At 40.4% G+C, this 71441-nt stretch overlaps 4 protein-coding genes across 4 annotated transcripts; all 4 read left to right on the top strand.

Annotated features, from left to right (window-relative positions):
• The first annotated feature begins 9496 nt into the window (after positions 1 to 9496).
• LOC142041522 (stromelysin-1-like) lies at positions 9497 to 15961 on the top strand. The gene is made up of 10 exons (XM_075050426.1): positions 9497 to 9658; positions 9807 to 10051; positions 10519 to 10667; positions 10763 to 10894; positions 11739 to 11900; positions 12494 to 12713; positions 13863 to 13996; positions 14524 to 14683; positions 15518 to 15621; positions 15837 to 15961. The coding sequence occupies exons 1-10, from the start codon at positions 9554 to 9556 to the stop codon at positions 15935 to 15937; spliced, it is 1512 nt and encodes a 503-aa protein (XP_074906527.1). The 5' UTR covers positions 9497 to 9553; the 3' UTR covers positions 15938 to 15961.
• A 6221-nt stretch (positions 15962 to 22182) lies between these two features.
• On the top strand, positions 22183 to 30794 carry LOC142041523 (stromelysin-1-like). Its single transcript, XM_075050427.1, has 10 exons — positions 22183 to 22290; positions 23104 to 23345; positions 23436 to 23584; positions 24609 to 24734; positions 25293 to 25454; positions 25589 to 25745; positions 26811 to 26944; positions 27484 to 27643; positions 28918 to 29018; positions 30694 to 30794. The coding sequence occupies exons 1-10, from the start codon at positions 22183 to 22185 to the stop codon at positions 30792 to 30794; spliced, it is 1440 nt and encodes a 479-aa protein (XP_074906528.1).
• Positions 30795 to 40837: 10043 nt separating this feature from the next.
• LOC142041524 (interstitial collagenase-like) lies at positions 40838 to 47451 on the top strand. The gene is made up of 10 exons (XM_075050428.1): positions 40838 to 40981; positions 41840 to 42084; positions 42363 to 42511; positions 42602 to 42727; positions 43470 to 43631; positions 44001 to 44118; positions 44796 to 44929; positions 45965 to 46124; positions 47041 to 47141; positions 47351 to 47451. The coding sequence occupies exons 1-10, from the start codon at positions 40877 to 40879 to the stop codon at positions 47449 to 47451; spliced, it is 1401 nt and encodes a 466-aa protein (XP_074906529.1). The 5' UTR covers positions 40838 to 40876.
• Positions 47452 to 52946: 5495 nt separating this feature from the next.
• LOC142041526 (matrix metalloproteinase-27-like) lies at positions 52947 to 60528 on the top strand. Its single transcript, XM_075050430.1, has 10 exons — positions 52947 to 53051; positions 53407 to 53645; positions 54252 to 54400; positions 54498 to 54626; positions 56655 to 56816; positions 56989 to 57112; positions 57406 to 57536; positions 57765 to 57924; positions 60012 to 60115; positions 60324 to 60528. Exons 1-10 carry the CDS (start codon positions 52947 to 52949, stop codon positions 60422 to 60424), a joined length of 1404 nt encoding a protein of 467 aa, XP_074906531.1. The 3' UTR covers positions 60425 to 60528.
• Positions 60529 to 71441: the final 10913 nt, after the last annotated feature.

Genomic DNA, 71441 nt, shown 5'->3' on the forward strand with positions numbered 1-71441 from the left:
TAGCTTAAACTAACCATATGATTTTACACCACTAATAAGAACTTAGATAATAAGAGCACTAACGAGCACTGATGTATCAAAATATGTAAAAGACCATACTGCGCAGTGTGGGATAATTAGAAGAATAGATACATAGCGAACGAGAGACACAATGGGGCTGTTCAATCTGAGCCAGAGGCACCTGCAAGCAGCAGGCCTCAAGGACGCAGCGAAGGCTAACTGTTGCTACAAGGTTTGATGAAACAGGCACAAAAAGCTAAGCAAGATGGGCCTACGTGACCGAAAGCAGAATCATCTGAGGAAGGTCAAATAGTGGACAAGTGAGGAAGACTATGGAAGACCACCAGAGGACTCCCGAAGACCACCAGAGACCTTCAATGCGCCTGCGTAAAAGATATTTGCATATGCTAATAGTTTCCTGGAAAACTAATGAATATGTATGTAGAACAAGTACTTAACCTGCACAATTAGGCCCGACGGCACGCATGACTTTGGTGGGACTACCCCCCTGTGCTGCCCAGCGCTGAATAAACATACCTACTTTACAATCTCACCGATTGTGGAGTCTGTTTTCCGCTCGTCAGCTCCATCCCTCTGATCATCTTCGTGTCCCTCCTCTGGACCCACTCCAACAGGTCCATGTACTTCCTGTACTAAGGACCCCAGAGCTGAACGCAGTACTCCACGTGGCTTCTCACAAGAGTGGAGTACAGGGGGAGAATCACCTCCCTCGACCTGCTGGTCACACTTCTTTTGATGCAGCCCAGGGTACAGTTGGCTTTCTGGGCTGCGAGCACACATTGCTGGCTTATATCCAGTTTTTCATCTACCAATATCCCCAAGTCCTTCTCCACAGGGCTGCTGTCAACCCCTTCATCCCCCAGCCTGTCTTGATACTGGAGGTTGCCCTGACCCAGGTGCAGGAAAGACAGCCTGTGAGAGAGAAGCATCTGAGCTTTGTATTTTATTCTTTCATCATAATTACCCATCTATATGCCTGTATTTACATTCACTGCATTGCTTTGTATATGAGGTAGGTTCACAGGTAAACAGCATGGATAGATGCATGTACCATCTGTGGCACCATGTAAGTTTAATGGCTATGTCTCTCCATTTCTGTGCACTTAGGTGAACATTAGGTGCTCTTTTATATACTGTGTTTTAAGAAAAAAATATGTTATTTTTTCCTGCTAAATGCAAAATGTGTTTTACAAGCAATATATACTTGATTGGACTTCATGCCTTAATTCTAACAGTGTTAAAAAAAAGAAAAAAAAAAAAAAAAAGAAAAAAAATGTGTAAAACCAGAAATCAAAACTTGCCAAGTTCAGGAAAAAAACTAACCTCAAATGTTTTCAGTGCTCTTGGCACTCAACACCCTCTGAATTTAATGTGGCTTAAAAATATGTTGCAAATAAGCTCTTTCCCTTTATTTGTCACCTTTGGGCAGGAAACTGTTTTCTAAATATATGAAGTAATAGGTGATGTAGAAGTTTGGAAGAGCTAAAATATAATCTGGGAAATTTTGAGCATATTTGACTAGTATATTTTCTAAAGGAAAGAGAAACTTTCTTGGAGGAAAGAAAAACAAAGAGTTGCCAAGCATATTATGTTTGAGAAATAATGAAAAATTCTCTATTAACATTTTAACAGTCTCATATGAGTACTTTTAACACATATTCAGTGACTGATTCATATTACATGGAATTTCTCAAGTGGGCAGCAATTTATTTAATTATCTGCCCAACTATGATTTTTATTAAAATTGAATCATGTTTGAGCCATTATTGCAACACTAAAACTAAGGGGAATTTTTTTACTCTTCCACCTGTGAAATTCCTATTAACACCATTCAGATCAGATTCTCATTTTACATAAAATGATCAATCTTTCACGTCAATTAAACTTTTCTTAATTTTACCCCACAATAACATGTGAATATGTTCTCAAATATTCATCAAAGGAGAAAAGAAGTCCTTTCTTTGCAGGACTCAGGAACAAACAATACAAAATACCTGTTTTCAGAAGAAATACACAATGAAAATGATTGCTAGATGTTTTATTAGAAGTTGGTTTCAGATGCATTGGGATGAACTGTTCTTTGAACAAATTGGGTTTTTTTCTCATCTTTACATTTTTCCAGAATATAAAGGAAGACACAACTGTTTCTTGCAGTATTTTGGCATGTCAAAAGAATGAGTTTTTTCAGATGAAAAATAGAAAGAAATCAAGCTTCTAAATGATCCTGCTCTCCTTTCACTGCATGTCTTCAACTAACAATAATATCAGTACAATAAAAAAAATTATTCTCTTTATTCTTCTTCCATATTGTGTGAATAGAATGATAGTACCTCTCTCTGTTTTTTTGTATTTTTAACTGCTTTACAAATATTATTTGTGTTCTCAGGTAGAATGAGGAGAGAATATATGGCATAGATGTTAGAGGAATGAACTAATGATCCATTTTACACAGCATCCTGGCTTTAACAGAACAAAATTTGGATGCTGCAAAGACAAATTCCCCACAGTGTAGCTCCTTTGAGAATACCAGTGTCTGAAAGGATATTCCTGTGTCACCTGAGGAAATTTTAATCCTGTATTTTGAAGAGCAAGTCCAAAGATCAGTGACCACTTCAAGAAACATTAAAATATGAAAAAATTATGCAAAATATATTAAAAATCACAGCCTATTCCCTGTGGCCTCTTGATATTTTTAATACTAATTAAACTGAATCTGATTACTCTTTTTTTATGTTGTAGGTATCCATTTGCTAAATAGCATAGAAAAAAGAAGCTCTGTCATTAGATAGATAAATTTTCACACTAACAAACTTTTCTTTGGGTATGAAAGAGAAGCAGATGGCTTCAGAGTTAAATACAATATGAGATTATTTATTTAGAGTTTAATTACAGGAGTATCAAGTAATCATGTCTATAGGAAAAATAGTTGGCATATGTGGGGCTGAGATGCTATTACTAAGAGACAGGTAAGGCTAACCAAAATTCCCTAGTTAGAAGAAAGAGAGAGATAAATTTTGACCTGTGGACAGTAGATAGATTAGTGACTGGGAAGGAGATGATAATGTGCCATTATTGTGTGTTGATGCTGTGGTTTTTGGTATTCAGCACAGTCATGTGTTTTAGTTTCCAGCTCATCTTTGAAAGGCATTGTGTAAGTCTCCCTTAGTTTGTCCTACATAACTACGAAGAGAGTACATGCTGCACTGGATGAAGTGTCTTCCACTGCACGAAGTTCATGTATGATCTGGGGATTATAATGGTTTTACAGTAAGGACAGAGAAGATGCATTGACAAGCTTTGTGTGTCTTGTAAATGCATGATCTACAGAAAAATCAGTCATTATGAATTACACAGCTGTTTATTACTTCATTCCTCAAACTCCATGACAACCCACAGCATTTCCTGCATTTCCATGTTCACATTCACCTGAACTGCTTCTCATAGCTCTGGGAACTGGGTCTTTAGCAGATGAAGCATTATCCTAAGGGATTTTGGAGAGGAAAGACTGTGATCAAGTCTTACAAAACTACAATGAAGCCACATCCTGATGAGTGAAACCTTTGTGGGTGCAGGGCTGCTTGGAGCAGACAGGGTTCTAAGATGGCTATTGGCACTTCTGAGCAAGTGAGCAGCTCCACAGGAGGTTCTACCTCCTCCTTGTGATTTTTGTACTATCTGAAAGGAAAGAAGACATTTGATTCAGAAGTATGGGCCATTTGAAAAATATATATTTTTGTCAGTGGTGGAGGCACCAGAAATTTTGAACCAAATCATGGTGTCTTCCACTGTCTTGTGTGTTTCTGTACTGCCTCCAGCTCTCTTTGACAAAAAGCTGTCTCAGAAGGCAGGGCCAATGCATGAGGCATGTACAGTGAGGACAAGGTAAAGAACTGAGTGGCTGTTACATGCATACCAATAACTCCTAAATGTCTCCAGTGCATCTGGTGGCCACACATGTATCTTTTTTACAAGGGGAGGGTTAGAATACTATACACTCTGTAACAGAAGTCTTCAAAGTAAAGAAATGATGTTGATCTGCAGCTGAAGATGATAAGTAATGAAGGTAAAATTCATGTTTGGTACTCATGGTCTACTGGTAGCTATTTAGGGATCATTGTAGACCTCTATACAAAGTGGTGATCATATCCAGATCAAAAAAGAGTCAAGAAAATATGAGGATGTCAAAGAATTCAAAATCTATTAATATACAAGTCCCCTTCAAAAAATGGACCCCTGCCCCACAGAGCTTAAGACTGCACCAATCACTGATCAAGTTCATTACTCAATATTTAAAATGGTTGTTCTAGTCTTTACACCTGAATAAATAATATGTTGCATCTATCACAAGTCATCTGTATCCAGAAGACTTTCTGCTTAAGAAGGACACATGAAAGATAGCGGATGTTGTATGAGATTCCAATATTAAAATATACAATGTGAACTGAACACCAAGATTGCCAGTAGCTGATTGAAGCACATGCAGTTATAGCATCTTGGCTGAAAATCTTAGTCAGGGCTTCCATGTCAAATTATCAAAGCTGTAAGCTATTTCCAGTCCACACCAAAAGAAATTCCAGAAAAGTTTGGAGACTCTTTCAATGGCAAAGCTCCCTATCTCTTCCTAATAGTCAGTCCAAAGCATTGCAATTAAGTTCATATAACATTAACATATAACATATTAACAACATAGCTTATGGAAATATCGAAGTCAAATGCTTAAGCAGTTGTTAGGAGATGGGGATGACCAACTGCACGTAGGAAAGCATTTTCTGTGGCCTTGTTTTTTGTCCTACAAAACCAAGAAACTACAGAAAATCTTCTTAAGACTAAATGACCATCACCTTAACCACCAACCCAGAGATCTGGAAGCTTGTTATACCCTTTATGGCAGAAGAATCTCACAGGTTTTGGTCCTTGACCATTAAAGTCTATGCATGGGAGAAGAGAGGGGGACAACATTATATTGATCATTCCCCTTCAGAAGGAAAGGTGAGATCATGCCCACATTTCAGTTTCTTCAATGGTTTGGTGTTTTGAGACTGTGACATAATCTGAATCTAGTAGGGGCCAGAATGGTAAAGAGGAAACAGTGAATTAATTGTGTCTCACAACCTCAGTGCTTCCTGCCTCACCCATTGCTCAGGGCCGTGTCTAAATTCAGAGTATGGCCCTGATATATTGTCACTTATGAAATAAAGGGTCATCTGTAGCATGCCAAAATTTCAAAATTTTGTATTCCAGTTTAATTCCTGCAAACCCTAAAATTCTTGGGCATTGGACTCTGGGCTCCCTCTTGTTCACTGGGGGGTGATGTAACACCAATGGACTGCAATTGTTTTGTGACCATGCCTTCCTAAGCAGCTACTAAGTCAGACATTGCTGAGAGGAAATGACATGCAACTTATGAAACTTGTTTATACACTAAACACAAGTGCGGAAATGATTTCAGCTTTGTTATTGTTGATAATACTCAAGGAGAGGATACAGACATCAGAAAAATATCTGAATTCCTGTTTAATTACAATCATCCATTGAGGCTATCTCTACATGCCATCTCTCAGTTTGCAATGGAACCTGGACAAAATGCTCAGATGAAATAGAAAAATTGCTTACATAATTATTAGCAGCAGCTCTGTATTATAAAACTAGGATGAAGAGATCCCACTGATGAATGCAAGTATGTGGATATACATGCAAAATTGTGGAATTGAAGTCAATACCTATTTCAGGCTCAGTTTCAATACTCTCAAAATGTTGTATTGCACAGATAGATAGGAAGTGTTTCATTTTCAACATATGTTCTCCGGTTTCCCTGAGTCTTTTAACAGCAGACCTACTTTTTTTTCCCCATGTGGCCAATCTTCTTCTTGCCTACCTCCCCCAGCCGCTGCTTTGCTATTATCTAGCTGTTATCTAGCAAAGACTGGCCTATATAATGGTGTAAAGGGCTTGTGTCATTTTCTGTTCAGTTATCGTTCCTCAAGTCCCAGAACCTGGGACTTGTATGAATTGTATGAATTTATCTCCCAATCCCATTCAAGTGGAAAAAACCAGCAGCTTCTTCCATGTCTAGGTCTGTCAAAGACCTTCATACCCCATCCTGCTTCTTTGGCACAGGCAAGTCAGAGCGAGAGAGTTCAGAAACTTAGAGTATGAGCAAAGAGGAGGTGGAAAAGAAGACATCTACAGATCCTTCTATAAATTTAGGAGGTGAAATCATAGTGTATGTATGTTTAGTTAGTTCAAGCTTCCTTTGACCTAATTTGCAGTTGTTTATACAGCTAATGGCAATTGTTTATATGACTACATTAAATATCCTTCCACTTCTTCTTTCCATAAGTCAAAACTGCCAAACAGAACTTGCATGACATTTCTGGGTGGAATTTCAACCACATAAAAATAAGAAATGGCAAAATTCCCTGCTAGAATTTTGACAAATCTGCAAAAAAGCCTGGCACTTGGAGTAGACCCCACAGGATAATATGAATTACCCTGCCAGAGGACAAACAGTTCTGTGGTGGAGGAGTATTAGCCTGGATGTTGGCAGGCTTTCAGTGAAATGCTCTGTTCTACTGCAGGGGTCTTCCTGGGAAAGCACCCACTCTTGTCCCTGACTACAGTGATTAAGGCACTCGCCAATGATACGGGATGTATGAGTCTGAATGCTGATGACCTGAGGGAAGAAATGAGCAGTATTTCTGAATCCATCCTGGCTGCTTTGCTGCTGTATAAGCTGGCAAGAGTCACTGCTGAGGTCTGTACAGTCTCCAACCCAGCTGGAGGGCAACAGTGACTTTGGGGCACAGAGGGGAGCAGCCTCCCAGGGCAGCCGGGAAGATCAGCATCTTGCTGGGGTTACCTGTGGTGCCAAGGCATGAAACAGGCACCCGACCTGCTCAGCCTTGTCAGGTGTTAAGTGTTCGTAGGCACCCCTGAAGCAGAACTCATGAACCACTAGACCTATAGGTAAGGCAAAAATGCCACGTAAGGTCATCTCTTCAGTTCAGCTCACCCCATTTAAATCAGAGCTGTGTCTTTGCCAATAAATCTTCACCGTGTCCACTGACAAGGTAATTTTCAAGCACTTCAAACCTCTGATTAAAGCCACAACACAATTCCTCTTTGCATCCTGTAATGCCTATACCCAGGACTGAGTTCCCATATTAGTTTGAACCCTAAAAGCTGCTGATGTCTTTGGGGTCAGCACAAGATGGCAAGTCCTCTCTTGGATCCACGTGCAAGGAAAAAGCATGCTTGCTTACAAATCTTAGAGCTGTCCAGGCTGCCTCAGCTGTGAATTTTCCCCACTTGTGCTGCCAAACACGCTCACAAGGCAAGACCCTGCTCTCCTCCCCAGCACTCACCAGCCACTCCATAAATGTCAGCTCCAGCACGCAGACAACAGGCTCTGGAAGGGGAAATCAACAGCTACAAAGGAGCTGTAACATGCCTATCGGCAGCCATGAAAAAGTCAGTGGGAAATAATGCTTCCTAAACATTAAAAAGGGCTTGCTAAAACATTTGCCAACTGGTTGTCCTGCATCTTGCTTCTCTGAGTGCTTTGCCTCAGATCCACTGGATACAGCAAGCAGGGTGTTTATAAAACATTTAGCTGCAAGCAAAGAGGATAAGTGCCATATACTAACTGCTGCTGCTAGGTGCAGAGATACAAACACAGTATTTAAAATGTCCCTGCTTTGTGTCTGAATTTCCTTGTAGAAATGCAGACACCATACTCTACGAATGCAGTTTGGGGTGCTGTTCCATGACCAGCAGAGATAATCTTTTACCTTGCTGCTGCCAAAAGGAGAGGTCCTAGCATCCCAGCCTCCTTCCTGCCTGCCTGCTTCCATGCATCCCTATTCCCATCTGTGATATCCCACGCCTCCTTTGTGCTGGCTTGAGTGCTCTTCTCACTCCTTAGGGAGCCAGTGCGGTTGCTAACCTGAGCAGAAACTTGGTGGGGTTGGAGTTATTTCTCTGGGCTGCTTTCCCACAGCTTCAGCCCTGTGAATCAGTTCACTGAGGGCACACTTGATACCAGAAGGGCACAGGAAAACAGCAGGACTGCTGGCCGGGATGGGAGGAGCAGGAGCACCCCGTTACAGCAGCAGTGAGCTATTGGAAAAGCCACCCTCAATGCTCTGCAACCTTAGACATAAACGTCTGTGCCACTTAACTCAGCAGTTCAGGGACCTGGGCTCTGACCTGGGTCATGCGTGCAGTGTGACCCTACTCCAGCTGGGCAGTTCAACTCCAGTTTCCTTTGGAAGGAGGCCATGCCTTTTCCCCAGGCCGCCTCGCAGACTGCAGAGCTCAGCTGCTGTGGTGCTGGGGTTGTTTTTATGAAGTTTCCAATATGTTTGCTCTCACTGGAAAAGTGGTTTCTTTTCCTTCTTTTTCTCATGTTCAAAAAGAAGATTATTTTTAGCTCATATTTCTCCTTTTGAACTTAACATTTGGGCACTAAGTCAGCACAGGAGAATCCTGCTTCAAAAGATAGATGTCTCAGAAATGACAGGCAAGAAAGGGTGAACTGAGTGACAGTGGTTCTGCAACCCCTGCATAAAGTGCAATGCACCACATTCAGAAAAGGACATACGAACTGAAAGGAGGACTTCTGGCAAATCTGTACAGCTCAACTCCTTGTCATCTTCCATCTAACTTTGGAGACGTATTAAAAAGTTCCTCTGAACACCTCCGCACACCCAAGGTGCCTGTAGTTCTCCAGGGCAATTTCTGCCATTTCTTCTTTAGTTGTGAAAATGCCGTTGGCTGATAGGCTATGCAGATCAGCATATATGATCTGAGGTGCCCTACTAAGACCTTTACACTGTGGTGTGGGGGTTGACTGGGGCGAGTATGGGAGAACAAGAGGATGCAGCCATAAATCTGTGATTACACAGGCCAGGTAGCAGCACAGGTGATGGCTCTGTAACCATGCTGGGATCTCAGGTTCAAGAGAAGAGATAAATGAGTCATTTGTATAACCAGCTGTGTCACTAAAATGATCAGGGACAAGATGGGCTAAAGGAAGGGATTCGTCCCTGACATGCTGAGGTCCTGCATGGGTGTCACACTGAGAAGTCTGAGGGGCAGTTTCAGGAGGTCTCTTATCACATGCTACAAGGAAGTACAGATTGTTGTCCCTCACAAAGACCCAGGTCCCTTTAACACCTCTGCAAAATGAGGTGATTTTTATCCAGGTAACCAATTCCAGATTTAGATACTTGTAAGTTTAAAATACTGGTCCAGTTTAGGAATGAAGAAAAAAAATACTGTCCAATAATATGATTGCGAAATCAGGGGTTTTCGGGCAAGGTGGATTGTCATGTGTTAGCTTGTTTCTAAAACCAAATTTGTTTTCTGTGTTTCTGTGGGAAATCAGAGGATGTTATAAACTGAGTCATGCAGTTATTGACTTTAGCAAGCACACAACTGATATAAATAGAGAAACACTGGCGAGCCTTGGATATAAGAAGAAGAGTTTGAGAGGTCTTCTAGTAAGGGCTGATAGGACAGGGAGGCAAAGATGAAGACAAAGACCCTTCCTTTCCTTGGGTTACTATATGTTGCATGTTCTTGTGCTTTCCCAGTGGTTCCAGAAAAGGAAAAAGAAGATATGCAATTTGCTAAGGTAAGGACTACAGACAGAACTTAAGAAATAATTTATGGAGAAAATGAATGCAGTGATGTATTATTGTTGTAGCACATCTTATAAACAACTCTCTGCATTTGAAGAGAAACATTTATGTTCTAAACTGTTGTTTTTTCTTTCCCATCAGAAATATTTGGAAAATTTTTATGATTTTAAAGAAGAGAAAAATTCTCTCTTTAAAGCAAAGAACCTCAATCGCATGGCTGACAAAATCCGAGAAATGCAGTCATTCTTTGGGCTAGAGGTGACTGGAGAGCTGAATCATAAGACGCTGGACATGATGAAGCAGCCTAGATGTGGAATACCAGATGTCCGTTCATACAGCACCTTCCCACAGAGCCCTAGGTGGAAGAAAGAAGATGTGACATATAGGTAACACACATTAAAGCATGTTTCTCTGTAAACCACTGGGAAGCTTTGTGAGCGCTAGGCAGAAGTAAGGCCAACAGGTTCTTTACTACTTATTCCTGTATTTCTCTATATAAAAGCCCCATTCAGGATGAAAGAGCCATGAATGTGGGGGTTATTTATATCCTTTGCTTTAGGCTTCTAAACAGTGAAGAAAATACCAAAACAGGAGTTTACATTAGTTGGTTAACAGCCTACTAAATAATATACTCAGTGGATAGAATAGTGAAGAGCATATATGTTAGGATTTCTGAAAGACATGGAAGAAAACTGTGAAAACTTCCTCTGTTATGTAAGCAAATAATTTGAAAATAAACAAGTTGAGACACATAAGTAATAATAACCACTAATTAAAATATTTGACCCTGATACTATGTGCCCCAGACACATGTGATCTGGTTGCTTTTAATTCCTTTCTACTTATTTCACAGGATTTTGAACTACACTCCAGACATGCTACAAACTGATGTAGAGGAAGCAATTGCAAAAGCCTTCCAGCTCTGGAGCAGTGTCACCCCTTTGAGATTCACCAGGCTCTACAGTGGTCAAGCAGATATAATGATCTCCTTTGCAGCCGGATGTAAGGGGACTCCCTTGCCTGGAAATGATAAGTATTTGTCACTTTTTCTTAGAGAGATGATGAAAAGCATCACTTTTTCCCCCCCTTTTTTTTAGTTCACGGTGACTTCTATTCCTTTGATGGTCCAGGTGGAACTCTGGCTCATGCCTACCCCCCCAGCAGTGGGATAGGAGGAGATGCCCACTTTGACGAAGATGAAAACTGGACCAAATTTACTACCTATAATGGTAGGTAACCTTAATATTGCATTGCCTGTTTTTTATTAGACAGTGTTGTCTTGAAGACACCGTAAAGTCACAAATCCCATGGCAGTAGTTTCAGTATTTACTGAGATGTAAAATGTCGGTGTAATTCAGTAAAATGATTCTGCATATTTTTACCTGGGCTGCAGTCATGACAGTCCCCTGAAGTCAATGCACAGCCTGTAATTACAGCACCAGTGAAGGAAATAAGATTAGCGTGAAACAGAAATATTGGGTAATCATGACATTGTAAGGCAGGGAATTTTCACCCTTAGGTAATGATGTTAAAAGATGTAATATTGAGCTCTCACTTTTTTTTTTTTTCTGATTTAAAGTGATTCAAATATTTTACTTCTGCAAAGGAAAAAAACCCTTGAGTTTGCTGGTAAATATAGTTAAATATAACAGTGGTGTGTTCTGGTTTCCAGCAATGTCCAGGGATGATGTTACATGTTACTAGTCTTTGTGAAGTAGTTACCAGGTGAATTCTATGTCATTTATGATTCCCCAAATCTGATCAGATGACTAAAATATTCTCACCCAGTTTTCAGCCATTTTTAACATTAAAGAAACTTTGATTTTTGTTAGCAGGAAAATTTCTGCAACATGAGCAAAAACTGTCCCCAGATTGGTTTCCCTATAGGAAATAAATGTTTATAATTCAAAACTAATTTCTCCTCCAGGAAGGCAGAGAACTTGGGACATAGTTAGGTTTTGCTGTTTTATTAAGACTGTGAACGATATATCATGCATGAGAGGATGGCACCTCTATCCCACTGTCACGCAAGAAAATTTATTTAGTGTTTGTTCTTTGTGCTGGATTTTTTAGGATACAACCTATTTCTCGTTGCTGCTCATGAGTTAGGCCACTCACTAGGTCTTGGTCATTCCAACGTCTTCGGTGCTTTGATGTATCCTATATATATGGCCAGGGATACAAGGGACTACAGGCTTCCTCAGGATGATATTGATGGCATTCAGGCCCTTTATGGTAAGCAAGAAACATCCTTTTTGGTGGATGATGGATAAGCATTTGTAATTAATTTTACCCAGCAGCTAAAATGTATTAAACTTTCTACTGTAAGAAGGATACTGATGTTTAATATCCTGATATTATTTTGGGGCAAAGCTCTTGGTTTCTTTGTGGCTAAGAGTCTACATCTGCAAAATGGAATGTGGGCTATATCCATGCCAGTAAGTCAAAAGGTCCAAAAGCCTTTCTCCAATGATACCAGAGGAATAGCCCATGTCAGTAGTATTAAACTCTCTTATCTTCCACAAAATGGTGGTCACATGCACAACTGCCTTTTGGAAATGGTGTTTGCTCTACATTAACTCCTGAGCACATACAGCTTGAGAGACCAATGGCTTGTCAAGGCAAAACAATGCCAGAGGCCATTTTAACAGTCAGCAGCACAGGTAGCCAAGTTAAATTGCCCAGGAACTTTCCCTGGCATTAATTTACTAGTTGAGTTTTAACCTTAAGAAACCTATGCATTTGGCTCCATATGGTACATCCTGAAGTTCTGCAACATGGAACACTCTAATTTGCCTTCCAATTCTACACTTGCCTGTTTCCCAAAGGACCCCCCAGGGAATCTTCTGCACTTCCAACAAAAGCTTTTCACCCACAAGAACCAACTGAAATGACACCTGCAGAAGCACCAACTGAAATGTCACCTCGGGAAGAACCAACAGGAACGACACCCTCCAAAACCCCCACAAGACCAGAGGACTGTGACCCTCATTTGACTTTTGATGCGATCACCACTCTCCGTGGGGAAATACTGTTCTTCAAAGGCAGGTAAGTGCTTTCATTTCTAGCAACACCTTTTTGTGAGACTCACAAAAGCAAAGCATAAAGTTCAGTTCAAGGAATTCATCTTCCCTTGGTTACAAAGGAAGATATTTCTTTCTGAAAGTATTAAGGCAAATTTGCAAAATTTTACTAGCCCAACTGGACTGGGTGAGTAACGAGGTTTACTGACAGGTGAGTAAAATGTTTTAAGCCATCATATATCATCACCCATGTCTGTTAAAATTGTGCAAGGCTGAATAATTCCAGTGTCACTCCCCAGCCTGCAGCTGCTTTGCATGCAGCACCGTCCTTATCACACCATCCCATGTGTGGGTCAGGGAGCTGTGGAAAATGTCACTGGTGACTTTTGGTGGCACTCTGACCTAGGAGTCTGCACTGGACCACTGCCCAGTACTGTCTGTAGGGACCCCCTGCTGTTATAGGTGTCCACTTTTTGGGCATGATCTGACACTGGGCACTGTAGAGGATTGTTGGCTGGGCACATCTACCCTGGTGAGGGAGAACAGTGTGTCAGACCCAGGGTTTCATGCACTTTTTGCGTTAGTAATTGTGTTTTGATTGAACAAGCTTCCTTTGATTCCCTTCTAAAACACATGATGAAGAATTGTAGCCTAAAAACTTAATAATTTTCAGGGAAGGGGAGGAAGGAGCAGTTCCTCCTTAAATTGGGTTTTAACATGTTTCTCAAGAATGTTTAACGGACATTTGTAACCAAACTGAAATTAAGAATGCAGCTGTGCCTACCTGCATGGGGCATGATGAAGAGAAAGCTTCAACTGTCAGCACTACCACAGACATCACATTTTGTCTTGGGCAAGCCATCAGGGTGCCAGTGGAGAGGTCTACAGGGCTACCAGCTCTAGGTGGCCCTGCTTGAGCTGAGGGCTTGGACAAGATGACCTCCAGAGCCCCCTTCCAACCTCAACCATTCTGTGGCCTCAGAGCAACCTGTAGCAAAGGGCAAATGTCTATAAGAGAGCAGGGCAAAGTGAAGCACTGCATCCCAAAAGGGGTGATATCTCTGCTTCATAGGGAGGACTGGCTCCAGCACCCAGACAGTAGGATTTAAATCTGGGCTACCCATCTCCTAGTAAAAAACAGACAATGAAACAGTGCTATTTTCATTTCTATCAGCTATGTCTGGCGCAAAAGTCCATATTTCTCAGACATTGAGCATGACACCATCTCCTCGTTCTGGCCGTCACTGGCATCTGGCTTTGATGCTGCTTATGAGGTTGACAAGAAGGATCGAGTGATATTTTTTAAAGGTATTTCTCTTATATTTCCATTAATCCTTTTTATGAATGAATAAAATTATAGTAGTACTGCTAATGTTATGTAATAATAATGGAAGTAATATTATACTAATACTAATAGAAGATATTCTTAATATTTAAATCCATTTTCATTTTGAAAATGCTGTTACTGTCATTAACTAATGTTGCTTCACAACAGCCCTGTACAATATATTACTCTTTTTTTGTCAGTGAGAGAGATCATACCTGAGACAAAACTGATTGTCTACATTGTTATTTAAATACATTTTTAAAGGTGCCAAACACATCTAGAAAATATGTTGAGCTTTAACTATTGAGTAACTCTTAACAACTATAAAAACTGGAAAATCCAACAGCTTTGAAATATTCAAATTTCTGAGCGCCTTAGAGGGTCATGTTCTCAGCTGGGCATCTGTGCTATTTGGTGGCATTTGCTACAGAGAAAGCTCTGGGGCTTTGACGAAAGGCAGCTCAGCCTCCACAGGAATCCCTACTAACATTTTCTGTTTTTTCTGCAGATGACCAGTACTGGGCTGTCAGTGGCTACAGTATAGAGCCAGGCTTCCCCAAGCCTATTCAGAACCTGGGCTTCCCCACCAGTGTCGGGAAAATCGATGCAGCTGTTCATGATCAAAATACCAAGAAAACCTATTTCTTTGTAGGCAACAAGTACTGGAGGTAAGGTTCATTCCTCTTTTGTACAGCAGATAATAAAAAAATGTCAAGCTTTTAAAACGTCAAGCTATATTAGTATTTGTTGTCAGCCTTCTCAGCCAGCATAAAGCTGAAACTCAGAGATAATTACATCTTTTCATAGAACAAATTCGGTAACACCTGAGATAAAGACAACATCCATTTACTCTTACCAGTTTGTGATTAACAGACAAATGAGCTTTGTTTATTTGTTAGGAAGCAGTATTACGTGAACTTAGTATGAAAAGATAATGTGAGTAGACTTTGTCATCATGTCATGTATTCATTCAGTAGCTATTAAGGGACAGAAGTGCTCTCTGAAATTTATAAATGACAAATGTATCAAGAAAGTTAAGGAAGGAGACTAAAATAATTACTTTCTAAGAAACAGTTATTCTAAGCAGTAATGTCAGCCCTAATAATTAATCTGTAATATTATCTTGAAAAAGTATTATTACACCAGAAGTTTACATTTCACCCATGGGGTCGCTTCATAGATTGAATGCTATAAAATTAAAATATTTAGTTTAAATAATTATTTAATTTTATTACTTAGTATAAGCCCCATCCAACTTTATTATTAGTCTCAGGGAACGGAAGTGAGCTATTTAGTCTGATGTTCTGAAAACAGCCTTGCATAGGCCACTAAAGATGTAAATATTCACACAGCCAGGATTTATACAGTTCTATGATATCACAGATGTTTGCAGCTACTGGATTTTCAGCTGAGAGTAGGCTTATTTAGTAAAGAATTCCACCTGGTTTCAACACTGAATATCACTTGCTTGTTTCTTGTTTTCATGCAATTTCTTTATTTAGTTACAATGAAAATACCCAATCAATGGAAAGGGGATATCCAAGAAAAATAGCAGCTGACTTCCAAGGAATTGACCACACAGTTGATGCTGCCCTTCAGAAAAATGGTAAATAAATTAAAATGTGATTAAAAACAAAACAAAATACCACCAACCAAAGCCAAAAAAGTATATGTTTCAAATACACACACATATATATGTATCTATCTGAAATGTTTGTTCTGATATGTTTTTAAAATCACCCAAGAAAATAGCAAGTGTATATCAACAGGCATAAAAAAAGGAAATATTAATTTGGCAATATTTTGTGCTTCCAATTCTAGGACATTTCTACTTCTTCCATGGATCAAACCAGTATGAGGTTGACATCAAGAACAAGAAACTCATCCGTATAATGAAGAGCAACAGCTGGTTTAATTGCTAGAAATATTAAGTGATGGTGCAGGGCTGTATTTGTACCAGAAATGTTTTTTCATGTTCCTTCTATAAACAATATCATTCAGCTGTTACTGTGCATCTGAGTCTGAAATGATGGCCTTCGATAATTTTAATTTAAAACCCTAAAAATGTAAAACGTAATGTATAGTTTTAATTTATTGTTTTCCAACTATTTATTAATCAAGTTGTTTTTGAGTAATAAAGTATTTTGCTCGAGTATGGCAGCATTCTTTTGTTCTGGTTCAGTCCACTGGAGACAAGGCTTCTGATATAACTACACAGAAGCCTGAACAGTGCTGGGACTCCACCACCGTTTTTAGCCGGGCTCAGTGTCTATAAGGGGGAAGTTAAAGAGAAGCAGAAGTAGCTGGGCAGTTTCAACAGACCTGGCAGACAGAGGAGGGAAATGAAGACACTCAGGAACAATGTGGTGGAGGCGGAAGAGGTAGGAGGACATCCTACACGATGGTGTGGGAAAGGCTGTGGAGGGACTGGTGGCTCTGCCCTCACCTGCCATGGCTCCACAGCATGGGGAGAGAGGGATCAGGGCAGGGATGGGCATGGCTGCCTTCTGGTAGATGGGGAACATGGCAATGGGCTGAGAGGACCCATGTGCCAGTGCTGCTGTGGGCGGTTTTGGTGGGCACAGTCATTGGTACAGCAGGACACGAGCAACCAGAGAGAAGGGTAGGTGTCCAGTTTGGGGGTGGAGGCAGCACACAGGCAGGGTGGGAAGTGATGAAGCTATGGTCACAGGGTCCCATGGAGTCAGGGCATTATCCCTGCTGAGCTGTGACCGTGTGCCATGGGAATGGAGTCAGGGCTGACGGTTCAATGCTGGACAAGAAAACACTGATGAGAACCACTTCCTACAGCAAACAAGCCAAAGTGATAAGAAAAACCCCCAAGATTTAGATGTAACTACCAGAAGTGAATCCTCCAGAGGAAGAGTGGTGAGACACAAACAAAAGCACATGCTCTTCCTCCGTCCACCTTGTTTAGGTCCCCTTCACAGTGACTTAAACAACCCTTGGGCTGTAAGAAAGCTTGGCTGAAGTCCATCCTCTCCTTGAAGGGATTTGATTCCATGTATCACAAACTGCTCTGATGATGTGATTGTACAAAGAAGTTGACTCCTCCTCACTATTCCTCTTTCTCTAACAGAATTGGCAAAGGCAGCAAGATGGGATGGGAATGGTTGATGAGGACAGTCTTCTAGTTACCACAGCTCAAATCCTGTTAGGCAGAGGTGAGATTTGCTCCTGGTCTTCTGCACAGGGCAGATCCCTCAGACATCTGGCCAAAACACCTACTAATGTCTGTCACACCATCCATCAGGGCCAGAGGAAGCTGTGTGTCTCCCAGTGTACCCACAGACCCACTGGGCTAGCAGACAAGACCGAGGATGGGCAGCCGAGATGCTGCCATGTCTGATCTTGGAAAACCTCTACTCTGCCACATTCTGCTCCTCGTGCACGCTTTGTGCCATGCTAGATATGCACTGAGCACTGCTAAAGCAAGTTCTAAAACCAACCTGGGTGAGAAATTAAGCTGTGAATCTCAGCAGGGATTAACCGTCTAATAGAGACTGAATGGCTCAGCAGTGCCAGAAGGGCAATGATGCACCACTGTAAAGTTGTGGACTGACAAGTGGGTGAGCTCATCTGGAGGCAGTCCAGGCAGGGCAGAGACACAGGAAAACTGGTGTTGCCCCAACATCTCCCAGTATCTTTCTCAATAGCTTGTGCTGTGTACACAGCCTGTCCAGAAGAAACTTGAGTCCAAGGACTTCATATGCCTCCAGGTCTAGGCAGGGCACTTGTGAGTACTGCTTGTACATAAATAATGTAGTTAATTCCCTTTGATTTTAAAAGTGCCTGCACACTTTGATATCCTAACTAGATACATTCTTGTACGAGAAGGCTACCTTCAGAAATCGGGCCTTTAGGCTCTGGTTGTTGGCTGAGACTTGAAAGTGGTTAAGGAGGAACCAAAAAGAACATTTCAGCAACGGTGAAACAGAACATTGGCAATGTTTACAATGCCTCACCTTGGCCATTATATTAACTTATTTCTCTTATATAAGGCTGATAATGTTTTTTAGTTATGACCTCAAGGAAGCAGCTAAATTAAAACACCCCCCCCACACACCTTCAGGTATTACTTAGCTTAAACGACTAGTATCTGAAAAACAAATGATACTTACCTGGCTGTGAAGGAGAATCTAGAACGTGTCCTGTGTTTTTTTCTAACCTGGACCATAAATGGAAGACAGCATGGCATGGATTTTACCTGGACAAAGGGACTGGTGAGATGTGTTAACTGTGGATTTTCCATCCGTATTTCTGCTTTGTTACTGTCTTAAACTTCAGCAATGAAAGAACCTTAATTTTGGTTTGGGAAAAGCAATGAAATTCCTGGCAAATGGTATAATAATACGTAATTCAGATGGTTTTGGAAACTAGTGCTGGAGCTGCCTGTCTACACTTAGTGGGCAAGAGAAGATTTCTTGTAACCATGATTTTGTTATAACTCATAAAGGATTGCTGGAATTAAAGGCCTCTTGGATACCAGCAGGGGAAATTTGTCCATAAACATAATTTCAAGTACTCATCCTCTATGAATATGAACTTTCCCGGGAATCTGAGACCAGTCATGCAAAAATAGAGACACAGAAAAAAACCCAGTTACATCTGAAATTCTTGACTGCACAGCTGTTGTCCCAGACCCAATCTCTTGCACATGAAAACTCAGGTAAAAATGTCTTAATGACTTCACTGTCAGTTTAATAGCGCCCTTACAGAGTATTAGCTGTGCGAGCTTGTAACAGTACATACTAACACAAAAAAGTTGGGAGCACAAGAAACAAATAGAATCTGGGGAGCGTCTGCTCTCCTGGCACTTCAGTCACATATACCAAACACGTCCAAATGCTATGGCAAAGCAATGGGCTCCAGACCTGGACATCCAACAGTTGAGTCACAAACACTCCCTCTGTGGCTGGAAGACTGATTTAGTCCCACTAGCAGCAGCTGACATATGTTGCTTTTTGGGAATGGGAATGAGTGTGTTACGCAGAAGTCTTTGGAAATATTGTGACAAGGATCTTCTGCATTTCCTCTTCCTCGCCTGATTTTCAAGACAGTTGCTGTGGTTGCGGAGGAAATTTGGAAATATATGTCTAGTGCCTGGGATTTAAGACATTCCTGGCAGGTTTTGCATACAAAGCAAGACTCCGCTCACAGGGACAGACAACACTGCCACAAGCAAGAAGAAAATGAAGAAATAGGCTGCCAGGAGGCCCTGAATACTCAGCACTGGAGAGCAAGGGTGACCGGTGTGCAAGCTGACTAGGACAAATGGGGCCCTGTCAGTGAATCAGCATTACTGTGCTGGAGATGGATGCCTGTTATATAAAAGCCAGAAGTAGGTCACACACTTGTCTTCATCAGCAATGTGATATTTTTGAGGCTAGGTTTGTGCAGCCAGGTCTGAGGGTTTGCAGCACAGCCAGGAGGGAGGTGCTGAGTTAAGCACCACTCATCGGCAGCACAGGCTGAAGCTGCAGTTTTGCAGCTCAGAAGTTTCCCGTGCATGGACCTGCTCTCCCAGGTTTTGGCCAGGGCTCCTACACTGCTACCAGATTCCAGCCTGGCCAGGACACTGAGGGTGTGTAAGGCAGTGGAATGGGGCAGTTTCAAGCTCCATGTAATTAAGCCCTTGCCCTTTGCAGAACAGACCAACTTAATTACGTCCTGTTGAGGGTCTACGAGATGTTCTTTCACTTTTCTCTGTACTACAGTATGCATTAGTTTTTAAATGTATCAACTGTGCATTAGCAATAACCTTGCCAAAAAAGGAGCAAATTTTAACACTTCTTGTTAGTGTTACCTGTCTTTCTCTGGTACAGCTAGCAGGGGCTGGGACTGTGGGAATGCATCCAAGACAGAAGATTGACTCTGGAAGAGGGAAAGGTAAGGGCAATCCTAAGAGATTATCCAGGCACTTTTAAAGGTTGAAAGAAGGAGAATGTAGCAATTATCACACTCACTTCTTTAAGCCAAAGCAAGAGATTGTCATTATGCATTGTGCTACTTCTGGATGAAGTCACCTCAAAGGACGACATCAGAGAAGATCTCTGTGGTTATGGAATTTTCTTCATAAAGTATATTCTAGGTGATTGAAAAATGCTTGAGGAGGGAATTGATCTCTTGAGGGCAATGGTGAATAGTATCAAGAAAAATGAGAAAGAGGTTGACAGAGTAGCAAAAGGATGTGTTTGAGAAGGCTAATAATCAGAAAACTATAAATTTCATCAATAGCTTCCTAGATGGTTTTGACAGCTTCTAATGGCCCTTTCACTAGACAAAAAGACGAGTGAAGAAAATTTATCAAGTCACACAGGCTGGAAAATTACTTTTTTCCTCTAGAACCCACCGTACATGCAGAGGCACTGTGTGGGAAGAGAAAAAAGTTGGAAAGCTATAGTGGGGCTGTAACTACCAGAAGCTATTTCTGCAGAGAGGTATTGTGGGTGTATAAACTGCACAGGAGAACTCTGCACCCAATTTTTAGATTCATCTCACCCACTCAGTTAGGGGCACCTAACATAAGTATGTGAGTAAAGTCATTATCAAAAGCTCCCTCAGAGGATCATTTCCCCTTGGCTTGGCTGCCCCAGTTCTGGGTCATTCCCTGAGCCTGTCATCACTTTCCTGGACCAGGGAGGGGACCACTGCCCTAACATGAGTGCCTCAGTTAGTTAGATGTCTGCTCTCAGGGTAGGAATTCAGTCCTCAGTAACCAAACAACCCCTGCAGAGTCCCACCAGCCTTGGCAGGGTCTGGCCCCATTTCAGCTGCTGAGACCTAGCAGTCCCCCATTTTTCACTGTGAATGGTCACAAGGCATGCCGTGGTCTGGGGATCCTTCTGGTACCAACAGAGTGCTCTTCAGCAGGAAAAGATTTCAGCAAATATCTCACATGTACAATATATTTATAATGCCTCCTTTCACAGCTTTATTATCCTCCCAGGTCTGTGGAAGGGGTTTTATTTCTCTGCACATGCAACATCCCACATGCCCTGCAATGCTGCAGGTGTACCCTAAATCCTGTGTCAGCTCCACACAGAAGTCTCAGATACAGAGGACTATCTTCAATGGCAGTAGAGATCTCTCTTCAGGATTCCCAGGGCCTTCACTGTCACCTCTGCTTTGTCCTCATTTGTGGCAGTGCGTGGAGGGTGTGATTGGGTGTGGAGGAAAAGTGGACCCAACGCTAGAGTAGACCTGATATTGAGTCTCAGCAGTTCTTACCACCAACAGCAGACATAGAGAATAGAGGACCCTCTCCTCTGACTGGGAAAGCCATCAGAGTTTGATCCAGGAAAACTCAGTGCTTTTTAAAACATTATAGTAAGTATAACAGAAGGAGACTCTAAAATATGAAGTAATTGGGCAATTCTCTGAGAACAATGGAAACTGCTGAATAAAAGTGCCATGCAAACACCTTGGCTCAATTTTTATAATGAGTTTAACCATGCTGAGAAAAGTGTTTTCATTTCCTTGTCAGAATTCCATGTTTTCCTGCAGACAAAAGGAAGTTTCATCCAGGTGAGAACTGTATCAAAGAAAAACTGCATAAACAAAGCACTGCTTCATCAAACAGGGAGTTACAGCACTGGCCTTTTAATTTTGAAGGACTCTACCAAAGGGAAAGATGGTGGCACTATAATAGCCTCCAAAAGTACATGTTCCTGTACAAACAACTACAAAAAGAACCCTAGAAAACAAATTTCCTACTCGTAGTCTACAGTTCTGTAACCTTCTGTGAATGCTTTTCCCTTTAGATACTTCAATAACACATTTGAAAACAATACAAACTTTGAATGGAAAACATTAAAGAGATATGCCTAAAGTTTTTTGAGAGTGAGACTACATTTTAATAACTAAAAGGTTAATGACCTTATTAAAAAGAACTACAGGTCTATTATCTCTTCATCAATCATATTTCCATGTTGCAAAACCTGCACAAGGGTGGAACCGGATGAAGGAGAGCACCAGGTTTTTTCATGGTAAAACCATTGTTTTGCATGTGTACTGTTGCTAACTAGAAATTGTGAGAATCAATGAGTCAGAGATTGGAAAGCTTTATGAAGCAAATGAGTACTATATAAAGGTGAAGCAGGTGTGTGGCAGACTACAAAGAAGACTTTTCTAAAGGCTAGTGAATATGAGAATGGAGAACCTCCCATTTCTCCTGTTATTATGTGCAGCACTTTCTTACACTTTTCCTGCAGATACAAGGCAGAAGAAGGAAGAAGGCATGCAGCTTATCCAGGTAAGGAAGGTAGAACTCTGGGGAGGTGATCTTTAGCAAATATAGAGCATCCATTGCCATGTCTGGAACTAGTATATAGTAGCCGAGGAGCTAGTTCTGCAAATTCCAGTAGAATGAATAACATGACTGAGTATTTCTCAAAATAGAGGGGGCTGCATTCTGTACCACGATGACAAAGGCTTCTTTAACCCTGACTCCTTGTTTTAGTTTTTTTGTAGAGAACAATTAAAACTGATGATGCATTCACTTATGTGTTGATTCTACAAATAATCAAACTCCTGAGTCAGTCCACATTTGATTTGTAGTTCAGGTGGAAACGGTGGAACCATGGTTATTTATGTGACTTCTGGTATTACAAGACATAACTCTTCATAAAATAAGGATATTATTTTGTCTGAATTATTACTGTCAAAAAAAAAAGTGGGAAAATGGAATACTACTGCTGAAATTTTGTATTCAGTCATATATTTCAAACAGCTTCTGCCCTGCCTGTTCTAAAGGACTCTGGGTAACCCTAGAGCACAGGGTAAGTGGAGGGTACACTACCAGCAAATAATGAATTTATTAGACAAATGCTAATTTTGAATGTATTCTGAGTAAACTGCAAGACATTTATAATGATAATATAATGCAAAAACTATCATTAAGACAAAAATATTCATACAGGCTTTAAGAAACTCTATTACTCATGCTCCCATTGAACAGAAAGAAAAGTAGCAAAGGTATATGTCTGAAGTGGTGTTAGTACAAGTTTTTATATAAGCTTCAAAAGCAAACACCATAGACTGTCCTAAAATGCTTTTTTTTCATTAGAACTACCTGGAAAATTACTACGGCTTTAAGAAAGATGGGGAATCTTTCATTTGGAAAAATAATAGTCCAATGACCCAAAAAATAAAAGAAATGCAGGAATTCTTTGGACTGGAGGTGACAGGGAAACTGGATTCTGGCACTTTGGACCTGATACAAAAACGTCGTTGTGGATTCCCTGATGTAGCCGGGTTCTCCACTTTTGCAGGACAGCCAAAATGGGAAAAACAAGTTCTGACATACAGGTAATTATAGTTGAATTCTTAGTGTAAAGACAGTGCATTACACAGCATATGTTGTAAGAACATATCTGTTTTCTATCTTTTATTTTAAAGGATATTAAACTACACACCAGACCTGCGTCCAGCAGATGTCAATGCAGCGATCAAGAAAGCGTTAAGTGTTTGGAGCAGTGTGACCCCACTGAAATTCATCAAGAAGAATAGAGGTGATGCAGACATAATGATCTCCTTTGCAGCCAGAGGTAAAGCCCTACGCAGTTATTATGACTTATTGCCAAGTTACTGCCTGTATGGAGCAGTTGACCTGAAAAGCTAATGATTTCTTCCAACAGATAGCACGTGCAAAGTTCAGTGTCAAGTTGAACAAGCAGACAGAAAAACACAATTCCTGTTCAAGGTGCTATAGCTACAATTCTTGACAATCTTTGGGGGAGGGTATAGAGGCAGTTGAAGAGAAGGAGGGAGAAAATAAATGTAACGAGCTGCCTGTTGTTCACTGGATCTATACCTAGTATATGATACCCCGTGTGTGCATGAACCACAAGAGGCTTAGGGCTTGTGAGATATACCCAGGCTCAGATCATTACAGAGTGGGTAGCTCTAGTTACACTCCTGGGATTAGACATGTGCTTTGTGTGAGCTAAATAAATTCTAGACAGACTAAAGGCTTATATTTTTGGCATTGCCCTCAGGGTAGGCTTACCAGCAGCCTTTCCTCTTTTATTAACAATCATACTCTAGTATGACTCTTCTAGTCAGCTCCTTTGTTCCCACCCAAACATATCCACTCATCTGCATTATGCAGAGTGTGCAGGCACCACAAATAACCTCTGTGTCCTTAAAACCTTTTCTGGAGACTACATTCAAGGGCTTACAGTCTTCCCAGGATCCTGCTTCTGCCATCAACACTTAAATTACCAGTCAGGACCAGGTAACAACCTGATGACTGCTGACACAGAGTTTATGAAAATTTTACCTTATGAGCAAGAAAGGAAATATATTTCAACCTAAACCACATCCTCCTCTTCCCTTGTGGCAGCAGTATGTAAATGTCCACCCATTACTTAAGAAAACCAAGATTTCACTCCTGATGCATCAGTTCAAATTTTCCTAAGTTTTCCCTGTGAAAAATAGAGCTTTTGGCAAATCTGTGTGGAAGGGGAACTTGAAAGTTTACAAAATCAGCAGAACAGAGAGCACTGTGCATTGCTGAGATCTGTTACCTCCATAATCCCCAGTCAGCTGTGTGTGGGATTTGCTCTTCAGGTCACAACGACTTCATCCCCTTTGATGGCCCAGGACGGTCCATTGCTCATGCCTATGCACCTGGCAAGGACTTTGGTGGAGATGCTCACTTCGATGAGGACGAAACCTGGACCAAAAGCACAGAGGGTAGGAAATTAAGTTCTCCAAGCCCTTCCTTAAGCAGGCTGTACGTGAAATCAAGGGTGCAGCATCTGTCTCGTCTCTTCCTTAAGAAGTGCTTAAAAATGTGGCTGATTTGAAGGAGCATTGGGCAGCTGGTTTCCATAGTTATAAAAAGGCTCTGAGCCCTCTGGTTTAAAAAGTTAGGGCCCCAGCTGAGCTTCTGCCATGAACTGGGTGGAGATTTATTTGGGAAGAAGCTGACAGACCTGGCAGCCCCCTTCTCCCCACTCCTCCTACCTGCTTGTCTCTCCCTGCACAGTTATATCACCTGCACTGGTCCAGGGTCCTTCTCCCACACTGACTACTGCAGCAGCTACAGACTATTTCCTTGTACCCTGCTGTAATGATTTCATTATTTTTCTTTCTGACCAGAATTTCATCTCCAAATGATTTTCCCTTAACAGCTTCACTTGCTTAGGCAAGCAGTTCTGAAACCTTCTGACCTACCTTATGTCTTTCATGTTTTCAGGACAAATGAAAAGACATAGCTCTCCTATTATGTGTTTTGTTCGTTGTTTTCAGGTACGAACCTGTTTTATGTTGCCGCCCATGAGTTTGGCCATTCACTGGGACTTTTCCATTCCAAAGACCCCAATGCTCTGATGTATCCAGTTTATAGGAAATTTGACCCTTCAGTATTCCCTCTTCATCAGGATGATATTAATGGCATTCAATACCTCTATGGTAATTCACAGTTATTAATCAACTAGTGCTTATAATTTCAAAGACTTTGGAATACTATTCAGTGACATTTTTGTGTACTGCATATACCTGAATGACTTCTCACTTTAATTTCTTCCATAAACTGCTTCTTTTAGGACCATCTTCTAACACCCACAATGACCAAATGGAATCTACTGAGATAAAAGACCCTACTGAGTCAAAAGATCCTGCACTGCCAAACACCTGTGGCCCTGATTTAACTTTTGATGCTGTCACCACTTTCCGTGGAGAAATAATGTTCTTTAAAGACAAGTAAGTCAATTTTATGAAAGTAAAATAGTTGGATATAATTTTCAAATTATGCTCCACAGCATGGAAAAATAACTTTACCCGGAGTATCAGCCATCCTAGGCAGGAAGGTGAGACAGGGAATCAGGATAAGAGGTGGGAGGCAAAAACAAAGAGGGTGGTGGAGAAAAGTAGAGAGATAAGTATAAGGAAGAAGATCACCTTTGAAACAGGGCATGCTATGAATAGGATGGGGAAAGATGGCTCCCCTGAAAACATGGACTATTTTCACTTTAGGCCGTAAGCAATTCCCAAGTGTTTGGCCTCTGGGAGAGTTCAGCTTTGGCAAAAGCCACCACCAGCCCTGGGACACTTGGCACCTTCATTGCTCTCCTTGCTTTGAGAGAGCTGAGGGTTTACCAGTCCTGACACAATACCTGCTTGGAGATCCCCTGCAGTGCTGATTTAATATAATAATAATAGTAAGAGGAAAGGATAATTGATTCAGTGCTAAACTCAGGCAAATTGTCCCTCTTCAGGGCATGACAGCCCAAAGTCTTGAAGAGAAGAGGTAAAAGAGCTGATTCCCTTCCTTTTCATGTGGTAGGGCTGTGTTTTGCCTGCTTCAGACCCTTCCCAAAAACAATGTTAAAGCCCGTTTTGACCTCAGAATTTGGAGTCCACAAAGCCAGTAAAGTGTTATTTTGCAGAAGATCCTCACACACACCAATTGTTTCTCTAAGTTGGTGTTGGTAACCCCAAGGTGGGGGTTCATTCCCAAAATCGTACCCCATACCAGCCATGTGAGCCAGGTCTCTCTAGGCTCCCTTTCTGCATAAGGGAAAATAATAACCATTTTGACAACAGTTCATCTGACCTATTTCAGATGTCTACATCAAGATGAGAGAAACCCCACCATGGAAATACCTTTCTTTCTGTTGACATTACAGAGAGCTTACGGTGACTAACTCAGGGTACATGGCCAGGTTTTGTCAGATAAATCCTGCCCCGATTGCAGTGATGTGGTGTCATGCATTAGTGTGTGTGAATGCCTGATTTTATTTAAAACCTGTTCTATATTTATGTAAGGCATTTTTGGCGCAAGCATCCTGCAATCAGAACAGCTGATTTTAATTTAATATCTTCGTTCTGGCCACGGCTGCCACCTGGTGTTGATGCTGCATATGAAATTCCTGAAAAAGACGAAACTGTCATTTTTAAAGGTAAAATGTTGTCTTTTTATTTTCCTATATTGCCATTCCAAGTAGCCTTGAGAGTTTGTATTTGGCTTAAAAACCCCTTAAGCTCTTTCTGTAGGATTCCACAAGCTTTAATTTAGTCCAATAAATTGGTGTATTTCAATCACAGAGTTAAAAAAAATATTATCCAAGATAAGGAACATGTATCTTACTTTTTAATGTCATTATACAAAAGTTTCCCTGCCAAAATAAATGTCATCATTTTCCTGTTTTTCTGGAAGATTATCTATTGAATTTAAAAATAATAACACATGCTTCTTCCTAGCTTGGGGAAAACTAACATAAGTATGAAGGAAAACTAAAATCTAAGTTTGCATAAAATGTGGTACGAAGAACTATTCTTGCAGCTTTTTTGGACTCTAGAACCAGTATGTAGAATGTTTTCAAGCAACCATTATTTTCTCTCTGCATTTTTCCATTAAAAGATTAGCTTTCATGAAAAGGTTTGTGTCATTCCCAGAAGTAGATTCTGATAACATATGTTCATCAACTTTTCTTGACAGGGAATGAATTCTGGGTTGTGAGAGGAGATACTATACTTCCTGGATACCCCCAAAAAGTATACACCCTGGGATTTTCAAAGGATGTTACCAAAATTGATGCTGCTTTTTATAATGGAATTGAGGGGAAAACATATTACTTCATAGCAGACAAATTTTGGAGGTAATATTTCCTATGATACTTTCCTAAATAGGAGCAAACATAATCACATGATCAATATCCTGTCATGAGTTAGGATGCATTAGTCACACACTTTTGGTAATCTCTTTCAGTGTCACAATTGGCTATGGAAAAATATTTGAAAGGGAGGAGAAACGGTGCTTTTAGCTTTCCTTTTAATTGATTTAACTATTTGACTATTTATTTATTTATTTTAATCTAACTGCTTTGGTAAAAAAAAAAGCTATCCTACAGCTCCACAAGTCAGCTCAGGAAATCAGTCAGAACCTCACTATTTATATCAAAAACGTTTCTGCATGGTAGGATGGAGTATCCCGCACTTTTTCCACTTACCAACAGATAGCTTCATAACGTTGCTCATAAATGCCATGTACTGTAAAGAATTATCTGCAGTGCATGGTTATTATTTCCTCTTTTCAGTTCAATCCCTACTCCTCAGGTTCGTGTTACAGGACATACATTTCTAACAACTGAAGGAGCTGCTCCTATACAGTATATAACCTGAACTTTTGCAGATGAATGACACAACTTTCTTTCCTGTCACCACAATGCCCAAGTCATTGCACCTACAGAGATCATCTTGGAATAACTATTCAGCCACGTATTTGTAGTTTAAGCAGAAGATCAGACTTCCACATTTTAGTTCAAACTCTCATAGCTTGAAGGACTTCAGCTGAGCAGTTTGTCTGATCATTAAATCTCTTACTGAGCAAAGGTATCAGAAAGAACATGATTTCAGAAGCCTACTTATTCCAGCACTGATAGATAAACTGCATTTCACTAAAAATGTAACACCCTGCTATACGTAACTTAAGTAAAATGACTTAAAATAACTAATAACTTAAGAAAAAAATCAGATTTTTCCTGATAAACCTCTCCTACAGATAGACAACATGAAAGCAATCTTTTTATAATCTTACAAATCTAATTTATGTTTGAGATAAGATTATCCACCTCCCCTTTAGGTACAGTCTCTCAGAAAAAATATTTAGCAGATTTATGATGATGGTTTGAATACTAGGTATTCTTAGATGTATCTTGAGGTGATGTAAACAGAAGCAATTCTTCCAGTGCAGCTAATAGAGTAATAATTATTTATGGCACATCACATCTGTGTCAATGCTACCTAAATGATACTGAAAGTCTTCAATGAACTCAGTTACCTGTTGGTAGGTAGAAGGTAATAAGGTGAGCTGAATTAATCATGAGTTGTTTGCAGTTTTTATTGACACCATGTTGTTTATCATTTTTCTCAGTTCTGATAAAAGAAGTCAGTCTATAGACAGGAAGCCCATACTGATAAGAGATGCATTTCCAGGAATTAATGGGAAGATTGATGCTGTTTTTCAACATGAAAGTGAGTAACTGTTCTTAATAAAATCTGTATTAAATTGTCGTGGTTTAACCCAGGCTGGCAATTAAGCACCACACGGCTGCTCGCTCACTCCTTCTCCCATCTCCCAGGGAGATGCGGGAGAGAACTGAAAAAAAAAGAGAAAAGTACAACTCATGGGTTGAGATAAAGACAGTTTCATAGGAGAGAAAAGGAAGGGAAAATAGTAATAATAATAACAACAATAATAATGATAATAGAATATACAAAACAGGTGATGTACAATACAATTTCTTATCACCCACTGACTGATGCCCAGCCCATCCCCGAGACGGGGTGTCCCCTGGCCAACTCCTCCGTTTATATGCTGAGCATGACATCATATGGTATGGAATGTCGCTTTGTCCAGTTGGGGTCAGTTGTCCTGGCTGTGTCACCTCCCAGCTTCTTCTGCACTCCTAGCCTCCGCTGGCGCGGCAGTATGAGAAACTGAAAAGTCCTTGACTTAGTATAAATACTGCTCAGCAACAACTAAAACATCAGTGTTACCAACATTAGTCTCATCCTAAATCCAAACCACAGCACTATACCAGATACTAGGAAGAAAATTAACTTTATTTCAGCTGAAACCAGGACAGAAATACTCAGGGTCATAGGGCTGAGAATGCTTGGACAGAGAGAGGCACTTCTAAATGATGTTCATAGCCCTGAGGATGACCAACAAGATCTTGAAATAGTCACATAACACTCCCATGCTTCACTTTATCCCCTTGAAAAATAGTGATGGTATACCTTTGGTGACTGTTTCACAGCTGGAAAGGCCAGCTCTAAGGGACAGATTGATATATCTGTATATCTGTATTCATGTTGATGTGCACCTCACACCACGAAGAGCTCCACTCAAGACAGTGACATCTCAACAACATAAGGTCTACCTGCTGTGAGCAAGGCTATCACAGCCTGGCCCACATAAAATGGCAATGTTCTGAGAATAATACATGGCAGTAGCTTCTCCTGCATGAGGGATAATGTTACTTAGACAGGGAGACTTTGGAACAGACTCAAGGGTACATCCACACTGCCAAATGGCACAGCTTCACAGCTGTCTCCTGGCTCCTCATCTCCTGATCATCAAAACCCGTGCATGTTAATTCCTTCCCAGCAAATCTATCAGCTTCCTCCAAAACGAGCCTTACACCTGGGATCCGTAACTGCAGTTGACACTCCCGGCGGCCAGTGTGGACATGGCTGCCCCAGGCTGGATCTCTCCTTCCCTGCACAGTATCTGGCAGCACACCAGCAAGCTTGTACCCACTCGCACCTGGCCCTGCTCTGCGCCACGCTCCAGGCTGTGCAATACCTCCCACAGGAGGCTAGAGATACGCCCTTCTGGAGGGTTTCAACACAGCTGTTGCGTAACAGCAGATATTTTAAACTGCAGAAACACACAGCATAAATTTTTTGTAGGGTTACCTCATGGGATTCATTAAGTATATTACACAATGTGTGCATGGCTGGTTTGCTATGGAAGGTGTCCCCATGCTGCTGTGCACCATTTTGCAGAGGTTACACCTGGGAGCAGATGCTGTTGGCAGTGTAAGTGTATCCAAAGTTTATTTGAGCTCTTTCCAGACATTGTTAAAGCATACTAATCTTTACACCTGCAATATCATGATTCATCTGTTTTTTTTTCCCCTAGACTTCTTTTATTTTTTTCACGGAAAGAAGCAATTTGAGTTTGACCCTGATAAGAAGAGAGTTACACGCCTCCTAAAGACAAACTTCTGGTTTCCATGTTAAGAAAATGAAATCTGTAATGGTGTTGGAAAGAATGTAGTGTTATTGCACTAGAAACACTTTTTCTTTTATAAATATATGGAATGTATAGGTACTTCAGTGTTAGCAAGCCTCAGCCCCTGCACAATCTGTGTTTCTGTATATAACATAAGAGTATTTAACATACTGATGTGTATATTTTTATGTAATTAACATCAGGATGGCTAGCTTACCAAAGGACAATGCAGTTTTCACTTTTGATACAAAATTGTGTCTTGTTTCATTTTTTCTACCATCTTCTTTCCACTCTTCATGCTGTACATCACCCTACACAAAGCCCTATCAGCCAGGAGTCCACAGGAAAAGCATTTGTGTTCCTAGAGCTAGGATTGCTTTCAACCAGTTTTAGATATTTCAAAGTTAAGCAAACAGGCAAATCAAAGCTACTGCTCATAATTATGGAGAGACAGACAGGAGCTCCAGAGAGCGATCCCTCCCAGCCTGAGGTGGGTGCCTAGGGATGGAAGTGCTCTTTTTCATTACTGACTGGAAAGGCAGCCTATTTGAGCAGTTTATGTTAGACACCTGGTTATAGAAGGCTAAGCTTAAGTGTGATGAATCCTACCGTAAGATATTTATTGATATATATGTGATTAAAGGCTCATCTCCACAAACACAGGAGCAGAGGTACACATTGGCATACAGGGGAGACCCAGTCTTCCCTGACCTGCCTCTGCTCCTCTCCAGCTGTCCTGGGGGAGCCCCAATGGGCTGGGGAACATCCACCACCATGTGTCAACTGGAGAGGGTCTGCACCGCCTCACAGGCTGAGGGGTCAGTATCCAGGGGAAGAGCATTTGGGGATTTTAGAAAACTTATTATGTCATGTTTGAAGGGGACCATGGGAATGTGCAAAATTTATTGTGGGTTGATTAGGGAAAAACCCAAAGACAGGGAAATGGAAGGCTCAAATAGATTGGGGAGGAACAGGTGTGGGAAAATATAGGTTCAAGTGGATGAAGGGGGCTGGTTGCATGCAAACAGGCTGCAGGTCAGTGTGCCTCTTTTGCCGCACCCTGCACATTTGGGCCTGTCTTCTCAGTAAATCATGTTTTATGTGTGGGTGAGCTCTTTCTATATGTGTTTAGGTGAACTTCAAGCTGGACTGGATGCCTAGTAGGTTATAAGGTCTGAGTACCAGCAGGCAGAGCATGGCTGCAAGCTACAGGGACTTGTACGTTACTGGGAATACAGGAGATGCAGGGACAGCTACTGGGAGGACTGCTGGGAGGACTGCGTGCCTGAGCCTGGCTGCTGAGGGCATCCACACTGTTTATATTTCTATGTTGATGTTTCACCGGTGGATGGAAGTCCTCATCAGCCAGAGGGGAGGAACAGGATGGGGCCACAAGTCCTTTTCATATTTGTCCAAGTGCACCATATCTTCCATCTGCAATGATCTCTGTGGCCAGCCTTATGGCTCTCTGGACCTGGGGGACAGACATGCAGCACCTGCCAGTTCAGTACTGCTGACAATAATCTCCCTGCTGCCGAAGTCAGGCATCACTTGGTAATGCTCCACAGGGGCCCATAACCATTCAGATAGACAGCTAGCAAGATCGAAGGTCTTAGAGAAGGTATCTTTTCTTTTAAGCATGTAAAAAATCTTGCCCAGTACCCACTGTCTCCCCCTCATTAGAAAACTTCCCTACAAAAAGAAAAAAAAAAAAAAAACCAGAAAAAAGATAGTTCTTCTATTTGACTCCTCTTCTCTGTGAATTACAGAATCACAGAATGGTTGAGACTGGCTGGACCTCTTGAGGTCATCTGGTCCAACACCTTTGCTCAAGCAGGGCCACCTAGAGTGGGTTGCCAAGGCTCTACGTGGCTTTTGGAGATACAACTTCTGCACATATGCAAAGAAGAAGACTCCACCACCTCACTGGGCAGCCTCTGTCAGTTCTTGGTCACCCTCAGTAAAAAAGCATTTCCTGATGTTCAGAGGGAACCTCCTGTGTTTCAGTATCTGTCCATTGCTTCTGGTCCTGTCAGGACAAGGCAATTGTATTGTATTTATACATACAACTGTATTGTACAAATGCAGTGAGTTATTTCAACACACTTTATGGAACCTTTTTTCTGATGCATTTTTAAAACCCCTAGTAGCAGGACTACTCAAATGGGGCACTCTGGTGTGGATCTGGACACTGAGCAAATTTTATCTGAATTCTGTCAAGGTCCAAAACATATTATGGCACTCTCAGTCTTGCAAGGCAAATACTGCTGCCACACCCTGCTGTGGAGGTGGCAAACAAGACTTTGCTAACCAAGCAGAACTAGAATCAAAATGTTTAGTTTTAATTACAGCACCTCCAGAAAAGGAGATGAGTAGCTCTGGTTGGTGTCTGATATTGCCACGGTCAGGGAAGCAGGTTCAAGTCTTCTAACTTGAACATTTCTATTGAATTTAGTAGGAAATATTTCAGTGCTGTTTATTTGTTCCTTATTATTTGCCTCATGCTGTTCTTGTTTTCAAATTCTGGTTTTCTTTCATGTTTCTGATATGGCTTTTTGAGTGGTCTCACAACTGCAAGACTTAATCAGTCCATGGTCTCAGCTGTAACAGTAAAAGTCAAAAAGATGAATGAACAGTTTGGCTCATGCTTTATAGATTTTTTAGTTCCTTAAGGAAGTTTCTAACAGTCCTGGGTTTAAGTGGTTTTCTTCAGTTCTTCCTACTGCTGATCCTCCTCTACAGTATCTGTGCCCTCCATAGCACTGCCATTGTGGTTAACTGCACTAGACCATGTTATTTTAAGTGGGATAATCTCTTCTGGCTCTGATCTTTCCAACTTTTTTTGGAAATACTCTCTTTCAGATAGGATTATAGTTCTCAGAGCAAAGCTGGCTTGTCCTAGACCTTTCATGATTGTTTTGTACTTGTCTGGTTCCCACATACTTATCTGACTAGTTCTTCCTTGGTTTTGATGATTTCTGATTAGTCAGGACTCTTTCCTTCCTTATTTTACTAAATGCACACAGATGATCATGCTAATTGTTGCATATGAAGTCTTGGATCTGTAGCAGAAGTAGAGCTTAACCCACTTTAGATCTATCCATCTTAATATAATTTAGCTGGTTTAGTGTTGGATGTTGGTGTCTTTTTTTGCTTCACAAATCTTATTTTGAAAATCTCTGGTACTACTGACAAGTCAGCCTCACCATTTGAGTGAAAGCACGCTTTTGAACTGAAGGTCATTGAACCATATTTGATATCCTGTGCTCTTCTGAGATACAGTTTGAGACCTGGACTCTGAGTTGATATGTTCTTTGTCTGTGGTACACTCAGTCCAACCATTTCAGTTATGGTTTTCTCAGTCTTCTAAACACATCAGGTTTTTTCCATGGTATAGCAAATTTCTAGCCTGTTTGCATGGAAAATTGGGTGAAGATAGAAGTCTCTTCACGAGGAAGGCTTATCATGTGACTTTCTCCTCTAGAATTCAGGTCACAAAAGTTACTTTGTTTTCTTCAATGTTTTATTTATAATGGTCTCATTTGTTGTGATTTTCACCATCTCATCTTGGAGGACTTTTTGCCTACATCTGAATATATCTTTTTGCCTTTTTGCCAAGGGCTCTGTAGTGCGTCTGTCAGACACAATCCAGGAAGTCCAACATGGAAGGCACAACACTATCTACCCCAGGAAAAAACAGTTTGCTTGGATGTTCTTTTTCTTTGGTTTAGAAAACCATTTATTGGTTTTCTTGATTTCACACACTCACCCTGCCCAGAAGGGCCAAATGCCCTTTGATAATGCTCTTGGCAGGAACACATATGTATTACCACAATAGGTAGGGCTGTGGTGGTGAACAGAAAAGCGATTGTGTAATGATTTGGACACCCAGAACTAAAAGTCCACAGAGAGTTTACCACCTAAGTAAAACAGACAAAGGTAACTGATACATCATGGCAGAAAAGAACAAAATTAAAATGAGTCTATTTAACCACTGTTTGCAGGAGGTTGTTCCTAGTGAAATGTTGGCTTGGGTTTAAGGAAAAGGGAGAAAAAAAAGCCCTTTCTTGGTGGCAGAAGCAGAAGATTTGTGAGTTCAGAAGCACTGAAGGCAACTCAGAACTGCAAAGATGCATCTCTCAGCTGCCGTTGGTATTCCAGAGAAAACAGTTAAAGGCTGCCAAGGAGCAGACTTTGTTTCAAGATGATTCCCTGGCAGCCTCTGAACTGCCATCTGGTTGGTCTCCAATCAGCCCGTTCATGTTTGCTCCCTGCCAGCAGGACAACAGATCTTGCAGGTTCACAAGTGGTAGCTGTCTCATGGGATCTTTTGGCATTTGTGCCATGCATCCAGCTGGGGGTCTGTGAGCCTGTAGCAATTCCAGTATGTCCCAAATAGTCCAGAGCCCCGGGACATATGCAGATTTATTTTGTAGATCAGTGTGGAGACATGGATCTCTTCTTGCTGCCTCTTTCAGGGCAAGTTTTATATCTGCACAACTTGTGTGACAACCACCAAGTTTAAAGGCAAAGGATTTCCAGCTGTAAGGTTGGCTCTGCAAGACATCCCAGGGCCTCTCTGCCAACAGGGAAGTCATGACCGGGACACAACAGAGCAGGTTCCCATCCCAGGGACACAACAGAGCAGGTTCCCATCCCAGGCAACAGCTCAGCTGCAGGGATGAAGAATGTGATTTGGTTTTCCTGTGTGTTCAGGAAACAGGTGCTTGGCATGGAAAGTGGCACTCCTTCCCTTCTCCTTTTACTGAAATCATTGATGATGCAATGTCTGAGACTGTGCAAGTCACTGAGGTGTAACTCAGGCACTGCCCCAGTCTGTAACTTGTCACGTTGAATTGGTCTTCTACAATAGAATAATTAGGACTGATTCAGCACCTGACATCCTGAGCCCTGTTGTGGTGGCCTTTGGACCTCAGCATGGCTTGAACTATATCATTGTGCTCCTAACACTGACCAGCATAGCACCCTGGTTTGTAAATGGAGTGGCTGATTGTTCCCTTAGAGCAGAGTCAACAGCATTTCTATAAAGGAAATGTTTAACATTGGGTGACGTTAAGCCACAAGCTTGTGCAAACTTCAAGACATCTGACTTGGAGGGTTGCCTTTGGCTTTTTCATCTCAGTATCAAAATGTACTTTGCTCACTAAGGGAAAATTCTTAATGAATTCTCCAACTTCATGTGACTATCTGGCAACCAGTTGAATATTGCTGCACAGTGACATATCTTTGACACTTCAGTCTTCACATGAAAAGTGACATGCTCCAAGGAAAATAACTTGTTTCAGGATAACATACTTGGTTTGCAGAAAGATTTTTATTTTGTTGCTTCAAAATAGATTGGAAACACAGGAAAAAATGAAGATACGCAAAAGAGCATGGAATGGACATAAAAGTACTTCCTGCAAGAATTATGACTGTACCTTGTAGTGCCACCTGCTACTGAGAAAGCAATTGCAAACATCATTGTGACAAATTGCAATAGTAAACAATTCTTAGAATTATGAAGTACCACTTAATTTTTGTAATATCAAAATTACAGAACTACCAATCGAAGTTCCCTTTTCTACAGTAATTCTGTAGTGAGAGACTTTGATTTAGAGAAATCCCACTATGATTCACACTGTGAATTTATTTTTTCATTATTTAGTCAGGGGTGTGGCGTGAAGGCGAAAGCCATTAGAAGATTTTAAACATTTTAAAACATTATCAGATATAACTAGGGGAAAAGGGAAACAGCCTGAAGAGCCAAATACAAGCTCCGGGTACAGTGAAGTACAAAGTAAATCAAAATCACTGAGGCAGAAAATTGTTCCAGGCTGGGAGACTTTTCTGGGGAAATATGTCTCCTCTCATGCTTCTGCCTAAATGTCCTTTTCAATCAATGATGGAAGGAGGACACATGCTGGTTAGACCTCTGGCAGTGCTTACATTCCTATGCAGACTTAATGAATGAGGAACAGTGAGTAGAGTACCTAGAAAAGGGACACTTCGAGGTCCCTTGTCTCAACATGAACAAGAAGGGTGCAGTTTTGCTAAGGAAGAAGCGTGCAAATAAAGGAGGATTATTGCTAATACAGGGAGATGCAAGCCTGTACTGCCTGCATGTACAATGGAACAACCCTTGAAAACACTGACCCTTTCTCAACAACGGTGTCTATCCCCTCTTCCTTAGGTACCTAGTTTGGGTTTAGCAGTGACTTAGCAGATGGGTCCCAGACCTGGTGGGTGATTCGGGGCGACCTGAGTGAGGTACTGGTGCTCGTAGTCCAGGCAAGGGCTGCCTCTGAAGATCAGTTGGTGGTAGTTAAGGGCAAAGTTTACCTCTCTTCATTGGTTACATGGAGATTTTAGGAAAACTTCAGGCAGGGCCAATGTGTTAGGAGTTGTCCAGATCTGGTACCCTGACAGAGGTGAAGCTGCTGCAGCTCCATGCCCCCAGGTCCAGCCAACAGTAAGGCTGAACATGTATTCCCAGTAGGCACATGTACACAGACATACATACATGCACACACAAGTGCATACACACAAAGACACTATGGATCCCCCGGCAGCTGGGGTCAGACAACCCATCCATCCAGCAGCTGCCCTGGGATGTGCTGGTGTCCCCTGCTGCCTCATGGATACCCACACAAACAGGTTTCTCTGCTGACCCCAGATCCCACAGCCTCCCCAGTTACTGACTTGGGCCCCCGGTCCCTCAAGTAGCCAACCCACAGAACCCTGGTCTCTCCAGTATCCAGCCCTGGCTTATGGCCTCTTTGATACCCAGATCCCAACCTCTTACCCTACTCACTGGCTCATCCAGCTGGATCTTTGTTAGTGCTTCCACACCTACATATGCACCCAACTGACATGCATGCACCTCGGTCTCTCCAGTTGCCTCACCACAGACATGGGGGCCTCCAGCCTCTGGTGCCACCCCAGGGGCTGTCACTGAGACCCCTCCACACACACCCCTGCACACAGGACAGAGCCCAAGAAAATAGCTAGAAATGCGTTTTAGTGAGAGGCCAGGACAGACTGTGCTGGTCAGGTGCAGGTGAACACAACGGTCCCACAAGCAAACTGAGGAACTGTGTAGACATTGGTTGGCACTCAGTAAAAATTCTTGTGTATTTCGAGGGGTCTTAGCTTCATTTTGGCATATTCATGTCTCTGTCTCTTGGGTTTAGAGTTTTTTGTCTGAAGGCAAGTGCTTGAAAAGGAGAGGGTGGCAATGTGCTAGCTGCCACACCATAGGAAGAGCAGATGCCTGAAACCTCTCCTTCCCTTGTTTGAGGGAGATGTGCCAAAGGACACGCAGTAGGAAGCCAATGCAGACAGTGAAACGGGACATGACTTTGTAGCCCAACACTGTGGAAATTCCCAAGACAGAGGGAAGCCACTGCTTCTGCTTCCTCTTCCTGGTGCTGTTTAAGGTTTACCACTTGATGACTCTTCAAATACTTACAGTTCCCACAGCTAGTGCTGGAGTCCAGGACTTTCTAGTCCTGCCACTGGCTGCCTTGGAAAGTAATTTATTTAAAATTCCCTAGAAAACAACCAGATGTTCCTTCTCACCCTCTGCCTGACTCAATATCCTCATGGTCACATTAAAATTTGGCCATAGACCCTTCGCAGAAATGTGCAAGGCAGCAGAACCTCTCTGTGCAAGCTGCAGTTCATGATTTCCTAACACTCCCATCTGAGCCACCAGACTCATCTGATTAATCTGCATCTCATGTGCTTAAACATGCCCATGATGCCTTCGGAAAAGAAAAGAAAATGGGATAGAAGAAATAAGGAGATAACTACTCCTTAGGAAACAAAAGAAGAAGAAATAAACAGAGGCATTGAATCAGGAACTATATAAACCAGCCTACAGAAATACATGAAGGAGAAATATTTACAGGGAAATAACACTTGTTTAGCAACAGAGTTAGAGAAGTTAAGCAGCATTTCACAAATCCCAGGATCTTATGAGTTGTAGCAAAGACTTTGGAGACGTATCTAACACACAAAATTATTTTGTTCATGTCTGAAAATCAAGATGGATTAAGAATAATCAACAATGAAGTTTTCTTGGACTATGAACCATGAGGCTGAATCTTTTTACATCTACAAAAGCTTTACCCTTTGAAGAATTATTTTCCTGGTCATTTCAAATACCAGCACTGGACTGTTGCTTCTGCTTTTGAAATGTCCTGTATTAGCTTTAGTCAATTACTCCAGACAAGCAATGTGAGTTGCATTGGAAGTAATTTGTTTTTCCCAGGAATGATATCTTCTCTGCTGAACCTAGATACAATTAGTGGGAGCTACACTACAGTGAGTGTAGAATCATATACTAAATACATTATTTTTCCCTGACGTTTGGGAAACTGTGTGAAGTACTTCCCAGCACAATTAAAATTTTCATCCTGTATTGAGCTCTTTCAAAGCAAAACTTGCTTATATATTGGGAAAAAAGAAAAGGTACATATTTGTATTTCTCCCTCTCACTAGCATTTATTATTTCCCTTTTAAGTTCTCCAAGGAGGCTCTTTGCCTCCAACAAGGACAGCAACATCAAAACCATTCTGAAAGGTGTCCAGCGTGTATTTGACAGCTTCTAGAGTTAGCAAACATGCAGCCCCTTCAGGCCATCTACTCTAGTGTTTAGCTGTCCTTGCAGTTAGAAATGTTTTCCTCAGTTTAGGGGTCTATGCTGTAGGTTCCCACATGTGTTCTGGGTATTTAAACTTCTCTTATCATTGGTACAGTCCTAGCCAATATAGTCAATGAAGAATAGAGAGCAGTTCATCTCATCTTAAAGTCCACGTCATACAGTCAGTTGAATCACTTTCTAGAAACCATTGTCCAAAATGAGTGTTTAGACACCTAAATAACTTACCCATATCTACACAATGAAACACTTAAAGCTGATTGCACCTTATTGCTCATTTGCCTGTACCTGAGACATCCACCTGGGGCTGGCTGCCATGACACAGGAGCTACAGAGACCTACATCCTTCCAGGGCATCTGGAGGTCAGGTCGGATTCCCTAGAGCATCTCAAATAGCACTAATGCTCAGGCAGCTGAATCCCAAACCTCATGACTAAACTTAATTGCTGTTGTTTAAGACCATTCTAGAGTTTTGGAGAACAGTCACTGTTTCCCTTTTAGGAAAAAACTTTCATGTATTTAACAGCATTTATCATGGCTCCCCTTGCTCTTCCTTCCATGAAACAGTCACAAAATAGTTACTTTAATTTTCCTTTTCCAGACTCACAAAAGTTCCTGTTGGGCTTTATGGAATCTTTCCAACCAGAGGTCAACTCTCTGCCTGGATCCAAACACACTGTGGCAACTGAGACCTTACCTGTGCTGGCAAGGGTATAAACATTATTTTACTTACCATGCATATGGGAACCCAGTTTATGCATTCCAGTAACATGACTGATTTTTGTTAATATCAGTCAAAACAAGTTGAATCATTTTAGCACTCAGTTTTGCTAGCATCATAAGATTGTTTTAGACAGAACTTTTAAATAGCTGATGACAGCCCTACTGGAGTTATGATGCTGATTATTGCTAGATAAGATTGGTTCTTTGTACTGTCTTTTATATTTTATTATTACATATTATGGCATAATATGCTAAATTTTGTTAAATATTAAAACATATATATCATATATATAGCATAATGTTATTCATTATAATACAATGTTATGTTACTGTTATATGTTATTTCTTATTATTTCTCCAGTTTGTCAAGACCTTGTCCTACAAATAGTCTAAATTCATGATTCAAAAATACCTGTGAAATGTAGCTCCACATTTTACCTGAATAGCGTTTCCTCATTTATTAAACACGCTACAAAATTGCCCAAACCAGAAGGCTGAGGCAAAGTAAGGACAGTAACATTAGTTAAACACATTGCGTCATTACCTGATGAAGAAACTGTTATGCATCATTTTTACTAATCAGAGGATATTATACAGCATGAGTCAGACTGTCACTGATTGACGAATTAGCTATATAAACAGAGCTGAGAAGCATGTTCAATAGCTCAAGACTGAAACTGAGGCAGACAAGCTTAGACAAGGATGAAGATCCTTTCGCTTCTCCTGTTGGTGTATGTGGCTGTCTCCTCTGGTTTTCCTGTGGCTCCAGAAGCAGAAGATGAGGGAAAAACCCTACGGCTTGTAGAGGTAAATATTTTTCAGTGCATTTCTAAGTAAAACATAAGGTAGTGTGAAAATTATGTGGAACTTACTTAGCCGAAAGTCATCTGAATATTGTATAACTTCACTTTTCATGTTGTCAGTAAAGTGACAACAAAACTACCAAAGCATGAGTTCTAGCAGCAAGGCTCTGTGGCTGTGCAGAAGTAGTCAAACTCAGCAACAATTTACATGTCGGAATGTAATTTGAAACTTCTGGTATGACTGGTCTCAGTAACATAAGGGAGGAAACTTGGTTGAAGCAGGCACGTATTTCAACATTTTGCTGAATGGATCTTTTATGGAATACTTTGAAAAAAAAGGGACATCTATGAGAAATACAACACTTACATAGACACAACACCATTTATTGGAGACAAAATTGCTGAAATTTAGTAGGAAGACCTGAGTTCCTAATAACTTATTTTGTAGCTAAAAATAGATGGCCTGATTTGCCATGTGCTGACTCTCTAGTAGTAGTCACCTGCTTTGTTGGGAATCCTGGCTGTGTGGAGTGTCACTGCCAATCTCTATTTCCTTGAAAGAGACCAGTTATAAGCTTCCTCATATTGGGCACCATAAATTATTAACAGTAAAAATTAGATTTTAAACACATTTCTTCACATATACCACCTGTGAAACAAGAAATTTGGAAAACTATATGAAAACACTAAGTTATATCTGACTCTTCACACCAGCTCCTGGAGAAAATAGGCTGTTCTTGCTGCTGGTGAACACAGGGCATGTCAATATGGGAACAGTTCAAGATTACTTAGAAAACTTAAGTGTGACTGAAGACAGCACTGATATGCCACAATGTTCTTCTTTTTTTAAACTCTTGTTCAGAGTTATCTACAGAATTTCTATGGTCTTCAAAGGGATGACCACCCTCATGTAAGAAAGAAGGGTGAAAATTCCCTTGCTGCAAAGCTCAAGGAAATGCAGGCATTCTTTGGACTACAAATGACTGGGAAACCTGATCTTGACACTTTGAAGATGATGAGAAAACCCAGATGTGGTGTACCTGATATAGGGCAATACGTGTTCACAGCAGGGAATCCCAAATGGAAAAGAAATAATCTGACATACAGGTAACCTTTCCTAATCAGATACAAAAAGATATAAAACTAGCATCCTAATTTTGGGGGGTCTGAAGTAAGTACATTATGCCATGTACAGATATCCAGAGTGATTAACTGATTTCTGGAAGAAGACAGGCACTCTAGAAGGTGGTATCTAAAATGAAGACATTATTAATTTTCATTCATGAAGGATATGTCTAAGATTTCTGACTTTTGTACAAGTTATTATTTTTCAGCTAAAATGCTGTATTCTTAAAAATATATAATGTGCTGGGCTTGCTTTGAAGGATTTTGAATTACACCCCAAAGATGAGACGAGCTGATGTAGATGAAGCAATCCAAAAAGCTCTCAGTGTCTGGAGCAACGTGACACCATTGACATTCCAAAAAGTTGAGGACAAAGAAGCAGATATAATGATCTCTTTTGCTTATAGAGGTAACATTGATATGTTTACATATTAAATAGCCATCTGCGATCATAGAAATCATTTAGGATTCTAACTGATTTTTTCCCTCTTAATTTTAGACCACCAAGACAACTCTCCTTTTGATGGCCCCAATGGGCAGCTGGCTCATGCTTTCCAGCCTGGTGAAGGTATTGGTGGAGATGTACATCTTGATGAGGAGGAAGCCTGGACAAAAGATGGAAGAGGTAAGGACTTTGTAACTGGATTACTTTATATTTCATTTATATAGTTTTACCTCATACAATCTTATCTCGTGTGATGCTTAGTTCCTGAGCCTGATTACAGGCAAAAAGTGAGTAAAAGCAGCAGAACTTATCTTTTTAAATTGCTTTGCTCTTTTTTTTTTCCCATTTGTAGGAATCTATTTGCAGAAAAAAGTTTTTAGGTCATAGTGGTTTATAATGGCAACTAAGTGAGCACTTAAAAATACTTCTTTTGTTCAGATGAAACCTAAAACTTGGATACAGGAGGATCTGGTGGTAAACTTCTCAAATCAAATCCTTTCTCTTTCTTAAGCTAACACTTCAAAGTTTGGTGCTAACTAGGGTATTTGAGTGTCACAAAAACTGTTATCTCAGTGTTTGTTTTGAAGGTTTTTTTCTGTTGCATCACTGAACCTCCACTTGTTGGCATGATCCTCAATCTGAGCATTTATGTGATAGCAGGAGAAACACGGTTTGTGTTTAAGTCACAAGGACACTAGAGAAAGGACAATGAGACCACTGTTAAGGCTGGACATTCTTTAAGTACTCATATAGCTCTTCTGTTACAATATTTTTGAGTTGTGATGTTGATTGATAGCATTACTTACAGCCTCTCTGTACCTGTAGTGTATTTTGGGAGGATGCATAACTGTTCCCCATTTAGTCAACTGTGCTGAATACTGAAACAGATTTTACCTTGTTTCATATGATTTTTATCCTACAGGCTACAATTTGTTCATTGTTGTTGCCCATGAGCTTGGCCATTCACTGGGTTTGTCTCATTCAAATGATCCTGGAGCACTGATGTATCCAACTTACTCCTACACGGATCCCAATGAATTCCTTCTTCCTCAGGATGACATTGATGGCATTCAAGCCATCTATGGTAAGAAATAATATTTTTATTTAATATTTCTACTTCAGAGGCTGGTTAACAGTAATAAGAATATATTTAAAATATGGTTATTCCACCAAAATGAGAGATTTAACTGCTGCTGAACAATGAATAACAAAAGACAGAAAATTCCTGGAAGCTAACCTCAGCTGAGGTCCAGTTCTGCAAAAAACTCATTTTGGAAAAGATAAACACAACTGATTTTATCAACACTAAAAGCCTGCTTTCAGTGACAGACTCTTAGTTTAAAACCACATGCCTTCTCATTCTCTGTGAAGAGGGTTCTTGGTGTTCTCGAGGACCTTCTAAATGCTGTCTTTATATTTCTCCATACTTAAAGATAAAATATTCTTCCTATAGGACAGTCTAATGCTGCTGTGCAGCCAACAGGACCCGTAACTCCCCAAGCTTGTGACCCAAATTTGACATTTGATGCTATTACTACACTACGTGGAGAAACAATATTCTTCAAGGGCAGGTAACAACAATAAGCATATATATTATCTATTTAAAATATTCAGTAGTTTTAAAAAAATCTGTAATCCATGAGGGAAAATGTCCTTTTGGAATGTAGTACAAAGAGAAGCCCTAGAAAACCACTATGTATTTACACAAGCAAAAGTTCTCAAATCATGAATCCTAGGTGCCCTAGTTGACAAGAGCAGTGAAGAAGATGAGGGCTTGTAGGTTGCTTTCCAACTGTTCTGCTGCTGTGGCCACTGCTGCCACAGACTTGTCTCTGAACTCGATTCAACTAAGAGCAAAGCAAGAGCATTCATATATTCCTTAGAAATGTGTCCATGGGTCCCACACTGTAACCTTTCTGCTACTCCTCAACATAAGAGCAGGGGCAGAACTGAAAGTGCTGTTATGTAGAAAGATGCCTGTTAGGTGGTTACTGAAGCCAACTCTTAGCCTGCTTGTCCTACAGAGAGATAGAAGGGCTTATATTCATCTTGTCTGGTTTTTAGCATGCAACTGAGGTGCTAAAGTTAAGAGTGCAGTCGCTCTAGATTTCCTTTACATTCAGTGGAGGGGGATATTCACACCCAGGTACACATCTCCCCCATGTTATACTCCGGGATCTATAATAATTATTTTGCACTTATGATATGAGTGGAACTATTTTATTGCATCAATTTTTGTTTAAACCAGATACATGCTGCGCAAACATCCTGAGAGGACAGAGGCAGAGCTCAATTTTATCTCACTGTTCTGGCCAAAGTTACCATCAGGAATTCAAGCTGCTTATGAAAACATTGAGAGGGATGAAGTTTTACTTTTTAAAGGTAATGGAATCTGAAATTGTCTACTTTTTCTGACCAGTTACTCCCTGCTCCTTTGCAAACTATGCAATTACAAAAGTCAAATTGCTTTTTAAGGAAGATCAGTGAAACAGAGAATCTTACAGATCTGCAAATAGTTAAATGAGAGGTGCATAGTTATACTGCTGTAAGGGATCTTCAGCGATCATAATCCTGAAAACTTACCCCTCTGTTATAGTTAATGCTCTGAAAAACAAGACCTGAAAATACTTTCCCTTCTTCAGGTCTAGTTCTCTTCAGGCAACAGCATTATGCTTTACGCAGAAGGATTTTTGCTGAATTCAGTTGGCAAATACAGGAATTTGTACACTACTGTTATTGATATGCTTATTAGTATTTTGTAATATTTTGGAAAAAACAACAACAAAAAATGTTGGTGGAAAAGCATACTGTGAGAGGAAAATTGTTCACTGAAAAAACAATCAGTCCTTTTCATTAAATGTCTCAAATATGCTTTAAATATCTCAAATAACTTCATTACGCACATATTACAGTACATGATACGTTACTGTATATAAATATGTTAACTGCATCTAAAATTACTAAAGCATTTTGATTAGACATATGCCCTTTGTAACAGTTTAGTTTAATGCACATTGTCTAGTTTTAAAAATATTATATGGCTCTATAATCAAGTAGCATATTACAGGAATTTAATAAACTCAATATCTCAACCCAATGTCAATGGATTAACTCATCAACCCCCAGCCCTCCCCAAGTTGTTACACAGACACATACTTTATATTAATTTGAAAAAAATCTAAAAGTACTATCCATACACCTTATGCTTCTAATTTTTTACTCATATAAACAAAAGACATTTCCATTGTCTTCATGATGTAGTCCCAGTGTAAGAATTAGAACAATTTTCTAAAGTAATAAACTGAAAGGAATAATATGGATATCTAAGACACATTGTTTGCTACTCATCTAAAACGCAATTAAATGCTGTTTATAAATAGAAAAAAAAAACAAATTAAATGTGCTTATATTTTTCAGAGGATAAATATTGGGTTCTCAGGGGATATGACATTGCACCTGGCTATCCTAAACAAATCTATCATTTGGGGTTCCCAAAGACTGTTAAAAGAGTTAATGCAGCTTACAGTGATGAAGCCACAGGAAAAACATACTTCTTTATAGCTGACAGATACTGGAGGTAAGACTTAATATTCATTTACTAGAAGGCATATCTTCACTTGTCCCTGAGGACTGATGAATTACTATAAAATTCAAGTGCAACGACGTTTAAACCAGTTATACTCCAGAAATTTAAACAGGATTCTCTGGATGTTTAAAAATTTTAAGCACTTGCTAGGAAATGTCAACTTTTTTATAGAATTTTTTTGACATTGATTAGGTTCCCATAGCAGGAATGTAATTACTTGCAAGTGAATGAAACATCTGCCCGATAAAAGAGTTATTTTCTAGTAAATTATTCACCTTTTCTCCACAACAGTGCTGGTTTTCTGTGCAATGTTGTGATAGTGTCCGCTTTTTATTCACATTTCAAACAAACTGAACTGCTAATAAAAAGGGTTGTAACTGAATTTCTCTGTGAACACACTATAAATATTTTATTGTACAGTTGGTCGTATTTATAGTTCAAGTGTAGCTCATGACAAATTCCAGAGAGTAATTTTGTTTAAGAAGTACATAGTTGACACTAATACAAATATGTTTCAGGACTGTGCTACCATCTTCTACTCCCAAATTTCATGTTTTGCTTTTATACTGAACTGGATATCCAGTGCCTCAAGATAGAAGCTCATTTTATGGGCAAGTGGTGGCCAAGGCTCTGGACATTCCAGAAAAGCATTAATAAATTCCTGGGCTGCATTTCCAAGGTCCTTGAGAGCCTTGTTACAAACTTTACCAAAGGCAGGATTCTGAATCTCAAGACACTCATAATGTGAGAATCCTAATACATAACAGGAAGAATCAAAAAGCTACTTCCGCTAATCTTTATAAGACTTCATAGTAACAGTAGATTTGCATATGTGTATGAATTTGCTTCAGACTTTCAAAATATTCTCTGCTTCCTCACAAATTGTAATGATGTTTCTTATGTTAAGATATGACGAAAACAAAAAATCCATGGATAGTGATTATCCCAGGAAAATAGTCTCCGACTTTGGAAAAATTGGCAGAGTTGATGCTGTTTTCCAGAAAAATGGTAAGTAAAACATAGCCTTCATCTGGGTTTACTTGAACATTTGGGCTTCTGTAGATAGAATCATCTGTTTTCAAAAGCCTGTTATTAACCTTAATGAGATAGAAATGAAAAATAGCAAGTATACATGGACGGATTATGTTGGGGTTTTTTCCCAAAATACTGAAAAGAAGTCACCTATGAAATATAATTGCATTAAATTTTATTTCTAGGCTATGTCTACTTCTTCCATGGAACAACTCAGTTCCAATTTGATCCTCGTGCCAAACGGATTGTCAGAAAAATGAAGAGCATCAGCTGGTTTAATTGTTAATTGCAATGTTTTTCCATATACACACTGTATGTTTCTATGTGCTGAACTTTTCAGCATTTCATGACTATCAGGTCAGAATGGATTTCTGCCTAAATGCTGTGGAAGTATAGTCTTAATAATTATTTAATGTAAACAAATACATTTATATAATTTATCACCATTTCACCTGCTACATTAAAGTTTCTTAATAAATTATGTTTGTCATATCATTGTGTCCTTGATGTCTTATTTGCACTAATACTCAAGAGCCAAGTCTAACTTCCAAACACTAAAAAATGTATTCTGGCATGAAACATCAGATCTTTTTCCCCAAAACAGAGAAAGGAGCAGCCAGCTGCCTCTGAACTCCATCACTCCATACAAGCCCTGGTGAAAATCCTATGGGTGATTAGGCCAGTTGGGGCTCATTAACATCAGTCTACAAATCATGCTTCCACTTTCTGTTCCTCTTTCCCCAACTTCCACTCTTAGCCTTCCCTCCAGGGTGTATGTCTCTGCAAGTGTAGGCAGGTTTGGTTTTTTTCCTCATGTTTTTGGGTTTAGGAACTGGGTTTAAGCCTGGAAATGTAGATTAAAAAGGACCCCTGAGATCACTGAAACAAGTCCCTTGCTATCACAGGCAGCCACAACATATAACAGACAAATAAACCTCTTTACTCAAGGCTCTTTCAAGTGCTTACTACGCCAGTAGTTAGTAAATCCCTCCTAATTTCAGTGGGTTAAAGGATGAAGAAATTTGCTTAAAAAATGAAAAATCTTGGCCAAAAATATTTGATAGATAAGTTCATGAAAAAGACGGCTTAACTTCCATCTTAACTGCAATTTTTTCAAATATGCTCAACTAAAATTGTGTTTGAAAGGTTATCCACTTTCTCTTTAGTCTTTGTAGCTCAGCTTATAACATTAGAAGCAATATGACCATAACAAAATGTATTATATTGTATGACATCTGTATTATTCTACATCCTTCAGAGGAAGGTTTCAGGTTACTGTAACAGAAGTAATTGCATTTTGAGAAAAGAATGTGTAACCTTATAAAAACATATCTGTTCAATTTTTTTCGTAACCTAGCTGTCTGTATTAAAAGCCTGTTAAAATGTATCCTTCATAAATAAAGAACAGACTTGGTAGTTCTTATGTTTATTAAATACGGGAGTAAAAATTAGTCTAAATACTACTCAAAGATAAGAAACTGTATAATTAAAAATTAACTTGGATATATTATACTCTTTATAAAACCTAAACAAAAATTATAAAATAATAAAAATAAAATTAAACTACAGTAAATCAAAGGCTTTAATGAAGAAATTAATTTATATGAAACCTGCTCTCACAAGGTGATTTAGGTACCAGTTCTTTAATTTGAAACCTTAGTAGCAATGCTATTTGATCATATTTTCTTGTGTAAGCCAGTGCTACTGAGCTACCAATGACAATTAAACCAAAAATTGTTTTAGGAGTATATAAATCTAAATTGATTATGTTGGTTTAGCAGAGATGGTCTACAAACATAACACAAGGTTTACAGGGAAAGATAATATTTCTTACTAGACCAATTATCTATTAAAAAATAAAAATTGGGGGCACACATTCCCTTCAGATATGAAGTAGAAGCAGAAGATCTCAAGGTATTGCCAGAACAGCTCCTCAGATTTAGAGCAGAACACTAATCCCTCTCTAGAAGAAAAAAGTAGTGGGTACTCATGGGGCAGAGAAAATGTTAAATGGGGACAAGGGCTAAGGAGGTAGTTATGGTTTGGAAGAAAGAGAGAGGTAAAGGGTAATTTACAGACCATGGAAGATGAAGAAGTTAAAGAGAGGATGAAGTTTATAATGGCATATTTTAGTTCATGCTTTTTGGTATCCTGTGAAGTTCTGATTTTCAGTTGCCAGGCAAATTTGTTTTGAAATTTGTTTTATGGATTGCCCTTGAGCAGGAAGACCAAGAGCTCAAAATGAAGGATTTCTTTGTGAAAAATATTCATCGTGCTTATGTGAGTGAATATTTCCTTTGCCTGTGTGACCGTGGCAATTGCTCCATTCCAGCCACACCATTAGGAGGAAGGCACATCTGGTGCCAGCAGCTCTCACCTGCCTGCAGGCACAAGCACTGCTTTCAGTAATTTGGAATCTGGGTGTTGTTTCCTGCTCCGTCCACACGATCACCTGCCATTTTCTTACTCTCTTTTGATAAGTTTACAGTCCTATTTGCTAATTACTGTACTATGGTAGAGTACCATACCAATCCCTAGTGTCTGGTTACTTACTGTTTTTTTGTGTCGTCATAGCCCTTATCGTTATTAACTGAGACAGATTTGCCCAGGAAGGGATCCAATTCCCTAAATACATGTTTAGTGCATTTGAGGCGCTGTAGGGTATCCAAGTCACCCACACAGGCATGAAACAGGACTGCTGGGAGACCAGCACTTCTCAAAGACCCACAGAGACTACACTGTCTCTAGGAATCTATGTTTGGGTGGTTGAATCATGCCTTCACAGGCTGCAGTCTTTGCTAAAGGTTTGCCAAGGGTTAAATACATTATTTGAACCACTTGCCATTGTCCCATGTTTTTCACTCAAGCTGAGTAATGATTCACCTTTGTTGACTCTATCGTAAGATTGAGCCTGCAAAGTAGTGGCTCAACTCACCTGACTGAACAGTTATCTAGTGCCATTAAGGTACCTGAAGGTTTCCAGCTGGCCTCCAACTACCAGTCTAGAAGCCACATGTCCCCTCTAGGTCCTGAGTGACAGCCACCAGACCTGTGTCAATGTCTCAGGTTCACTAGACTGTATCAAAAGCACCGCAAATCACTGTTTAGGCAGCTTAATTGCAGCCTAAGTGTTTTCATGTGATCTCAGGCTTAGGCTCTCATCATAGTCAATGGTGTTGGTCAAAACATTTGGTGAGCTCCTCAGAGCTGCAGAAACCATCCTAAGTTTACGTCTTACATGCGGTCAGATGAAATGCTCTCTAGATGCCATTTGACCATAGTTGATATAATGCAAGCTTAGACACTTAACTCATGTGCAGACACCCATGTTGTGAACACTTAGGGAAGATGAATCCCTGCTGGTATTGTGTTAAGATCACCATGATGCAGCAGTATTGATGATTCCTGTGATGCTCTGTGTAGCATCAGTTTGTTCTACCAATGTGATGAGGATAGGCAGCTACCTTTCTGGGTTAAAACATCGGTCACATTATTGCAGTGTGGATAAAACCAATTCTAGGATAAGAAAAGAAGTCATGATCGACAGCTGCCAACTCTAACCAATGTCAAAGATAAGCATTAGGAAACCACAACCATCAGCTGCTTATACAGCTTCTTTTCCCAGATCTCAAGGCCAGCTATAGACATATTTGTGAAACTGCATGCGAAAAAACGTGTTTGGGCTTCTCTCCCATGGGCAGTAGGAACTGGCTGCTGTGTTGTGGAGGTAGTCAAGTTGCAAAACCCTGAAAGTGCTTCAAGTGACATAGACCTCCATCATCTGTCACTCAAATGTCTTCTGAGTAAACTCTAATGTAGCTTGAGCTGTTGGCTGAAACTAGAAATGTAGTCTAAATTAGTTGTTTAAGGTTCTCTATGTTCAATAAAGACAGAGAGCACCTATAGAAGCCAGTTCATCCTACTCTAAGATAGCTCGTTGAATCACTCTCCAGAGATACGTATTTCTCCATTTTCTATAGAAGAATGCTTAACTAATAAATGTATAAAGTTAGGTGCAACTAATCTTAATACAGCTGCTCTCATTGTGTCTATCCTTCTACTGCTACACAGTAGACAGCTGTGGGGATCTTATGGCCAACCACAGCAGGAAAAAAGAAAACCACTTCTCCAGTTCATATCAAATCTGCTCATAGTGCTGCCTTGATTTTTTAGAAAATTAAATTAATATAGGCCAAAACATGTTTTCCAAAAATGTGTTCTAGTGCCATTGGAAAATATGCTTGGTGCAAAAGCCACTGAACAGGGGTTTGTCTTTTGTGACCTATGCCATGTATCTAGTCAGATGATAGCACCATGGGCATTCCTTCTAGCTTTAAAACCTTTGAGACAAACAAATATATCCATTTAAAAATATAAGACAGATTTCAAAAAAAAAGTCTGCACTTCTGGATAAACACACACATGATTTCCAGTATCAGTTCAGTTGAGCCCTCCATCTCAGAAAATTCGTTGTCACAGTTTGTACCTCAGTTACAGAACTGAATGGGATCCAGGCCTTACGGGTCTCTTACCATACCATACAATGATACTAAAAACAAATTAAAGGAAGGATTTGTTGGTTTGGGGTTTTTTTTTATGGTAGCTGAGAAATGCCGTTAACAAAGAAGTTTAACTAACGAGGCTACATTGTGAAATTTGGGCAGAAAATTCATCATTAACATCTCCAGCTGGAGAAAAGTTGGCTGCGAGTGACATCAAAAAAGCCAAAAACACAGAAGCAAGGATTTCCTGAAAAAGCCACAGTCCAACATGATCGTATTTCTTACAAGTGTTTTGTAAAAGTTGAGTACATTCTGTCAGAATTCCTCTGAGATGCCGAACACCTTCAGCTTCCATTGCTGCCAGTGGAAGAGGAAGGTACTTGGCCAGCATAGGGTGAAATCCTGTAATTTGTCACAGCTTGTGTGACTCTTGAAACTTCCTTTATTCTGAATTACTTAAGACAGGAAATAATCATATCCCCTGTGGCTAATGTGGTTAAACTGAAGAAACCTTTTGTGATGAAATGGCAGATAGGTAGGTAGGTAGATAGATAGATAGAAGATAGATAGATAGATTAGAAAAATGCAGACAGAGCTATAAGATTATTCACCTCCTTTAGGCTGGATTTATAGAGTAAAATCTTTTTTGTTTATGTATATTATGTATATCTTGGATTCCACCAGTATAATTTAAAGGAAACACCTTTTCAGAGAGTTGCAGGGAAGAGGTGGGGAATGATTTGGGGTTTTCATCCATTTTCCAAATCACCCAGTCTCACTTTATGGATCAACTTAAAAAGAAAACTTTCTGCTTACAGTAATTTCTCCCAAAGTTTTAATTTTTTTTGGGTGGGATTCATATCTGGTACATGACTCCCATTTTCTAGGCTGAGAATTAGGAGTCCCTCCCTGTACATTTGGTGGCCTCATTTCACACAGCTGGGTACAGACAACTTAAAAGGTTTCATCTGGCATGAAATTGCTCAGGTTTGCTAAAATTCAGTGTAAAATAACTAAAACTGAGTGCCAGTTTTGAAATGGTATCCAAGCAGCTTAGGATTATTCAAATACTAACTGACTTCAGATGTCTGTGAAATCAGATGGGTTTAATTATGTTTTATCATGTCAGTGTTATAGGCTGTGCGGAGGTAAGCAGAGCATGATAAACTCTGAGTCAGTCTACAGCTGAGTCTACAAAACACCCCATAACTGTATGAACTGGATACGCACAGAGTAGAAAGCAGACTACTCTCCTACCAGGACAGAGATGGGAATAAGAATGAAGGATCTTTCACTTTTGCTCTTAATGTGTGCAGCTCTTTCTAACACTCTTCCCATCCACCCAGAGAAAGACAGCAAAGAAGAAGATGTAAAGCTTGTACAGGTAACTACATTGTCCATATCTGAGATCTATTGAGCCTTCTCTTTTTAGATATGATCTGTGTGTTCCAGCTACACAGCAGTTTGCTGTCCGAGACAATGATATTACACAGAACTCTGTTGCCCAAACTTTACTAAAGTAGGATAAACAGTACAAACCGGAAATGTCAAGTAAATAAGAGTCAGGGATAATGTTGTCTGCTTCTGTTTAGCTACATTCCTCAGGAAAACATCTATTGTGCTCCAAAATCACAGGCAGATGGTTTTGCCAGCAAAGTACACAAACAGTATCAGTCCTAAAGTATTTGTTTAAGAAACAGATCAAAATGTGAAATGTGCTTGCTTTTTTTTTTCACTAGGACTATTTAAATAAATTCTATGCTGTTGAGCCAGATCCAAATCAACTTGGATGGAAAATAAATGCTGAATCCACTGCTGAAAAACTTCAGAAAATGCAGCAATTTTTTGGTTTGAAAGTAACTGGAAAACCAGATACTGAGACATTGGAAATTATGAAGAAACCCAGGTGTGGAGTTCCTGATGTGGGTCTCTATGGTGTTACTCTGCCAGGATGGAAGAAAACCAAGCTGACATACAGGTAGTATTTTAATAATTACTTTTTTAGTTTAAATTTTGGTTTTGTGGGTATTCACATTTGTTATATTTAAATAGAAGTTCTATAGCAATTCTTTCCAGTAGGGAATATAAAAATGTTTCTCTTTTCCCAGCTGTTAGCTAAGCATATTCCTGAGAGGAATTTCTGAGACTCAAGCTGGGTATTTTACATTTTCTGAGTCAACCACAATATTTCGCCTGTCATGTATCACTCCTGATAAATATTCTGTGAGCCAAACAGAAATATGAATTATGCCCTGTACAAGCCCTATTATCTTCAAAATTTGCTAAGACCAACAGTTTAGTAGTCACAGAAACCTGAGGAGATGACTTTCCTCATGCTCAAGAGCTGACCTCCTGGCTAAGGGCCATTTTGAGAAAAACTGATACTGTGTACACAATTATTATTATGAAAAAGACATGTTGGACAGTTATCACATTCCTCAAACTCAGTCAGAGATGAATCTTGGGAGCTATTGGATTACAGGTTAAATTGCTTCTTTTACATCTCTGTTCATCACCTTAACAATATTGGAGAAATTCTTTCTGCAAACACTAAGTATTATTACTTGAACCTTCATAACTGTAGAATTGTGAACCACACTCCAGATATGAGCAAAGAGGATGTGGATAAAGCAATCCAGAAGGCATTTAAACTGTGGAGCACTGTCACCCCGCTGATTTTCACTCGTATTCATGAGGGAATAGCAGATATAATGATTGCTTTTGGGACCAAAGGTAATACACCGACTGTATACCAATGGTAAGATTAATGTAAAGATTTTCCAATAGTCATGACATAAACTCAATATTGTTTCAACATCTTATTGTTTAGCTCATGGACGTTGCCCTCGTTATTTTGATGGCCCCCTTGGCATCCTTGCTCATGCCTTTCCACCTGGCAATGGTTTTGGTGGTGATGTGCACTTTGATGACGATGAAGATTGGACCACAGGCTCAGCTGGTAGGTAAAAAAAAGGTTTCTGAAGTGTTATGCATATGGGTAAATTCCTTTTTGATTTTATCTAAGTGAAGGAATGGACTAAGATGAAACACAGCATTAACCATAAGAGCAGTTTGAGCATATTACAGCCATCCTCCAACTGGGATACTTATAATAATGCTGACATAAAATCAGTCTGATCTACTCTAGTTCTTATTTAGCACTGGTAAAGTTACCACCAGGACAACCCTTTTCACATATGAATGCTACAGACATGGGCCACTCTCACCTGGGAGTTGGCAGGGCCCATGCCCACCAGTTTCATAACCCATGGTAAGAGCTTTCTGACGTTTTCCCCTCCTGGTGCACATGCCGGCACCAAGTCTGGCACTACCACACACTGCAGAGGAAGCACACCATGCCTTGCAGCAGCCCTCAGAGCAGATCCCCACCACCTAAAAAACATTACAGCCACCAGTGATAATAAAGAGTCTTCACTAATAATACCAAGATAGGTCCAGCTATAGGCTGTTACAGTTTACTCTGTATTCAAGCTAGGATGGGATTATACATGAAAGTGTTCTCCAAGCAATTTCAGCTGCCTGCCAGCAGCTGGGAGTCTGAACATGCTGCTCAAGCCACCCACGGGCTGAGATGCAGTGTGTAGAGCTGACTACAGATGTGTGCCACGGGACCAGAAGAGAGGGGAATGCCGAGTGCTCAACCACCTGGCCGGGACCCATCTTCTCACCTCAGTCCCCTCCCCTCAACCTCCAGGCTGGCTATACAGCACGTACTGCCTCTGACAGATCTGTCAGTACATGGGCACATTACTCTTTAGTACTTTAGATCCTTTTCTCATCCAGTTTTTGGGATGGAAAACTGCAGAGGATAACTGTAGCAGGAGAATTAAGGTCAAGCTGTAGAAAAGGCAAGGAGCTAACAAACAGGAAGGTGCTATAAGAACACTGCACGAGGAGGAGAGGTGCTGCTTTATTGTGCTGGGAAAAAAAAGGATGAGAGGTGGGCATGTCATACTGATAAGTTGTAATGTTTTCCCCACACTGGGACTGAATGGGTCAACCCATTCCTTGCTGCCATTCCTCAACAGCACAGCTCCAGTGGCCAGGCATTGCAGAACTCATTGCAGAGCTTGGAGGACTTGTGAGAAGGGAGGACCGGAAATATGGGTGGAAAAATTGAGGCTTTGTTTGTTTTTTTGAGAAGTGGATATCTTGGCTTCAGTCAGCCTTTCTTGGGCAATCGATGACCAGTCTTCTGCACTGACACAGACTTGTGATCTTCATTAAGTCTTTTGATATTGCTGGCTCTTGGTCTGCAGGGCAGATGATCATTCTTCCCTAATTCAGAAAAGAGCGTTACTTGGAGGGATGCATGTTGAAGGAAATTCCATTTTCATCTATTTACTGTGTTAATATATTTCACTGGGAATAAGCATGCATAAGCATAATATTTTAAAAAGATATTTTATTTGACAAGGCTATAAAGAAACCATATGCTTTAAAGTCCTAATGATAAAAAGGTAAATCATTCTGCTAACATTCTATTTTTCCTTGTCTATTCCTGATCTCACTTTTCTTTCTAAGTTTTGTAGGAGGGGGAGTGACACACAGAGTGACACTTTGGTACCTCGAGTGAGCATGGAGTGCATTGTCCTGTCCTTGCCCTGGAGAGCTGTTAGTTTGACCTGACTCACTATCTAATCTGTTCTAGCTCAGCCAGGAAACCCTGCCAGGACATTCCTCAGAGCTGCACCCACACTCACCCCCAGACAGCTACTCATGCCGCACACATACTTTCAGTAGCTAACAGGAAGAACAGCAGGAAAGAGGGCCAAAAGCCACTCCCTTCTAGTGGGGGAAGAACACCACTTTATCCTATAAAAAAAAAAGTTTATGTATATGCATACCCTAGTGAATTTCAACATATTGTATGAAAACTAGCACTGAGCAATAGCCCTGTTGTGTTTACATCAGCCATCTGCAGACCAAAATTAGACTGATCTCTTCTGTCCATCCATTTTTTAAGGGTTCAACTTGTTCCTTGTTGCTGCTCATGAGTTTGGCCATGCCCTGGGTCTCTCCCATTCTAATGACCAGAGGGCTTTGATGTTCCCCAATTATGCCTACATCAGCCCCAGCGAATTTCCCCTCTCTCCAGATGATATAAGTGGCATTCAGTCCATTTACGGTGAGTAAAATCCATGGCTTAAAAAATGAAGTAAGCAGGAGAGAAATAATGTCTTTCACAAACTTTAGCCATAAAAATAATTGTATTCTTATAATATCAAAAATACATTTATATGTGAAAACCTTAATGTTTCTACAAATTTGGTGTATTCTTTCTAAAATGTCTCCCTTAGGATCTCCACCAAGTGCTCCAGATAAAAGGCCAGCCATCCCTACCTCACCTGAAACCTGTGGCTCCCAGATGTCTTTTGATGCTATAACTACACTCCGACGAGAAGTAATTTTTCTAAAGGGCAGGTAAATATTGATATGACATTTGTCTCTGTGAGGTTTATTTTTTCTGGATTTCTACAAAGACTGAATACTTTGGTGGTTCACATGATTATGATAATGAGACAAATGGATAGATTTCAGTTCATGGAAATAAAACTTTTAGCAGATACAAGTTATATTACTATTTTTGCAGAGTCTGAAAAGCTCCACTGTCAAGAAAGAGCTTGTAAGTCACCACATTGTTCACATTCTTGTGCATATATAGAAATGTCTGTGGTTTACTATTTACTACAAAAACTGTTTCATATTTAAATCAGGCACTTATGGCGAGTCTATCCTGATAATTCAGAAGTTGAACGTGAATTGATTTCTACCTTCTGGCCAACTCTGCCACCTGGTATTGAAGCTGTGTACGAGAACACGAAAGACCAGATCCTATTTTTCAAAGGTGAAGTATAAGATCTTCTGTAAATTTTTCTTAACTTTAATTTTGTGGGAAGATGGGAGAAAGGAAGGGTAGCTATATGTGCATAAAATTGACTTTTCAAATAAATAAGTAAAAAACTTACACATTTAATCTAGTTTTCCTACAACCTACACTAAGGGAATGCATTTTTTTCTTTTACTGTCTGAAAATCATTGGTGAAACTAGGTATTTTGGGGATTTTTTTAACAGGCAATAAATTCTGGGTTATCAGCGGATATCAGGTGTTGCTTGGTTATCCAAAGAATATCAACGCACTGGGCTTCCCTAAAGGTGTCAAGAAAATTGATGCAGCTGTTTGTGATAAACAGACAGGGAAGACAGTCTTTTTCACAGGTGACAAGTACTGGAGGTAAGAAAAATTGACTAATGTTTTATTATGATTGACTCCAATATAATCTGTATAAAATTAAAATTGTCCATGTGATAAAAGAGAAAGTAGACCTTTAGGTAACTATATGTAACCAGGTGACTATAGTAATCCTACTTTTCTTAGAAACATTTCTTTGACTCCTTCAGGAGGAGAAGAATATAGCTTTGACTTTTGAGAGCTTAAGGGTCCCCTGAAATGGGCATTCAAGATATGGACCCATTTTGATGCATTACACCTTGAAGCTGAAAAAATTCCAGCATGTAGAGAGGTTTTACAAACACCATAGACAAAATTATTTCTAGAAAATAAAGATCTGAAAGCTAACCTACTTCAGTAGAAGGCTGGCTGGGATGGCTTGTGCAGGATTTCTCTGATTTCTGAAAAGTCCTGGGTTATTTTATCTTTTTTAGAGAGATAGAAATGATAATTCATTTTTCTTTCTTTGGCTGGTTAGTATTGGATTTGCACATGCTGCTTCTAAATCCTATTCACAAGCTGTCATGAATGAGTCCTGATACCCAAATACCAGGCAAATGGAAGCAAAAAATCAGCTTTGGGAAGCTGATAGATTCCTCCTGTTTGCAAGGACAAGTGCTGCAAAGGCCTTCTGCAGGCAATCAGGAGCATGCATGGGTCAAATAGACTTTATTGTGGTTAATTGTGGAGTTCCTCAATGAGACAAACAGTGTCAGCCGGATTTTGAGCTGTATGTCATTTCCTTTTTGATAGTTTTGGAAAGAGTATTTACAATATCTTGTATTGCTATTTTACTGCCTTGGTCACAAGACAAAAGCATTCAAGAAAACCACAGGATTTCTTACCTAGTAACTCATTCTCTCAGTCTCATGTCCCTGTGAAAATTATTTATTGTATCCAACGAGAAGTAAAACAAAGACTTGTTTGTTTGCTTGGTTTTTTTTCCTGAGAGGGTTCCTCAAATCTTGAGGAACCTTTTAGGTCCTCCTTTCAGCCCCCAAATTTAGCCCCATCTCATAAAAATTGTCCTGGCTTAGTTAGGAACAACTTGATTGTACTAGAAATGTCAGCTTCCTTTCCTCCATCTAAGTCTGTCAGCTAGTAGAGGATTATGTACAATATCATATAAAAGTCTAAGAGGACTTTAAAATTCATGCAATAAATATGTGCAGTCGCTATAGTGGGAATCAACCTGGCCAGTTTCCACGCATTATCTGTCACACTGCTATCGTTAGAGGAGGTAAATCCCATCTCTGCTGTCAAAAACACAGGTCTTCCTTCAATTTGTTTCACTCCAGATGCTTCTTTGGAGATGTCTGCCTTTATGTCCTGGCTTTGGCTGGGATAGAGTTAATTATCTTTCCAGTAGCTGGTATAGTGTAATGTTTTGGGTTCAGTAAGAGAATAATGTTGATAACACACTGATGTTTTCAGTTGTTGCTAAGTAGTGTTTAGACTAAGTCAAGGATTTTTCAGCTTCTCATGCCCAGCCAGCAAGAAGGCTGGAGGGGCATAAGAAGTTGGGAAAAGACACAGCCAGGACAGCTGACCCAAACTGGCCAATGGAGTATTCCATACCATGTGACGTCATGCCCAGTATATAAACTGGGGGAGTTGGCCTGGGGCAGGGGGGGAATCGCTGCTCGGGAACTAACTGGGCGTTGGTCAGTGAGTGGTGAGCAATTGCATTGTGCATCACTTGTTTTGTATATTCCAATCCTTTTATTACTATTATTGTCATTTTATTATTATTATTATTATTATCATTATTAGTTTCTGCCTTTCTGTTCTATTAAACTGTTTTTATCTCAACCCATGAGTTTTACCTTTTTTTTCCCAATACTGCATTGTGCTTAGTTGCTGACTGGGGTTAAACCACGACACTTTATCAGCAAACAGGTAGCCACGTCATGGTAAACGCAATGGCCGGATCCTACAGACATTTGTGCTCGTAGATAACTTTACTCTCTGTAACCCCAGTGAAATTAGTCAAACTACAGACAGTGGACACCTTTCAGCAGCTGCTTAATTCTTTGCAAAATTGATATCTAAACTCTGTAAAATTGCATGTTTCCCTTCATATGATTTAGGTTTGATGAAAACAGCCAGTCCATGGAGAAGGGTTATCCTAGACAGACAGTTGATGACTTTCCAGGAATTAGCCAGAAGGTTGATGCTGTTTTCCAACAGAAAGGTAAATGAAATGAGCTTTTAGGTAAAATCAGTTTACTTGTAAATAACATAAGTTCTGGAGTTAAGATGAATGTCATTATTGCTGTATCCTGCAAAAGACAGAACTGAAGAGATGCTCTCCTGTGTGTACGAAGATGATGTTCCCCGCTTTGTCAGAATGAAGCTATTTCTTGCATCCATAACATAATGCTTTACTTTTTTATTTCCAGGATTATTCTACTTCTTCCATGGATCGAAACAGTGGGAGTTTGACCCTACTGCTAAAAAAGTTATCCGTGAAATAAAGAGTAACAGCTGGTTTAACTGTTAATATCATTAAACTTTCATACGCACAGAAAATGAGAATAAAAATCATTGTAGATTGCTCAGAGGTCGTTCCTATTTACATTGCTCTACAGAAGAGGCAACAGGACTAGTTTTCATATATGCCTACTATTTTAATAAATCAGCATGCCAGTTCTAGTTGTATCTCCAAAGGCTAGAACAAAACTGCATTTTTTCTCCTGATTAAGTGCAAAATGTCCAACATAATTTAGTAGTAATACTCCAGATGGGTTTTCAAATATTTTGGCAATAAATGGTTTTAAGTTGATGTCAACTATTTTCTGCTTCATCTGTTGAAGGTGTTCTGTATTTCTGAGGTGTGAAAGACTTCAGGTTAATATACTAATATCCTTCCAACATACAATGTTTGTATTTTGCTTCTTTTCTCTCCAAACATCAAGAGCCAGGCTTTTCATTATCAGTTGTTTTTTCTGTCCTTTGTCTTGCATCCTCTCCTGCTCTTCTTTGAGTATTATAGCCTTGTCCCTTTCACATCATATCAGTAATTTGCCACCAAAATCACCCTCCAGCCCCAGCGCCTAAATACATTATCCAACTCTGATCTGTCTTTTTAGCATAACAATAAGCATTTCATCAGTGGCCATTTTTTGTGAATCTATGAATGACATCCTTCATAAATCAGCCCTGTCCTACTCAAGAAATAGATTCAATTACCATGTCATGAATCACAACCTTTCCTCCACTAACACAAAGCATGTGCTTCAAGTACACATATATCTAAGATTTACTACATGCTGCCATGACACATGGAGCAAACTCCTCACAAAATCAGACAAAATCTATAAAGTCACAGCCATATCCTCTCCAAGTATTTCCTTTACATTTAATTCTGGAAACAGGCCCAGAACACACTGCCTGCATGGCTGAATATATCTGTGAATATGGTCTTATTAGTATTGCCTTGTCCTCCTGCTCCCTAGTTCTCACATACCTGGCTGTTTGGCACACCTGTTGCATGTTTGAATAAAAAGCTTCTTTTTGCTGTGTGCTTTTACAGTCCCAGACAGTTACAACAATGCAATGATCCCAATCTGAACCTTACGTACCTGATTTGGTGTAAACAGCAAGAGTACCATTATTTTGCTGCTATTGCTGTAAGAACCCCACTGTCTTGGTTCCCACCAGGAAATCAAAATAGAGGCTCAGATATGCTGTTTCACCAATCTATAAAACTAATCGTGGTGAACAACATCACACTCTAGATCCCTAACAAAATTTAAACTTGAAGTGGGATGGAATGCTAGACATTTGGGTGAGATTCATCTGACTTAACTTTAGCTTTCTGCCTATCTACATATCTACTCTACATGAGTTAGGGAAGATCCCTGTACTGAAAGAAGAGGGAGAAGTTCTCCACAATGTTACTTGTCTCGTCTCATCCAAAGACTGTGCCTTGGCAAACCAGTATCTTCAGCCCCTGGAGAAAACACCTATTTGCTGAGGAGGGCTAGCCAACTATCTCAGAGTAGCTAACTTTCAGACAGCTAAGGTTTGGTGACATTTATAGTGTCTTTGCTGGGTATCTTTCAGTTTTTATGTGATCCAAAATAGAAGGACATCCTATTTTTATCCTCTCTGATGTTCGCTTTCTGGCAAGATACACCAGCAGCTTTTTATATCATGACAAGCCAGTGATAAAATTGTCTGAAGGCACCTGCTTGGACTGACACTGCCTGTGGAGTGACCATGATATCCCACGACAAGAGCAGAACATGCTGGAGGCAGGTGGGATGGAGACAGTTCCTTACCTATTTCTGTATTTCCAGCCTCCTTAAACTCTTCTCCAGCATTCAATTCAATTGATGGCTGTGTAGAAATCATTCAGCCCAATCACAGAAACTGCCAAGTTACACCCAAGTGTTTATACTCAGAGGCAAGATTGCTTTTTCACACACACTGTGCTCAGTGTGTAATACAATTGTAATTTAACTGCAAGAAAAGTTTAATCATTGAGTCACCAAGGAAATTATTCAGTCCTTTGTAATACATGGGCAAGTTCCTCTGTCTTCAGATACATAAACAAATATAGCTACTCTGTGCTCCTTCTTTTCTCAGGTGAAACATTGCTTCACAACTTGTCTTAAAGGAAATTAACCTTCAACAGTGAAATGCTGTGAATGAAGTTTTCTGACTGGCAGTTTTGGCGTTCTGTTAAAACAACATGGAGCGTGTGTTTACAGGTCACCTGCAAAAATAAATGAAGCAATGAGTACTGCTTTCCCTTTATTTGTGAAGAAGGCCTGAAAAGTCACTCCCAACACAAAAAGATTTGACTTTTGAGTAGTGAAAACAGCTTGGTCACTCAGTTTTCCCTCTTCACTTGTTGTTTCTTTGGAGGAATAGGAGCCAGAACAGGAGTGTCACAGCAGAAATCCAGTAAGTGGTGAGTGCTTAGTGGTGGTCCTTTCCCTCCATCTCTGCCAGGAGCCTGGCTAACATGGGATTATTATATCTTGCACCTCACCATATCCTCCCACAGCTCTAGAGAACTCCCAATACCACCTCCCCAGCATTCTCTTATGCCACCTATAGCTCCTTATAATGCATGTCCCCATGCTACATTTAGGTTACCAGCTGAGTAATGCTGTGCAGTTACCCATGGGCTGACCAGCCACTGGCCCCACAGCCCAGCCAAGGGATGAATTATCCACCTTCCCATTAACAGGGTGTTTTCTCCTCTAGCCAGCTGGTATTTTCCACAAAACCTGTAGGAACCACAGAGTCTCAGTTCAGCTTGGCTGAAGTTTGCCACTACCTTCAGTTACTGTGGAACCAGCTGGACACACAAACAGATACGCAGAAAAAAGGATCCCACGTGGTCAAGCTAAAGTAATTGTCTCAGTGTTTTTACTAAACATCCTTCCTGCTTTTCAGGGCAGATTCCATTTGGTTTTGTAATGTCATAGTCCCCCTACTGTTGACCAGAGGAATTTGGAACGGCAGACAAGGCAAGGCAGAAAAGATAGAAAAACAAGGAGAAAGTTAATCCCTACCTGTCTTTCCAGTTGTTTCATCACAAAGAAAAAAATGGTCATTTGTTTCTTGGCCAACTAATTTTTTTTAACAGCTGTTTTTCAAATGGATCGTAAGATTGTGATGATGAGACTGGATTAGGAAATGAGGATATGATGCCTCCTAATGTAATGTGTTGCTGAGACACATGAAGTACAGCGTCCCTGGTAGATTGTTCTGAAAAGTCCTGCTCGCTTCTCTGCCTGCAAGAACCTTGTCTCTCAGCACTGGTATGGGAGTGCTTTAGCTACCAGAGTGGCGCAGGAGCTGTGTATAATCAAATACTTTCTAGAGAGAGCTTAAAACCCACCTCTTCCCCTTACCCTTTCAGGTGAGCAACCTATCTAGTGTGTTCTTGGGTGACAGATAGGTACCCCAAAAGCCTTGAGAAAACTGATACTGAATCTTTTTAAAGGCTTGGTACCTGAAAGGAAGAAAAAAGAGAAGCATGGGAGCTTACATATGGAGAAAGAACTTGTCATTACCCGGATGTACATACCTGGTCTTCCCTGCACTTGCTCATAACTTCATGTCTCTTGCTGCTAATTGCCAAAAACCTGATAACAGAAAAGGAAGCTGCAAGGCCAGTATTTAAGCATTGATAGCCAACATACTCTTTGGACAGCTTATGAAGTTTGAACACTGAACCTTCAGACATGCCAGAACCGTGCCCAAAGCAGAGTACTAAAACCTAGTACAGACATTGTGGGTACTGAGACACGACGCTGGCAAGAAATGCAGGTGAGCTGCACAGGAAAGAGCACTTCTCTGAGGGCTACAAACACAGGCAGGGATCTTGGCAGGGAGAGGACTCTTAATGGCAGCCGTCTCAGTGACATTACCGAGTGCATCCTGTACGCATACTTTGTAGACAGAACCTAAACGTTTGAGATGTAGGTTCTGTGTTCTGAATCAGAGTTTTTCATGGTCTGCCTGCATTAATTAATCAAATCAGTTTTGGGGGGTAGGGGGAGTGTCTGTTGGGGTTTTTCCTCATGCATCATATGCTTCACATGTTTTTATTATCTGTAAGCACTGTGTCTTGCTACCTTTCAATAAGTGAGTAGACATAGATGCATGTGTCTCTGTGTGTGTATGTTTGTGTGCACCATAGAAGTGCCTTGCCCAAGGGTACATGTGTGTCTGTGCAGCTTCTGCGGGGCTCTGCAGGAGTTCAGGGGCTAAAGGATTAGGGGATCTCAGCAGCTGCATGGAAATGCCTTTTGTGCATATTACGAACAAATGCTGCTTGTAGAACTGAGGGCAATACAGCCTCCACATAACTGAGCAACACAGGTTTTAAACCATCAGATAAAGAGCCAATATGAGCTCTTAAAGACTAGGTATGGGGTGGGTAACACAGGCTTTTGATATAAGTGACTGTGGGGCATCTCTTTGACCTTGGACTGATGAGGGTGGTGGTTACTTTTGGAGCAGTTCCTGAGGATACAGAAGACTAGCACAGGCTGACAAAGAAATCTGCTTCTTGCGAGAGGATGGAGTTACGAGCTTACATGGCAGAGCACATCATACGCGTGCCACCGCCACAGCCTGCAGGGACTGCCCGCTGCTCCCCAGCACCCTGCGCATCGGGGTCCTTGGGCTGGCAGGGGAGGGTCACAGCTGCCACCCCAGGGTCACAGCTGCCACCCGGCGCTCACAGCTGCCCCAGCATCTGCTCCAGGTTAGCTCCCACAGCTCAGCTCCTCAGATGCTCGATCTTAATTGTGTGGTTGCGCAGCTCACGATTTTCTAAGTAATAGTTTGCGTAAAGGTGTTTTAAAGAGAAAAATATATGCAAGGAGAAGCATGTAGTTTTGAAAATGAAACATGCTTTGTTAAATCTATTGATAGTGTAAATTAAATTAAATAAAATGAGCACTCTGTTTACCATGTTGCTGGTGATTCAAAATCACCCAAGAGAAAACATACAGAAAAACATTGATAGAGTACTAGAAACTGTGTCCTGAAGGACTGAGTCCCCTAAATTGTCAGCAACTATTATAGGAACTGGTTTTACTCTAGACTGAGAAGGTTACACTGGTCAAGATTAAACATCAATATTTAAAAATGAAAGGGTTTTTAAAAAAATAGCTTACAGACATACGGTAAATGTCATTATTATACAGAAGAACTCGGTAATAAAGATGAAAAATATATAGCTTACAAAAAGCACTGGAAAATATTTTTCAGATGTGTGTATGTATATAATACAAATATATACACATATTTACCTCTAGCCATGTTTCAGACTGTCACCATTACTTTTATAAGCACTGCTTTTGATTTTCACCCAAGATTATAGAGGAAGTGATTTATACAACATATATATGAATTCTTTTCTTTAAATCATGGTGTAATTTAGCTTAGATTATTACATTTTTTCAAGGAGTATTTATCACTTCATACTACTGGACACAGGATTATTGTGAACAAACCAGGCTCTCAGTGCAAAAGAAATACACTTTGTTTAAAGAAGCAAGTAAAGCTTACACTGATCTCAGAAAGAGACCAAACTGCTACAGGTATGTTCTGGAGCAAAATTCTGCAAGTTAACAAGTGTTTGTTTACAAAGATGTACAGAAACATCACCTGGACATGTATTTTAACAAGAATAGAATATGGAAGGAGAACAGCTGTTTTTAAAGAAGTCTTTTTCATTTCTAAGAGTGATAAACTCTTCCCTCATTTCCAAGATCACAGTGCAGCCTGTGTACATCATGAGCTAGAGGACAGGCTTTAATTAAAGAAAAAGGTGCTGATTCAGCAAAGCCTTCAAGCTCATGCCAAAATTGAAACACATATTTAAGTAACACTACTTCTGAAATCTTTTGCTCAGTCCTAATGAATACATCTGTGCTCATTATGAACATAGAAACGTACTGCCATAACAAAGTTCACACAAAGCATGGCCATTCCTCAAGCACTTGGCTGAAGAAATGTGCATTCGCACTATTACATTCAAAATGATCTGCACATGAAACAAGAATGGACCCCATCATCTTCCTGCCCCTTGCAGTCCCCTCAACTCTCATCCCCAGAGCTTAACCTGCCACCCTGCAAACCTTTCTGCCTCTGGTTTTGCAAAGGTTATCCTCAGGTGCAGATTATTGGAGGACATAATTTAGGGAATTGGTGCCATTAAAAGACAAAAGGCTAAAACAATAGCAAATTGTAGAAAGGGAAATCAGAGGTCATTCATTCATTTCTGAATATGCTGTGGGATATTCTTGCACACATGGTATTTCAGTAAGAATTTGTTTAGACTGTGAAGGCCAAGTTCTAATTATCTAATTTTCACCTAGATCCTTGTGTCTGGCTGTCCTACTGACTGGATCTGAGCCTTTAAAGATGCTTAACCACCAGGAAAATATAAGTCTCTGCAATTTGGGGTGAATATGACCATCCTTAAAGCTTTAAGTGAGTGGAAAAAGGATCCTGAACTTAGAGAACATACTGACAACGGTCAGGAAAAAAGATTTTTTCTCTTGGAGCATCTATTTCGGGCAGGGGACAAAGGAACTATAGACTTTAACACTAGGATAAGAATGCCTAGAAAGGTTGACTGTACATTAGTGTTTGGGTTCAGAGCAGTGTGGTTTTGAAGCCAGCCTCCTCATCACCCTCACTTGCCATGAATGGTTTCAGTTTGGGGAGCACTTTGTGGCCAAAAAAATGAAATTCCTGGTAGAGAAAGCTATCTGGGAGGCTCTGCCACAGCTGCCCATGTGCCCAATGGGTAGATCTGAGCTCAGACTAAAGAATGGTCCTTTGGACACCTTCAAACCGTGTGGCCAAAGGGAAGTGTTTTAGGACAAGAAGTCAGTCTGAGTCTCCTACTGAATGCTTTGCCTGTGCTTAGCTAACAGCAGGGAGTTATGAAAAAGATGGATTTAGCCCTCAGGTAATGTTTCTCTCAGCAGCAGTTACAAAAATGTAATTGTGCATGCCTTGAATCATGCTGGAATATGTTTGTGGTGTTCAAGGCAAACAGATGAATACCCAGTCGGGGCAGCTTTCCCTGACAAAACCGTGTGTTTATGTTTGCTGATGGTAGCCACAATCACCTGAATTGATATAGTGTATAAACCCCCATTCATTTGTGCCCTTTCTATTGACTTTGGAATTACAAGAGCAAAGTCAGTTTTGCAGCAACATGACCCTAAAGTGTCTGGCAGGAGCAAACATTTAGTGTAACACATAGGTGCTAAGCAGGTAAAACCGATATGCACTGGGAGGAGAAATAAGGAGACCTGAAGTCTGCATGCACAGGCACTACCCCAGATGGGTTGCCTGTGGCTATCTGAAATCCCACAGCTTCATTTCAGGGCCATGCTTGCAAGGTTATTCTCTGTCCAAAATTAAAGCCAGAGGAACAACCACTGTGTCATTAACCAGGTGTGGAAGTGCTAGCTGAATCTTCTCTTATAACCCTGCTGGAAAATCAAAGGGTTGCTCAGTTTTACACAGAAGGGAAGAGAGCCAAAGAAAAGAGAAGCTGCTCACTGAAAACTATGTAAGAAACCTACTTGGGAATCCTTATGTAGCTTCCACATTCCTGTGGCCATTCACTCATCCCAGGTTATCAGACATCTCTCTAGAAGTTATTACTGGGTCCAAGATGTGACCTACTTCTTTCATGGATTGTGTCCAGTCAGTACCGTGCTGTCCTGCCCTTCTCCTCATGCAATCCTTTTTTTTTCTGTTTGGCTTTTGGAGTTTCACATTTAAATAAAAAGACTCTTGTAACTTGTGAAGCACCAAAATGGCTTCTTGTAACATAACATCAGGACCTTGCTTCTGCCCTGGGGCAGCTGGGGCTTCCCCATCACCACCAGGCAGAAGTGTCTCTGTTCCTGCAGTCTGGCACAGCAAGCCCCAGGCTCATGTCATGTGGCATCTACTCCCCCTTCCCACCAAGCTTGCACTCTTTTGGGCAAAACCTGGCTGAACCACAGATTTGCCCTGATTTTGTCCAAGGTATGTGCTGATTTGGAAGCTCCTTTTCAAAATCACCTGCATAGCCCTACCCACCATGCTTAATCACAAGAAAATCAGCAGAAGGCGGCACACCATTGACAAATCACAGGGTTTTCATGAAGATTTCTGTAACTTTAGAGCTCCCAGGGTCATGATCAGGCTTGAGATACAATAACGAATACATTCTCCATAGTGTAATTAGACAGACTAATTCAGAGTGGAATCTAGACGTCTGTAGCTAGTACTTGTTATCCATGTAACACAAAAACTGCAAAACAGAGCTCCTTCCCTTCCAAAAATCAGCATGTAAGTCTGAAAAACTAAACCTCAGCATTCTTGTCTTGGCAAGCATACAAAGCATAACTCTGTTATGATCATTGGATGGATGATATCCTTGTCCCTTCAAGGGACACAGATAGGGGAACTTGACAGAGTTCATATTCACCCCAATTCATGACCAATGCCTTCTCTTTCTCAAGACTTGAGTGCTACAATGATTATCAGTCCCTTCCCAATTGGTTTAGATTCATTATATTTTTTTTTGTTTTCCACTGCAAACCTAACCCACGTTGCTGGGAAAATAGGAAGGTGACAAAGGAGGGCACTGAGGATTACTGCAGATGAGGGCCTGAAGGTGTGTGGCAGGAGGCGGAGCATGGGTATCTAAACACAGGCATTTATAGAAGGGGTCTCCCCATCTCCGTTTCAGTATAATAAGGCTTTATTATTAGAAGTATAAGATGAAGTACAAGAAAATAAAACAACTATAAACACAGAGAATAAACACAACTATCACATGAAATAGTAACTTGATAACATATAGAGTATTGTTGCTAAAATATGGGTACATTAATTTGTATCTGTCATTTAAATAATATTTTTATGTTCTTAGTTCCATGCTTGTAATAAAGGAAATAAATATGTTGTCTGAAATGAAACATGGGATGTTAAACATGGAGCTTTCCTGGGACAAAGGTATACACAAACCACATAAAGCATACAACAGTCCAAAATTTCAGAGCACTCCTTAGAGTTACCACACATGACAGACACTTGCTGTTAAGGGGCTAAAATGATGAGAAAAAAAGAAATCACTGCAAATTCTCTTAAAACAGACCAAAAAACAACAAAAAAAAGGAATAGTCTGTGACTACACACTTTAAATAGACCACTAACTGTGAGGTCCTGTAACAAGCCATGTTTTGGTCTTTGGTGAAGGTTGGCAGACAGGAAAGCTCACTAAAGCAAAGTCCTAGAGCTCCTCTTCAGAGTATTCACTCAGTTCCACAGTGGAAATGGATTCAGGCCCTCTATATTATTCATTACAAAGAGTGTTTCCAGGCAAGTCATTCTCTTGTTTGCATTTGCATAGAACTCACTGCTTTGTGAACACAACATCTACTCATTATACTCATGGGCAAGTAACAAAGATGATTTATCTAACTCCCTAAATGAAATATATTTGCTGATCGAGGGCATTCATTTTGATCTGCTTCTGCAACACCAAGAAAAAGCAGTTTATCTGCAGATATGTCCTGCAGCCGCCTCTTCTGGGATCCTTTCCCTCCTTTGGCATGGGCAGCCAGGAACAGTGCTCAAGGAGTCATAAACTGCTTAAAACCTGGTCTCTACTCCTACTGCTAGTCACCAAAGCAGAGCTGATGCTGTAAGAGAAATACCAGGCTGCTTCTATTTGTACACTGAATACTCTATAACACAGCACAGCTATGTGCCATTGGTGTGTATGACAGAGCGGTTCCTAATCCTCTATCTTAGACTAAGTTAATTTCTCATCCTTCAGCAATAAACCCAAACTATTTATCTGTACAACTGCTTGGCTGGCAGCTGGAACTGCCAGTATCGTATGACACCTGATAAAGAGGTTAAGGTCTTGTTTCATTATCATGTACAGTAATAAGTCTATCTCCACGCACAGTAGTAAGTTTACCTCACTCCTTTTACAGAATACATAGTAGAAATAATAGCAGTGTCTTTCCTGTGCTACTGCTGGACAAGGGCCTGTGCAAATCACAGGGTATGCTATGGTACAACTGATTTCTAATTACCTAACTTGCTATACCAGTGAACACTATGGCTGGCTGTTGTGGTTTAACCCCAGCCAGCAACTAAGCACCACACAGCCGCCCACTCACTCCCCCCCCCCTCCCCAGCACAATGGGGGAGAAAATCAGGAAAAGAAGTAAAACTCATGGGTTGAGATAAGAATGGTTTAATAGAACAGAAAAGAAGAAACTAATAATGATAATGATAACACTAATAAAATTACAACAGTAATAATAAAAGGATTGGAATGTACAAAGGATGCGCAGTGCAATTGCTCACCACCCACTGATTGACACCCAGATAGTTCCCCAGTGGCGATCCCCCACCCCCAGTCCCCCCAGTTCCTATACTAAATGTGACGTCCCATGGTATGGAATACCCCATTGGCCAGTTTGGGTCAGCTGCCCTGGCTGTGTCCTGTGCCAACTTCTTGTGCCCCTCCAGATTTCTCTCTGGCTGGGCTTGAAAAGCTGAAAAATCCTTGACTATAGTCTAAACACTACTGAGCAACAACTGAAAACATCAGTGTTATCAACATTCTTCACATACTGAACTCAAAACATAGCACCATACCAGCTACTAGGAAGACAATTAACTCTATCCTAGCTGAAACCAGGACACTGGCCAAACTCCGAGCGATTTAACTGGATTTCATGTCGTGCTTGTATTCAGCTGTGCATTTACTGATTTAGATTTGTACACCCAAGCAGCAGTTCTTTTTCTGGGACTTGGCCATTAGCAATGTTGAGAATATCCTTTCACTCTCAGCACACCTGTCACCTTACAACGACAAATACCAGCTCAGCCCATCTTCACTGAGCAATGAGATCCCACATGCTTGTGCTGTTTTCAGTCTTTTTCCACTACAAACCTGGAAGAAGAGATGAGGTGTGTAACCTATCACACTTTGAAGCTACTTCAGTAAA

The sequence above is a fragment of the Buteo buteo genome, chromosome 18 (assembly GCF_964188355.1).
Source record: "Buteo buteo chromosome 18, bButBut1.hap1.1, whole genome shotgun sequence".
Classification (NCBI taxonomy): Eukaryota; Metazoa; Chordata; class Aves; order Accipitriformes; family Accipitridae; genus Buteo; species Buteo buteo.

What these genes read in the sequence shown, in the direction of transcription:
- LOC142041522 (XM_075050426.1), top strand. Translation starts at nt 9,554, where the DNA reads ATGAAGACAAAGACCCTTCCTTTCCTTGGGTTACTATATGTTGCATGT. An exon ending in ATACTGTTCTTCAAAGGCAG is followed by an intron (nt 12,714 to 13,862) that starts GTAAGTGCTTTC and finishes CATTTCTATCAG; the next exon opens with CTATGTCTGGCGCAAAAGTC. An exon ending in TCGAGTGATATTTTTTAAAG is followed by an intron (nt 13,997 to 14,523) that starts GTATTTCTCTTA and finishes TTTTTTCTGCAG; the next exon opens with ATGACCAGTACTGGGCTGTC.
- LOC142041526 (XM_075050430.1), top strand. Translation starts at nt 52,947, where the DNA reads ATGAAGGATCTTTCACTTTTGCTCTTAATGTGTGCAGCTCTTTCTAAC. An exon ending in GATTGCTTTTGGGACCAAAG is followed by an intron (nt 54,401 to 54,497) that starts GTAATACACCGA and finishes CTTATTGTTTAG; the next exon opens with CTCATGGACGTTGCCCTCGT. An exon ending in TGGCATTCAGTCCATTTACG is followed by an intron (nt 56,817 to 56,988) that starts GTGAGTAAAATC and finishes TGTCTCCCTTAG; the next exon opens with GATCTCCACCAAGTGCTCCA.
- LOC142041524 (XM_075050428.1), top strand. Translation starts at nt 40,877, where the DNA reads ATGAAGATCCTTTCGCTTCTCCTGTTGGTGTATGTGGCTGTCTCCTCT. An exon ending in ATAGCTGACAGATACTGGAG is followed by an intron (nt 46,125 to 47,040) that starts GTAAGACTTAAT and finishes TCTTATGTTAAG; the next exon opens with ATATGACGAAAACAAAAAAT. An exon ending in TGCTGTTTTCCAGAAAAATG is followed by an intron (nt 47,142 to 47,350) that starts GTAAGTAAAACA and finishes TTTTATTTCTAG; the next exon opens with GCTATGTCTACTTCTTCCAT.
- LOC142041523 (XM_075050427.1), top strand. Translation starts at nt 22,183, where the DNA reads ATGAGAATGGAGAACCTCCCATTTCTCCTGTTATTATGTGCAGCACTT. An exon ending in AAGGCATGCAGCTTATCCAG is followed by an intron (nt 22,291 to 23,103) that starts GTAAGGAAGGTA and finishes TTTTTTCATTAG; the next exon opens with AACTACCTGGAAAATTACTA. An exon ending in ATAGCAGACAAATTTTGGAG is followed by an intron (nt 27,644 to 28,917) that starts GTAATATTTCCT and finishes CATTTTTCTCAG; the next exon opens with TTCTGATAAAAGAAGTCAGT.